The sequence below is a fragment of the Salmo salar genome, chromosome 23, assembly GCF_965601325.2.
Source record: "Salmo salar chromosome 23, fSalSal1, whole genome shotgun sequence".
In the NCBI taxonomy this organism is placed as follows: domain Eukaryota; kingdom Metazoa; phylum Chordata; class Actinopteri; order Salmoniformes; family Salmonidae; genus Salmo; species Salmo salar.
The window spans coordinates 11,914,827-11,986,915 of NC_138313.1; the positions used below are offsets into that span (position 1 = coordinate 11,914,827).

At 41.1% G+C, this 72,089-nt stretch overlaps 2 protein-coding genes across 6 annotated transcripts in view; one reads left to right on the top strand and one right to left on the bottom strand.

Annotated features, from left to right (window-relative positions):
• Positions 1 to 2,612: 2,612 nt before the first annotated feature.
• Positions 2,613 to 26,778, top strand: LOC106584061 (terminal uridylyltransferase 4). Of its 4 annotated transcripts, none has more exons than XM_014168887.3 (29): positions 2,613 to 2,770; positions 3,872 to 4,446; positions 4,615 to 4,787; positions 5,697 to 5,825; positions 6,149 to 6,326; positions 8,994 to 9,082; positions 12,284 to 12,335; positions 12,681 to 12,750; positions 13,021 to 13,147; positions 13,452 to 13,571; positions 13,767 to 13,952; positions 14,308 to 14,482; positions 14,848 to 15,416; positions 15,709 to 15,859; positions 16,113 to 16,199; positions 18,097 to 18,200; positions 18,321 to 18,378; positions 18,516 to 18,619; positions 18,771 to 18,974; positions 21,932 to 22,009; positions 22,188 to 22,365; positions 22,453 to 22,500; positions 22,606 to 22,688; positions 22,945 to 23,081; positions 23,332 to 23,492; positions 23,809 to 23,906; positions 24,127 to 24,724; positions 25,050 to 25,226; positions 25,426 to 26,778. In XM_014168887.3, exons 2-29 carry the CDS (start codon positions 3,960 to 3,962, stop codon positions 25,512 to 25,514), a joined length of 4,710 nt encoding a protein of 1,569 aa, XP_014024362.3. In that variant the 5' UTR covers positions 2,613 to 2,770; positions 3,872 to 3,959; the 3' UTR covers positions 25,515 to 26,778. The 4 variants fall into 4 exon arrangements, with proteins under 4 accessions (XP_014024362.3, XP_014024361.3, XP_014024365.3 ...); XM_014168886.3 differs by having other exon boundaries at positions 2,627 to 2,775; XM_014168890.3 differs by having other exon boundaries at positions 2,627 to 2,775; positions 22,945 to 23,060.
• A 20,518-nt stretch (positions 26,779 to 47,296) lies between these two features.
• The window catches only part of LOC106584062 (cytochrome P450 2J2), a 30,394-nt gene continuing 5,601 nt past the window's right edge, over positions 47,297 to 72,089 (bottom strand). For both annotated transcript variants that reach the window (XM_014168893.3, XM_045706014.2), the window contains 6 exons: positions 61,010 to 61,170; positions 57,202 to 57,378; positions 56,611 to 56,752; positions 56,184 to 56,371; positions 55,705 to 55,846; positions 47,297 to 51,238 (listed from right to left, as the gene is read on the bottom strand). In XM_014168893.3, coding sequence (XP_014024368.1) covers positions 51,063 to 51,238; positions 55,705 to 55,846; positions 56,184 to 56,371; positions 56,611 to 56,752; positions 57,202 to 57,378; positions 61,010 to 61,170 — 986 coding nt within the window. In that variant the 3' untranslated portion in view covers positions 47,297 to 51,062. The remainder of the gene's footprint in view (positions 51,239 to 55,704; positions 55,847 to 56,183; positions 56,372 to 56,610; positions 56,753 to 57,201; positions 57,379 to 61,009; positions 61,171 to 72,089) is intronic.

Below are 72,089 nucleotides of genomic sequence, written 5' to 3' on the forward strand. Positions count from 1 at the left end.
ACACAAGCAATGGACATTAGACTGGTGGAAATCTATCCTTTGGTCTGATGAGTCCAAATTAGATATTTTTGGTTCCAACCGCTGTCTCTTTGTGAGTCGCAGAGTAGGTGAACGGATGATCTCTGCATGTGTGGTTCCCACCGTGAAGCATGGAGGAGGAGGTGTGATGGTGCTTTGCTGGTGACACTGCCTGTGATTTATTTCGAATTCAAGGCACACTTAACCCATTCACACGTACCATCACACAGGGTGTGATCGTTCTTCAGTGGTCCCTGAAGCGATAGTGGATGAAGTACAGGAGATCTGTGGTAGCTGGAAGGCTGCCAGCCATTTCACCCCTCCTGGCCCTGCTGTTTGTGTTGATGAGTCCCAGTCTGGAGTGCAACGCCCCTTGCCATTTCCATCTGAGGCTTCAAGTGCTTCAAGTTGTTTCTGACAGAGGAGTTGGTGGGAGACATAGTAGAGACCAATTGCTATGCCTTGGAGCTACAGGAGAAGAGAGAGCCAGGAGTGGGGGGGGACAACCACAATTAGTGAAATGTATACATTCCTGGTGACAGTCCTTCTCATGGGGATAGTAAAGAAGAACTCCCTAAGAGAATACTGGAGCATAGATCCTATGTTTGCAACTCCCTTCTTTGCCACCCTCTTTTCCCAAGACTGCTTTCTAGTTCTGCTGCTATGACTGCATTTCATCAACAACGCTACTGCCATCCTAAATGACCCGTTATACAAAATAAGAAATGTTAACAGCTGGCAGTAAAGTGCCATGACAAACGAGACGTCCATGTCCTCTCCACTGTCCATACAGCAACCATGTCGGCCACAGGGAAGGTGGACCACCTGACGGGAGAGAAACAAACCAGACAGAGAAACATCAAACCGGACTGCGTGCTTGACTATAACCTCAAAATGGGGGCAGTGGATAAGGCTGACATTATAAACAGCTTTGTGGAATGCACTCAGAAAACGACCAAGTGGTATAAGATATTTTTCAATTTTTCCAGGGTAGCTTCAAAATACAACATGCCAATACTTCTGACACATTTAGCATTGTTTTACAGAGGTAATAGAAGAATGTACTGTAGCTACCTAAGCATTGAGTATAACACCATAAATGTTATGAAATGAGTAACGTTACATCGCGTGTCCGCAGTTATAAGGAATATACACAAAACATTATGCTACAGTAGAAACGACATAACACAACATACAGAAACTATTATAACGTAATAAGGCACTTACTTTGATAGAAACGCACACATTTCCAAAGTTATTATTGGTAACGAAAACAACTTTGATTGCGATGTCAGACTTGAACTGCACAAACAATTGAGAAGTGTTTTGGGGAATTTTGTCCAGGTCAGAAATGTCTAAAAAATGTATTGGTCCGCAAAAGTAAAAATGACTACTTTTATGTGAATGAATGAATGAGGCGGAACACACCTCAATTCAAACTGTTATTAGAAAATAAAAAAAACGTATAAATAAAAGACTATAAATAAAATACTAGAAATAAAAACAGTCTGTGTGCTTTGGTTTGAGGGCAGCGCGGATTAAATGTACTGTTAAGTAACAATCACATTGTGGAATGGAAAGAACGTTCTAACATCACGTGCATAAAGAAAAACTGACGCTGGGGCGACCGTTAGAGATATTTGGAACTCACGCATGAAAGGGTTAACCAGCATGGCTACCACAGCATTCTGCAGTGATATGCCATCCCATCTGGTTTGCGCTTAGTGGAACTATAATTTGTTTTTCAACAGGACAATGACCCAAAACACCTCCAGGCTGTGTAAGGGCTATTTGACCAACAATGAGAGTGATGGAGGGCTGCATCAGATTACCTGGCCTACACAATCACCCAACCTCAACCCAATTGAGATGGTTTGGGATGAGTTGGACTGCAGAGTGAAGGAAAGGCAGCAAAATAGTGCTCAGCATATGTGGGAACTCCTTCAAGACTGTTGGAAAAGCATTCCTTGTGAAGCTGGTTGAGAGAATGCCAAGAGCGTGCAAAGCTGTCATCAAGGCAAAGGGTGTCTACTTTGGAGAACCCAAAATATCAAAAATATTCTGATTTGTTTAACACTTTTTTGGTTACTACATGATTGCATTTTTGTTATTTCATAGTTCTGTCTTCACTATTATTCTACAATGTAGAACATAGTAAAAATAAAGAAAATCCCTTGAATGAGTAGGTGTGTCCAAATGTTTGACTGGTACTGTATGTTTCAGTAAGATTGGATGTTTAGCATTTATAGCGATGGTTATCAACTGTACTGCAGGGATGGAATGTACTTGGCAGAGAAATTGAGGTTGTGGTGGCAGCTACAGAGAGGTATTTGGGTATGCGAGACTTGACCTCAGAAGAGTTACACGGTGTTACACGGTTAATAAGTTAAGAGCTGGTGTCCCATCATTTCAGGTTGTTGGCCTGAAGTAGGCCTAAATAGATTTAGGTAGTGGAGTAGGGTGGTGTTTATTGAGAAAAAAAAACTGATAGATGGACTGATAGATGGTAGGGTATTGTTTTTTTAAAGAAAAGAATAAGGGAGTTATACTCCAGTCTAGTAGGTGGCGGTAATGCAACATTTATTGGATGACAACCGCCGTTAAACCTCATGGAAGAAGACGAAGTGTGGAGGGATTAACATGGCGTCTATGGTTGCTGTGTTGATCGGGGCCGTGGATGAGAAAAACAAAATACTGAACAGAAAGATAAAGACGGTCTAGGTGCATTTTGAGCTAAAACCTGCATATTACAGTAAGGTATTGGATATTATTTGTAGACGTTTGACGATTTTGTCGTGCATCAGTTTTATAGAGTACCTAGCTAGTAAAACAATTGTCAATAGAAACGCTAAGCCTCTAGCGGAGATATGTCTAGTTTGCAAACTAGCTAGCCAGCCATGTATTACCTACTTTGATTTATGTAGCTGTCGTTAGCAAAAACATTTGCTAGCTTGCTAGGAAGTCCGTGCACGAGCTGCACGATACGTATTTGTCTCGAGCTGTTTTTAATACATTTAAGCTTGCTGCGCGAGAAGGCCCTTTCGCGATGTGGGTTGGTTTCGTTTCTTAATAAACACAAGTGCTTCAGCCATGGTTTTGTTCAGCTAGGGGTGTATTTACATACACTAGCGTTGCTCCGAATTCTATTGGGTTGCACAGAAAACTGTCCGCGGGAAGCCAGAAGTTATATAAAAACAAATTTCAACATACCGTGCTGGTTGGACATTATGACAACCCTGAATTTGAAACAAAATATATAGTTAAAGGGATGTATTAATAAACAGACTTTCCAAACGTGGGACTATTGTAGACCCACTTCCTCTCTGTTTACCTCACGTCAATATAAAAGTCCCCCACAAGTTATTCCTTTTTCGTCCATGTAATAGTGCAGGACTTTTATTTTGATATGAGGTAAGTATAGACGAAGTGGGTCTACAACAGACCCACGTTTTGGAAACTGTTTAATAATACGTTCTTTTAACTAGATATTTTGTTAACTTCTGGCTTTTTGTGCAACCCAGTACTATTGGGAGCAATGCTAGTGAATGTAAATGCACCACGTTGCTAAAAGCAGTTAGTAACCAACGAACTACGCCCTTTGTTATATTGTAATAATGTGTCTTTGCAATAAACATAGCTAGTGATATTATTATTATTACCTTTTTTCTGAACTGGTCCAACTAACCATATATTTTCCTAGCTTAGATGCACTCTTGTTTAATCAGGCCTTTGGGACTTCATTGCATATATGATTTGATAGTATTACTATTTAGTATACAATAATAGTTTAGGCTATTGCTCTTCTACGGTAAATGTAGGTAATGCCAACAATGAATGCATTTCATCTCTCCAGGTTTTCATTGTACTAGCTGCCTCACTAGACCCTGATCACCCTCAATACAGAGTAGCAGCTAGAGAGTGGGAGAGGACAGGATCGAGGCATGGAGGAATCAAAAAAACCATTAAAATCAGTCAAGCACTCTCGCAATGAGGCCAAGGGAGCCAAAGCTTCATCCTCTGCCAGCTCCAGGCCCCTGAAAGAGGCTCCAGCCCAGAGAGTGTGTCCCAAGCCTGCCACTGCCTGTCGGAGCAAGGAGAACATCACCACAGCCAGGGAAGACCATAAGGACCAAGGCAATAACTGTGGGACAGGTACAGGCAGAGCCTCCACTGCCAGCCCTCAGGACCCAGGGAGAGGGAAGCCTCGTAGGCTAACTGGGAGGACCAGCTCTGGGGAGAGGGGGAAGGTGAGACTTGAAGGCCTGCAGCAGCAGAGGGGTGATGCTAGACCCTCGTTGGTTACAGGACGCAGCCCGGCTGGTGTAGGTGTAGACAGAGACACAGGAGCCACAGGTATGGTGGCCACTTCATCTGAAGAAGGCCTTACTTTACAGACCAAGACAAGTCCATTGAAGGAGAAGTCACCGGGTGAGCTATTCTATACTTTACATAACTATAGGTTAATGTTTGAGCCATTAGCTGCTATACTATGTCTCTGTTAGAGACCTTTTGTTGTTGTTTTGCCATGGAAATTCTTCTTGGTCAAAATATTTGTTTCCTACAGCTGTTTCATATTCTGCCTGTCTGTGTTTGCAGGTGAGAAAGCTGGTGCTGTGGTGGGCACGGGGCAGCCTGCATTGGAGGTCACTGTGGTGGGGTCAGGGGTCAACGAGCGGGGTCAGGGTAAAAACATGACCTCTGAGCAGAAGCTGGGTCTCAGACAGGCTGAGGAGCGCCTCTACAGAGACTACATACACAGACTGGTCAAGGTGAGGCGAGAAAATAAGTTACCTCAGTTTGTATCAGTCAACTGTTGTCTGTATGTATTGTCTGTATCAGTTACTGGAATTTATGTACACAATTGCACATTTTAAGGCAACTTCAGTCTCAAGTTAGATGTCGGTCTGATAGTGCTGAGCGATTAAACAACTAACACATTTTTTTAAACAACTAATTGACCAACATCGGTTAAATTATTTGAATTCCATTTCGTTTGGGTTTTATCCTGTGAGCTAGCTTCTGTAGAGATAAATCAGATTAAGCCGAACTGTGCAATGTGGTAGGTAGTTGTAGTTTCCAACAGGCCAATATTTTACGTAGTTTAGCAGAGAAAATGGGGTAATTAACTACAATGAGCATAATCCATTGCACGCCTGCTTACTTGTCTATGTGGAACAGACACGGAGACCTAGTTGACACACAGAGAGAAAAGAACACGTGAGAGGGATAGAAAGCAGTTGCTTGGCGAGGTGTACCTGAAAATGCATGATCTAAGTGATTTGATATAGTTGGTAGCCTGTTCAGCAGTCATAACAGTTGGCCTTATTTACTTTGAAGAACTAATCAAATTGTGACTTTTTTTATTAAAGTAATCAGAATATATTATGGCTAAGGGATAAGCAGTAATGGGCAGTCACTACCATCATGGGATTTCTATGAATTGTTTTATTCTGTGTTGCAGTATTCAAACCACAATGCATAGTGCATTTAATGTTAAAGTCTTACCGACTTGTAATTGGTTAATTAGAATTATCACCAGGTAAAACTGTATTAATGCTAATAGTCAACAGCTCAAGACGCGTAGTTGAGATTTCCATGTCTACGGGGCAGAGGGGTGGGGCACTATCATATCAGTCTCACGTGATTGGTTTCACTTCTCTCTCTCTCTGCCTCTACAGCAGTCTCCTGAATACCCTAACTTCCAGTATCTATGCAAGCTGTGTTCTGTACACATTGAGAACATACAGGGGGCACACAAACACATCAAGGAGAAAAGACACAAGAAGAACATCATGGTGAGAGAAAAAGTTAGCAACTTTATTTAATTTGTCATAATTATCATGTTCTCCAATGATAACTGATGTGTATTGTAACTTAAAAGGGAAACCTAGGCTGTTATTTCCATTTTTATGATATTTTAGAAGTGGAAATGTTTAATTGAGGTGGAGCTTATTGATGTGTGTATCTGTTTATTTTTCCTGTTGCTGCTTCCTAAGCCTACGTCGGCCATTTTGTATCCGCCCCAAACTCCAAATGCTGTCAGCATTCTCCCTAGTCAATTAGACAGGGCCATTAGAGATTTGGATTCACCCAGCCTTTGTCCCTCTCCCCTGTGCTGTAACTGTTTTAGGATAAGCAGGAGGAGAACGAGCTGCGGGCGCTGCCTGCCCCCTTCCCAGCCCAGCTCGGCGCCGTTGACGCAGCCGTCCTCCGGGTGGCCAACCAACACGGCATCTCAGACCAGGACTTCCTGGTGCGACAGGAAGTGGTTGACAGGATGGAGGCGATCATCCAGCAGCACCTCTCAGGTAACCAACTCTTCCTATCCTTCTGTCTCCTCCCTGTCATCTAGGCCTCTGATCTACAAAGTCTAAATGGGTGAAAGCTGTGCAACAGCAGCTAGTCTTTCCCTTGAATGTGCGAGTCCAATAATGTCCACTTCACTTTCATGCGCATGTCACGTGTGGCAGCTGTGCTCAGCCAGCAGCCCCCCCTTCCAGCCTTCACTACTTCTACGTCCGCTCTTCCTGCACATCTATTTCTGCTGCTCAAATATTCCTCCAAAAGTTTTTAATGTAGAATTTAACTGTGACGTCAAGCGGTGATCCAGTCCCTGATTAGTCATCTGTTGTTACACTGCTCCAATGTATCAAATGTAAGCAAAGTTGATACAATGTATCATTTCATCACCTGTTAGAACCAAGAGCACATTAGTCTGAGGCTTTAAGTTTTACTGTCATGCAGCCTCAGAGTGCTGAGAGGAAAAATGTTGCCTAGCTTTGCCGACAGACATACTCGCAGCTTTACAACACAGGAAACGGCCTGTCTAGTCTAGCCCAAGCCATTCAAACATATGACCTACACTATATTACCGCGCTGATTTGCGCGCATTTTGATATAATTTCACAAACCATGTCAGGCTGTTTTAAACTAATCCCAGGCTACTAATTTATTGTTTTGATAACAAGCAATGTGTGTTTTTTTGGGAGAGGGAGTGTGTGTGTGTGTGTGTGTGTGGTGTGTGTGTGTGTGTGTGTGTGTGTGTGTGTGTGTGTGTGTGTGTGTGTGTGTGTGTGTGTGTGTGTGTGTGTGTGTGTGTGTGTGTGTGTGTGTGTGTGTGTGTGTGTGTGTGTGTGTGTGTGTGTGTGGTTAACTGAAAAGTAAAGATGGTTTCATGCAGTGTTTTCCCCCTACTGCCACAATGACATGCAGATCATTATGCATTGATATTAGAGCTGGGCGATATGGCCTAAAACTCATCTATTTTTTTCAAAGTTATGGGTTGTTCACGATATATATCAAAATAAAAAATGTCTCTCTAAATAAGCTTTTTCTGTACAATTTAAAGGTCAAAAACACTGAATTTATACCTAGGCCGAATATATGCCTTCCACAACCATAAGACCCACTAATAATTTAAATATTTTATCTAAATAGTTGTATCTGCTTTTTTGTTGTTGTTGCAATAATTACTGATCTGGCTTTCAGGTCTGTCTATAAAAATGCCCTTTTTGTTACACATTTAACCAGAACCATGCATAATGCACATTCACTAATAATGTAACAGGCATAAAAGAAAATGAACACCGGACTCATAAACAATGTCTCAGGCACAATCCCAGGTGCTAGTGAGTAGCCAGCTAATATTTATATTTCAAGTTTAGTCAACTTAGATCTAGGTATAATGTCGCAAGCTCTGAAAGGAAAAGCAGTTGTTGTTATGAGCACAACTGTCCGTCTCCTACTGTTTGAACAGCATGCTAGTCTTTCAACTTAGTTCAGATGTTGAAATCAAGTTGGCTACCTTATTTCTCAGAATGAGAACGAGTTTCCAATTCCTTATATAAATAGTTTTATGCTTATTGCACAAGTTTATAAGCCTAAACAGCTAGTATAACAATCTGTATTTGACAAAAATGCTGCTAGCGATACGGTAATGTGCGTGCGACAAACTGAGCATTAATTCTTCAGAATGATTGTTCATTGGTACATCCACTTTAATAGTGTCTGTTGTGCTCGAAATTCGAGGAGTCAACATAAACAGGGTATGGTTAGAAAGGCTAACTTCTCCTCTATTACAGTAAAAGAATGTCTCCATTGGTTTCGGTGTCCATATGCCCGATTCTGTTGAACCAAACCTCAAATGCAAATAGCGAGTTAAAACCGTTTGTCAGAGAGGAAGAAGTGATGTCAAATTTTTTTGGTATGTTGTGAGCGGTTGGGGAGGGGCTTGGGAGAAAGGCGAAGCGAGAGGTTTCACTGTCGCCAAAATCTGTCCAAAATAAGCCAAATGCGCTTATTTTTAACCTAAGCTTTTTGCCTGCCTTCCCGCCTTTGGGACAACTACTCCCATTGTTAGGGTGGAGACATGAGCATCTCGTCATTATATACAAATCTCTGGTGTAAATGGGAAGGTGCACAGCACAGAAGTAGCAAAAGAAACGAGACCAAAAATACCAAATGAGAACTAGCGGACATAAACGCTCACAAAAAGAAAAAACTTGATTCTGCGTTACAGGCATTTGGAATATCGCAAAAACATACTTTCAAATTAATTTGATATTGCCCAGCCCTAAGTCATATTCCTTCCTCCCATTTCTCCTGCCAAATTACAGGTAGGCCTTTTTAAAACATGAGCAAATGAGCCATTTTGTGCAGTATTATATTATACACTGAACAGTAAGGTTCAATTCAATGTGTTGTATTGAGTAGAAGTGTGAATATCGGTGACTGGTTTTTGTGTAGCACATCCGCAAAACATTTTTAAAAAGGGAACGGGCGTCTGGTGAACAGGACGCTAAGGCCACTGACATTTTTCCTAGTGGTATCGCGATACTACACGGTATCGTGATACTTGTCCTGCTATCGTATGATGAGTGAAATGTTGTCATGACAACACTAGTAGGGAGAATATATGATCTGAATCATGTATAATGCTGTTTAATGTATGGCTTTTGGTGTTGTTTCTTATCCAGTTTGCTCCCTTCGGCTCTACGGCTCCTGTCTCACCCGATTTGCCTTCAAGACAAGTGACATTAACATTGATGTCACCTACCCCTCCACTGTAAGTCTTTGTTGTGTTCTCACCTAACCACTAATGCAAGCTATATAAATGTAAAGTGGGTTCACATCAAATTGTTGTTAGTGTAAATACGTATATTTGGAGTTAACAGTTACATCAGTGGTAATCAATATAGGCAAACAAAGGAAGGAGGCTATTCAAGACTATTGGGACACAGCCTTGGTTTACATCATCACCTCAATGTCAGTCTGTATCAGATGATCAGTGATTGCTCTTCAGCATGATTGTCTTGGATAGGATTTAACTGATTGGGTATGCTTATTAGTTAAGAGGATCCAAGTACCTGTGAATAATAGGACTTCTAAACAGGACACTGTAAAACAAAACACATTTAACAGTGGAATGAATATGATGTGCCTCCACTTCTGCTTGCTCGTTGGGGTCTAGACCGGAGTCATTGTAAAAGCACTTTGTGACCGCTGATGTTAAAAGGGCTTTATGAATACTAGGGGTGTAATGGTTCAACAAACCCATAGTTCCGTATATTGCGGTTTTGGGGTCACGGTTCGGTTTTGGTACAGTGTGAAAATTAATTCTAACAGTTACTGTCGTAAATGATTGTTTATTTAAGAAACTACAAAGTGTTGGTATTCCTGATTCCATATATGATCATCAGTCATAATGCCTGAAAGCACAATCAGGAAGACCAACACTTTGTAGTTTCTTAAATGAAAACATGATTACTCATTAACAACAACACTAAAATGAAGTTAAATATGCACGTGAAATCAATGTTATCATGGCTCAGACATTGTGTAGGCCTATTCTATAAAGTTTTCTTAAAAACAGAAAAGTATGCGCACTTGTGTGATTGTCTGTAGCATGTACAGTGCATTCGGAAAGTATTCAGACCCATTTACTTCCACATTTTTTACATTACAGCCTTATTATAAAATTGATTTAGCTTTTTTTTTTAATCCATCTGCACACGCTACCCCATAATGGTAAAGTGAAAATTGTTTTTTAGAAATCTTTGCAAATTTATAAAAATAAAAAAACGATACCTTATTTACATAAGCATTCAGACCCTTTGCTATGAGCCGCGAAATTGACCTCAGGTGCATCCTGTTTCCATTGATCATTCTTGAGACGTTTCTACAACTTGATTGAAGTCCACCTGTGGTAAATTCAATTGATTGGCCATGATTTGGAAAGACACACGCCTGTCTAGATAAGGTCCCACAGTTGACAGTGCATGTCAGAGCAAAAACCAAGCCATGAGGTCAAAATAATTGTCCGTAGAGCTCTGAGACAGGATTGTGTCGAGGCACAGGTCTGGGGGAAGGGTACCAAAAAATTTCTGCAGCATTGAAGGTCCCCAAGAACACAGTGGCCTCAATCATTCTTAAATGGAAGAAGTTTGGAACCACCAAGGTTGCAGTCGGGTTTAAGGGTCTTGGTCAGGGAGGTGACCAAGAACCCGATGGTCACTCTGAGAAAGCTCCAGAGTTCCTCTGTGGAGATGGGAGAACCTTCCAGAAGGACAATCATCTCTGCAGCACTCCAACAATCAGGCCTTTTATGGTAGAGTGGCCAGACGGAAGCCACTCCTCAGTAAAAGGCACATGATAGCCTGCTTGGAGTTTGCCAAAAGGCACCTAAAGGACTCTCAGACCATGAGAAACAAGATGTCTGGAAACTAAGATTGAACTTTGGCCTGAATGCCAAGTGTCATGTCTGGAGGAAACCTGGCACCATCCCTATGGTGAAGCATGGTGGTGGCAACATCATGCTGTGGGGATGTTTTTCAGTGGCAGGGACTGGGAGACTAGTCAGGATTGAGGGAACGATGAACGGAGCAAAGTACAGAGGTCCTGGATGAAAACCTGCTCAGGACCTCAGATGGGCGACGACCCTAAGCACACAGCCAAGACAACGCAGTAGTGGCTTCGGGACAAGTCTCTGAATGTCCTTGAGTGGTCCAGCCAGAGCCCGTACTTGAACCCGATCGAACATCTCTTAAGACATGTGCAGCGACACTCCCCATCCAACCTGACAGCTTGAGAGGATCTGCAGAGAAGAATGGGAGAAACTCCCCAAATACTCTAGGCTGTAATCGCTGCCAAAGGTGCTTCAACAAAGTACTGAGTAAAGGGTCTGAATACTTATATAAAGGTAATATTTCAGTTTTTTTTTAAAAATGCATTTTCAAAAATGTGTAAAACCTGTTTTTACTTTGTCTTTATGGGGTGTTGTGTGTTGATTGAAGGAAGAAAACAATTTAATCCATTTTAGAATATGTCTGTAACGTAACAATGAGGAAAAAGTCAAGTGTTCTGAATACTTTCCGAATGCACTGTACTTCTCAGTTCCCACTCCGGGGGTAATGGGCTGTAGCTGTTAAGTAGCTCTGTTTAGCCATGGAGGTCCATCCATTTGTAGTAAATGCAACACAGAATTTATTGCCTAATTTATTGACAAATTTTGTTTTAATTTGCGTATATAGAGTACTACCTGTTTGCTAAAATGGGTGCGAGAGGGTAAAGTTAATAACGGGGCTTTAGCACTTTCACCAGGGGCCCAAAACGGCTATTCTTAACCACCGAGAACGATCACATCCGTGACTATAAACATCACTCTTGTAATTTATTTGGCCCAGCCAGAATCAGCTGCGAAGGGCTGCTTGAATGCAGTTTCCTTGTTTCTCCGGTGGTATGAATTCTGGGGTGATGTCAGCGTAGTGTGTCTACATGTTCACGGTGTTGGCAGCTGCCTATGCTATTCTTGTTGTGCAGTGGCGGCATACTCTATCCATCGCCGTTGTAAAAGGCTAGGAAGCCAATATGTTCCCAAACTGGAGATTTTAAACGATGATGTAGAATCCTCCTGGTTTATCGACCCCAGAATTTTGATTAGAATCCTCCTGGTTTATATCAACCTCAGAATTTTGATTACAACTTGTGCATAGGCTTTAGTTTTAACGGGAATAGCCTGAAATGTTTTATTTCAGCCCAGATTTACTAGCCTATAGGTGTGTATGTGTGTATATGTATGTATGTATGTATGTGATATATATATATATATATATATATATATATATGTTCGTTCGTTCGGGTTCACAGTGCGGACCGAACCGGGTTCACCAAATTGACACCCCTAATGAATACATTTGATTGAATTTGATATGATCAACTTTGATGCCGACCCTGACTAACAAATGTCATGCTGTTTTTGTCTCTCCAGATGACCCAACCAGATGTGCTGATACTAGTACTGGAAATCCTGAAGAACAGCAGTGAGTTTTGAACCGCCCTGCATGAATAAACACTGTCAGTGTAGAGTGACTGTAGATTCAGCATAAGGAGGATTGTGTTGTGGCACTCTTTGTTCCAGCCCGCAGGGAGGAGTAGAGCTGTACTGAGTTCTGTGTTAGACTGGAGAGTCCATATTAACCTCCTTGAATTAAGAATGTTATGAAAAGAGAACATTTTGTAGAAAACCTGATAACTAATGCATGGTAGTTTTAATACAACCCCTCGTTTTAAGAAGCTACAGTATGTCAGTTGGGGAGCCAGCCAGGAGATAATGTTGTTCTCTTTGTTTGGGAGCAGTCAAAGAATGTTCACCTTTCTCTTTACAGCTGAATATTCTGAGGTGGAGTCTGACTTTCACGCCAAAGTTCCGGTAGTGTTTTGCAGAGAGGTCAACAGGTCAGTGGAATGTCAACTCTCCTGCTTTCTATTGGCTCTACTTTTATCTATTTACAAGCTACTACTGTTTGAAATATCCTCTGAGTTACTGGTTGCAGGGTGGTTTTCATTCCTAGGCACATTATGGCAAAATATTTTGCAACAGAAAACAAAAATGAGTTAAAAAAAATGTATTGGACAAGTTCAGGTAGCCCCTCTCTGTTTCAGTCAGTTTTCTTCCGTTTGGTGCCTAATGAATACAACCCTGATGAGTGTGTTGTATCTCCACAGTAGGTTGTTGTGCAAGGTGAGTGCAGGTAATGATGTAGCCTGCCTCACTACCAACCACCTGGCTGCCCTGGCTAGACTGGAACCCAGACTGGTGCCTCTGGTCTTGGCCTTCCGCCTCTGGGCTAAGGTAAGGCTGGCCTGGGGGACATTCTCTTTTATGGATATTATGCCATCATATGATGTAAATGCTATCTATCTAGTGCTTTTGATAATTACACTTTTTCAATGTTCAGGCCTTTGCTGACTTAACCTAAACATCTTCATGCCAACAGTTCTTAAAGTTTACTGTATTTGTGTGTGGATTTCTTTGTAATGAGTCAATGATATGATGGCTTGACATACCTTTGCATACTGGAGCTTTAGTTGTTTTGATGACACCAACAGCCCCTGACCAGAGACAATTATATATTTGGTTGTTTCTGTTCCTCTAGTTGTGCCACATTGACTGCCAGGCGGAAGGAGGTATCCCCTCCTACTCCTTCTCTCTCATGGTCATCTTCTTCCTCCAACAACGCAGGGAGCCCATCCTTCCTGTCTACTTCGGCTACTGGGTAGGTGACACCACAGAAATATAATAACTAGAGTGGACAACGTTCTCTTTGTCACGCATTTGATAATTTTAATAGAACTGGTCGCTATTATGACAGGCACATTTGAAGGTAATAAATTACTTTCAAGTGACAAGTCATAACATGTTGCTGGCTTTTTTGTTGTTGATAGCTAAACTATGTTGTGTTCTGTTTCAGATTGAAGGCTTTGATGTGAAGCATGTGGACGAGTACCATCTAACGGGGATAGAGATGGATATATTTGTGGGGTGGGAGCACAGACCCCCCAGTACAGAGGGACGGGGGGAAGGCAGGGGGGAAGGACGGAAGGCCAAGCCTGAGCAAAAGAAACCTGAGGTGAAGAACCGGCATGTAGCGGGGAAGGTGAGTAGTCCAGGAGAGGAGGGATTTAGTCCCAAAAGCAGGGCTCTGCAAACAGCACACTATGGTTGAGTTCTAATTTTCTCCACTTTTCCCAAAAAGTGTACACTTACTCACTCCCCCCTTTATGGATTTATTAGATTGTTTTTCATGAGCTAGCCCGAGAGAAATCTGACACCAGTCTATTGGTAACACTTAATGACAACTTTTACAAGTACACAATCCATGAAGGGAAGTGAACGAGGAGACAATGTGACCGTTACTATGGCTTTCAAGAATCAGAATGTTTTTCATGGAGCTTCCTGAACTAAGCCTATGTCACTGACATAGTGTATTTCCCTCTCTCTGTCCCTCCCAGACGCGTCTATCCCTGGACCTGGGTAAGGGTGTGTCCCTGGGCCAGCTGTGGCTGGAGCTGCTGAGGTTCTACACGCTGGAGTTCGCCCTGGAGGAACACATCATCAGCATCCGCCTTAAAGAACTTCTCTCGAGAGAGATGAAGAACTGGCCCCGACGCAGGCTGGCCATCGAGGGTAAGTGACAGAGAGGGGGAGGGGAGAGACCGCTGAATGGGGGTGTATTCGGAGAGGTGAAACGTTCAGAAAGTTGCAGGTAGAAACGTACTGAATAGAGCTGACATGTCTGTCATGTAGAATACAATGATCAATCAGATTTGTTCTACACAGTATATTTTTATGTGTGACTAGCTCCCCTCCTTTGTTACCTATTTTGTCATTGCTATTTGTCTCCCTCAATGAGCCTGCTGAAGTACCAGGTATTAATAGGTTAAAATTGGGGTTGGAAAGGTCAGAAGGACCTCTTATTTTTAGATTTCTCTGAGTTTCTACACACCACTACCACCTTTCAAGTCGTCATCCTCCATTTCCTCTTCTCTCAGATCCGTTTGCCCTGAAGAGGAACGTCGCACGCAGCCTCAACAGTCAGATGGTCTTTGAGTACATCCAGGAGCGCTTCCGCACCGCCTACAAATACTTTGCCTGCCCGCAGAGCAAGGACCGAAACACCGTGGAGCACCAGAGAGGCAAGGATACAACCAAACATGGGGGCATGAAACAGGAGGAAGATGGAAGAAAGGGTGGAGAAGAAGGGTCTGAGAAGAGTGGAGGTGGACAGGGCGATGGGAATGAAGGGAAAAGTCAGAGCTCTGAGACAGGTCCGAAGGAGGATGGTGAGAGTGATGAAGGGGAACGAGCTGAGCGGGCTCAGGAGGAGGAGGAGAGGGCATTGAATGGCGGGCTTATGGACTTGGTCCTTAGTGGGGGCACTTCAACGGATGGGGCTGGAGCTGAGCCTGGCACCACTCTGGAGCCTTCCTCCGCCTCAACCCATAACGGCCTACTGGATAGGGATGAAGAGGAGGAGAACCATGTGTCGGAGAAGCAGGGACATATTGCACCAGAGGACCTGCACTATATCTTTGACAGAATGATCTTCACTGGCGGAAAGGTAACACACAACCCCTGTGATACCTTACTCATCAAACTTGTTTTCCAATGGACAATGTAAATTCTATAACTGATTTGACGGCACATTTTGTACATCTTTATATAAGTTCCAGAACTCCTTTGCCATAATTGTAGTAGTTTGACTCATGGATTTGGCTTAAAGTTTATTAAAAAGCAGGTCTTTACCATAGTTTTCAGGTATTATCTTAATGAGTTTCTGATCATTTGGATGTTCACAGGTTCTGCTTTCCAACAGGTCAATCCTCTTTATTATTTGATTCTCCCCCCTGCAGCCTCCTACAGTCGTGTGCAGCACATGTAAGAGAGATGGCCATCTGAAGGACGAGTGTCCTGAGGACTTCAAGAAGATCGAGCTCAAACCGCTGCCCCCCATGACCGACCGCTTCAGAGACATCCTGGATGGCCTTTGTAGACTCTGCTACCGTAAGTCATCCGCTGTTCAACATTCTTCTGCCATCTTAGGAGTTTGTTTGAGTGATTTTTGTCCAGATTTTGTCTGAGCATATCTTCTATATTATGGAGCAAAGACGGGTGTCTTGAAGCTAAGATAGGTGTCTTTAACCATACGCTGTTAAAAACAGTATATATACTTAAATTACACACACAGGAATACTCAAGCACACTAAATATCATTTTCATTTTCCTGTTTTTTGTTAAATGTCTGTTGTGTTTGTAGATGAGCTGTCCCCTTCCACTGGAGAGCAGCAGAAGAGAGAGCAGATCCTGGGTAGTCTGGAGAGGTTCATACAAAAGGAGTACAATGGTACGAACAGATAACATAACTGAGTTGCATATGTAACAGCTGAGAACAGTAGTGTGAAGGAATACGGAATGTCCTATACAGCGTTACCACTTCAGTGTGGTATTATAAAACATCTACAGTGAGGGGGGAAAAAGTATTTGATCCCCTGCTGATTTTGTACGTTTGCCCACTGACAAAGAAATGATCAGTCTATAATTTTAATGGTAGGTTTATTTGAACAGTGAGAGACAAAATAACAAGAAAAAAAATTCCAGAAAAACGCATGTCAAAAATGTTATGAATTGATTTGCATTTTAATGAGGGAAATAAGTATTTGACCCCTCTCATTCAGAAAGATTTCTGGCTCCCAGGTGTCTTTTTATACAGGTAACGAGCTGAGATTAGGAGCACACTCTCTTAAAGGGAGTGCTCCTAATCTTAGTTTGTTACCTGTATAAAAGACACCTGTCCACAGAAGCAATCAATCAATCAGATTCCAAACTCTCCACCATGGCCAAGACCAAAGAGCTCTCCAAGGATGTCAGGGACAAGATTGTAGACCTACACAAGGCTGGAATGGGCTACAAGACCATCACCAAGCAGCTTGGTGAGAAGGTGACAACAGTTGGTGCAATTATTCGCAAATGGAAGAAACACAAAAGAACTGTCAATCTCCCTCGGCCTGGGGCTCCATGCAAGATCTCACCTCATGGAGTTGCAATGATCATGAGAACGGTGAGGAATCAGCCCAGAACTACGCGGGAGGATCTTGTCAATGATCAAGGCAGCTGGGACCATATTTATTTTATTTATTATTTTAGTCATTTAGCAGACTCTCTTATCCAGAGCGACTTACAGTAGTGAATGCATACATTTCATTTCATGCATTTTTTTAAATGTTATTTTTATAATTTTTTTAATTTATTTTTTGTTGTTTATTTATTTTTTTGTACTGGTGACCATAGTCACCAAGACAACAATTGCCATGAAGGACTGAAATCCTGCAGTGCCCGCAAGGTCCCCCTGCTCAAGAAAGCACATATACATGCCCGTCTGAAGTTTGCAAATTAACGTCTGAATGATTGAGGACAACTGGGTGAAAGAGTTGTGGTCAGATGAGACCAAAATGGAGCTCTTTGGCATCAACTCAACTCGCCGTGTTTGGAGGAGGAGGAATGCTGCCTATGACCCCAAGAACACCATCCCCACCGTCAAACATTGAGGTGGAAACATTATGCTTTGGGGGTGTTTTTCTGCTAAGGGGACAGGACAACTTCACCGCATCAAAGGGACGATGGACGGGGCCATGTACCGTCAAATCTTGGGTGAGAACCTCCTTCCCTCAGCCAGGGCATTGAAAATGGGTCGTGGATCGGGATTACAGCATGACAATGACCCAAAACACACGGCCAAGGCAACAAAGGAGTGGCTCAAGAAGAAGCACATTAAGGTCCTGGAGTGGACTAGCCAGTCTCCAGACCTTAATCCCATAGCAAATCTGTGGAGGGAGCTGAAGGTTCGAGTTGCCAAACGTCAGCCTTGAAACCTTAATGACTTGGAGAAGATCTGCAAAGAGGAGTGGGACAAAATCCCTCCTGAGATGTGTGCAAACCTGGTGGCCAACTACAAGAAACGTCCGACCTCTGTGATTGCCAACAAGGGTTTTGCCACCAAGTAGTAAGTCATGTTTTGCAGAGGGGTCAAATACTTATTTCCCTCATTAAAATGCAAATCAATTTCTAACATGTTTGACATGCGTTTTTCAGGATTTTTTGTTGTTGTTATTCTGTCTCTCACTGTTCAAATAAACCTACCATTAAAATTATAGACTGATCATTTCTTTGTCAGTGGGCAAATGTACAAAATCAGCAGGGGATCAAATACTTTTTTCCCCTCACTGTATGATATCATTCTACAGACAATGCCCAGCTGTGTTTGTTTGGCTCCTCCAAGAACGGCTTTGGTTTCCGCGACAGCGACCTGGACATCTGTATGACCCTGGAGGGCCATGATACAGCAGAGGTATATGGACTCACTGGACCGATCACCCATTTTGACATTTTAAACTAAGCCTTCAGTTCTTTGTCTGATCTCATCTCCCTAGTCATTCTGAGATGTAAATATGTCTACCTCTACTAACAGAAGTTGAACTGCAAAGAGATCATCGAAGGCCTAGCCAAGGTGCTAAAGAAACACACAGGTAAGAGACCAGTTCTTCCACAGCACATTACATTGACTCCTTTCAGAATGCAAGGTTTGACTGCTTGCTATGAGTACAGAGTAGACAGTCATATTTTGTGACTTGGTGATTGATTAACCTGTGTTTTCCCATGTCAGGTCTGAGGAACATCCTGCCTATCACAACAGCCAAAGTGCCTATTGTGAAGTTTGAACACAGACAGAGCGGACTGGAGGCAGACATAAGCCTCTACAACACTCTGGTGAGTAAACGGACTGGTAAGGTCAGTCACTGGCTAACAGGTCCTTTTGTAACTCAAGCTAAGTTGCTATTATCTACTTAATTGCTTACTAGCTTAAGCAATTAAATGCATGCATCTGCATGGATTCATTGGCATCTGTCCTCTCTTCCAGGCTCAACACAACACCAGAATGCTGGCGACCTACGCTGCCCTAGACCCTCGCGTGCAGTTCCTGGGATACACCATGAAGGTGTTTGCGAAGCGCTGTGACATAGGTGACGCGTCCAGAGGAAGTCTGTCATCCTACGCCTACATCCTCATGGTGCTCTACTTCCTGCAGCAGAGACAGCCCCCCGTCATCCCTGTTCTCCAAGAGGTACTGTTCACTTACCCTCTGTTAACCTGTTGGGGCTAGGGGGCGGTATTTTCACGGCTGGATAAAAAAACGTACCCGATTTAATCTGGTTACTAATCCTACCCAGTAACTAGAATATGCATATACTTATTATATATGGATAGAAAACACCCTAAAGTTTCTAAAACTGTTTGAATGGTGTCTGTGAGTATAACAGAACTCATTTGGCAGGCAAAACCCTGAGACATTTTCTGACAGGAAGTGGATACCTGATGTGTTGAATTACCTTTAAGCCTATGCCATTGAAACACACAGGGGTTGATTAATGTTTTGGCACTTCCTATTGCTTCCACTAGATGTCACCAGCCTTTACAAAGTGTTTTGAGTCTTTTACTGTGAGATCTGACCGAACAAGAGCCTTGGAACGGTGATGGCCGATTAGACTCTGGCGCGCGAGTTCATGTTGGGTACCCTCGTTCCAATACGTTATAAAAGAGAATGCATTCGTCCACCTTGAATATTATTCATGTTCTGGTTAAAAAAGGCACTAATGATTTATGCTATACAACGTTTGACATGTTTGAACGAACGTAAATATATTTTTTCCCCTCGTTCATGACGAGAAGTCCGGCTGGCTTAGATCATGTGCTAACAACACGGAGCTTTTTGGACATAAATGATGAGCTTTTTTGAACAAAACTACATTCGTTATGGACCTGGGATTCCTGGAAGTGACATCTGATGAAGAGAATCAAAGGTAATGGATTATTTACATAGTATTTTCGATTTTAGATCTCTCCAACATGGCCGTTTGCAAAGTGTGATTTCCCAGTAAGGTTATTTTTAAATCTGGCAAGTTGATTGCGTTCAAGAGATGTAAATCTATAATTCTTTAAATGACAATATAATATTTTACCAATGTTTTCTAATTTTAATTATTTAATTTGTGGTGCTGACTTGACTGCCGGTTATTGGAGGGAAACGATTTCCTGAACATCAACGCCATAGTAAACCGCTGTTTTTGGATATAAATATGAACTTGATAGAACTAAAAATGCATGTATTGTCTAACATAATGTCCTAGGAGTGTCATCTGATGGAGATTGTTAAAGGTTAGTGCATCATTTTAGCTGGTTTTATGGTTTTGGTGACGCCTGTCTTTGAATTGACAAAACATTACACACAGCTATTGTCAATGTACTCTCCTAACATAATCTAACTTTATGCTTTCGCCGTAAAACCTTTTTGAAATCGGACAACGTGGTTAGATTAAGGAGATGTTTATCTTTAAAAGGGTGTAAGATAGTTGTATGTTTGAAAAATTTGAATTTTGACATTTATTTTGTTTCAAATTTGCCGCTCTTGAAATGCACCTGCTGTTGATAGGGTGCACCACGGGTGGCACGCTAGCGTCCCACATAGCCCCAGGAAGTTAACTTCTATGGGCAAGCGTCCCACCCTAGTCAACAGCCAGTGGAATCGCGTGGCGCGAAATACAAATACCTCAAATGATATAACTTCAATTTCTCAAACATTTGACTATTTTACACCATTTTAAAGACAACTCTCGTTAATCTAACCACATTGTCCGATTTCAAAAAGGCTTTACAGCGAAAGCAAAACATTAGATTATGTCAGGAGAGTACCCTGCCAAAAATAATCACACAGCCATTTGCAAAGCAAGCATATATGTCACAAAAACCAAAACCACAGCTAAATGCAGCACTAACCTTTGATCTTCATCAGATGACACTCCTAGGACATTATGTTATACAATACATGCATGTTTTGTTCAATCAAGTTCATTTTTATATCAAAAAACAGCTTTTTACATTAGCATGTGATGTTCAGAACTAGCATACCCACCGAAAACTTCCGGTGGATTTACTAAATTTCTCATGATAAACGTTCACAAAATGCATAACAATTATTTTAATAATTAGATACAGAACTCCTTTATGCAATCGCGGTGTCAAATTTTAAAATAGCTTTTCAGCGAAAGCACATTTTGCAATATTCTGAGTACATAGCTCGGCCATCACGGCTAGCTATTTTGACACCCACCAAGTTTGGGGATCACTAAACTCAGAATTACTATTAGAGAAATTGGATTACCTTTGCTGTTCTTCATCAGAATGCACTCCCAGGACTTCTACTTCAACAACAAATGTTGTTTTGGTTCCAAATAATCCATAGTTGTATTCAAATAGCTCTGTTTTGTTCGTGCGTTCAGGTCACTATCCGAAGGGTGACGCGCTAGCGCATTTCGTGACAAAAAAATTCAAAATATTCCATTACCGTACTTAGAAGCATGTCAAACGCTGTTTAAAATAAATTGTTATGCTATTTTTCTCGTAAAATAGCGATAATATTCCGACCGGGCAACGTTGTATTCATTCAAAAGCTGAAAGAAAAAAATTGAGGATTCTCGTGAACGCGCTTCTCAGTCTCACTGTCCCCAGGCTGACCACTCACAAACTCTGCTGCTGTACTTTGCCCAGAGACAGCAGACACCCCATTCCACTTTCTGGCGGCTTTAGAGAGCCAATGGGAGCCTTAGAAAGTGTCACGTTACAGCACAGATGCTGTATTTTCGATAGAGATGCAACAGAAGGACAACAAATTGTCAGACAGGGCCCTTCCTGTATGGAATCTTCTCAGGTTTTGGCCTGCCATATGAGTTCAAACAGTTTTAGAAACTTTAGAGTGTTTTCTATCCAAATCTACTAATTATATGCATATTCTCGTTTCTGGGCAAGAGTAGTAACCAGATTAAATCGGGTACGTTTTTTATCCGGCCGTGCAAATACTGCCTCCTAGCCCCAACAGGTTAACCCTTTTACAACCCCAAAGTGGATACTGTTATAGCTTGTCTGTATGGACGTAGCCCACACCAACATAACATGCTGAAAGACGTTTTGTAAAATCAATTATAAAACAAGTTAAGGAAAATAACCCAATGTTGATCTTTTCCTTAGGTCTTTGATGGACATTCTGTACCACAGAGGATAGTGGATGGTTGGAATGCCTTCTTCTTTGATGACATTGAGGAACTGGTGAGTTGTTTGGTCATCAGCACTACTGAATGTAACATCCTACATGCCTGCTTTTCCTAAATTATGACTTTGAATAAGAATTTATTTTATTTTTTTGCTTACTAGTCGTTGTAGTCAAAAGCGTTCTCTAAAAGTTCTGAATATTATAAAGCTCACTATCTGTTGACGTCCCCCGTAGCGTCAGCGTCTGCCAGACCTTCCGCAGAACCGTGAGACTGTGGGGGAGCTGTGGCTGGGCCTGCTCAGGTTCTACACTGAGGAGTTTGACTTTAAGGAGCACGTCATCAGCATCCGCCAGAGGAAACGAATCACCACCTTCGAGAAGCAGTGGACCTCCAAGTGCATCGCCATCGAAGGTAGTGAAACTATCCTTCTCAGTCACATGGTTGTGATGATTAAAGGACCAATTTGATCACCTATGACTGACTTTTTGTTTTCCTTAGATCCCTTTGACTTGAATCACAATCTTGGTGCTGGAGTTTCTCGCAAAAGTAAGTGAACTATGTCTCCTAAAGTAATCCTTAGGAGGCCAATTCTGTGTTGTCTAGTATTTCAGTGATCATGGTCCCTAACACACCCCCTCTCTCTCTCCTCAGTGACTAACTTCATCATGAAGGCATTTATCAACGGCAGGAAGCTGTTTGGTACTCCCTTCTACCCCCAGCCTGGCATAGAGGCGGTATGATACACATTAGATATAGGACTGTATTAACAGAGTGTTAGAGTATGAGTGCTGGTATAGGTTCATTTTTGCCTTTTTAAATGATAATGAATAAGAGTGGGATCTGATCCAAGATCGGCACTCTGAAACACGTTATAAGTATGGGCATTGTTGCCCTGACGCTGAGTTGCATTTATGAACACATATCAAATGATTCCATTTGTCTAAGGAAGATCTGTTCTCATGTCTAACAATGTTTTCTTCTGTGGTACAGAACTACTTCTTTGACTCCAAGGTGCTCACGGACGGGGAGCTGGCACCTAACGACAGGTGCTGTCGGATCTGTGGCAAGATCGGCCATTACATGAAGGACTGCCCCAAAAGACGCAGGTACACAGGGAGAGAACATCAGTGAGTTTTTTTTGGAACGTGTGTGTGTGCGCAGACCTGGGTTGAAATACTATTTAAAACATTTTCAATACTTTGAGCATTTGCTTTAGCCTGCTTGCAGTGCCAGGTGTCACCGGTTTGCATTTTTGTCTGTTGGTTCTATTGCAACAGACACAGGTTCAAATAATATATACTATGTTGGGTGGTGGCTCCATGTTTGATTGAACTAATCCTCCGTTTCTGTGCTTGTGTATGTCTTTTGTCCAAAAAGGGGGATGAAGAAGAAGGAGAACGAAAAAGAGGATGATGTCAAGGATGGAGACGATCATGAGCCACGGGAGCGTCGCTGTTTCCAGTGTGGTGAAATTGGTCATGTACGGCGGGACTGCCCAGAGTACCGCCACCTTAGACAGAAAGCCGCAGGGGGACCAGGTACACCTCAATGTTCTTTTATTTACACTACTTTGTGTACAGATGTAATGTATATTAACTGATACCAAAGAAAATACTGTACCAAGTTTGACTATGATTGTTTTTAGAAGCTGAACTTTATTTGAGTGGTCCACAATGTTTTTTATTTATTTATTATCTGAGCTAGTGGATCACAGCAAGAGTATTTACCAGCTATGTATACAGTAACTAATTCATGATTGAAGGCCTGTATTTTGTCATTACTAGTACTGCCCAGCACAGGGCAGCAGTGGGACAGAGTGATGTATGTGGTGGTTGGCTTCTCTGTTTCCTCCAGTTTCCCACATAGTGCGAGCCATGGTAAGCTCCCAGTCCATCCCCATCCCCCAACCTCCCCAGGACCTCCCTGGACGCACCAGACAACCTTCCGAATGTGTGAGTACAACAGGGAATTGTCTCTCTCTCCCTTAGCCACCCTAACCATGTTCAAATGTAATGCATTGAGTACTGTTGCAGCTAGCTTCTTTATCTATCAATACTTGTATGTATGTATGATACATTTTTATTGATTTCTTTTTTTTTTCTTCTGTCTTTCCCACTACCTCCTGCTCCCTTGCTGTCTCTCCAACTCTGCTCTCTCGGTCTCTCTGTCCAGTCTGATTCCCGCCAGACTCCGCCCTATTCCCCTCAGCCCACCCTGTTCTCCCAGGGTTCCAGCCAATCCTCCAGCTCCCCCCAGCCCTCCTCCTCCAAGACATCCACCTCCGTTGGAGGGGGACCCCACAAGCAGCCCCAACATCCCCAGGTTCCCCTCTCTCTCTTTGGCTTCCCTCCCTCCCACCCAAGCCAGTACCACCACCCTGGAGCTCTCACTGCTCTGGGGCTACTGCCGTCCCAGCACCAATCACACCTGTCCCAGGGGCACCAGGCCCATCACCAACCCCACCACCCCTCCACCTCCTGGCCCATCCATGGCCCCGTCCTCCAGACCTCCAGTGGCCCCAACGGGCCCTCCCCGCCCGGCCTAAAATTCCCCTTGTGCCAGGCCCCCGGGCAAGGGAATGGGAACACAGGCCCAGGGGGGTCTCCGGTGGGTGGCAGCCTCATGAACCTCAATGACCCCAGCATCATCTTCGCCCAGCCGGCGGGGAGGCCCATGGGCTTGGGAGGAGGGCCGGGACTGGACGGGCACTGGCACAACCACCTGGCACAGCAAGGGGCACTGGTGGCTAATGGCACTGTGGGCAAGTCAGGTACACACTGGGTGGCACTGTCTGTTTGTGTTAGGTCTGACTGTCTCGTCTGTCCACTTCTTTGTTTATTTATCTGACTGTGGTCAGATTCTGTCCTTGTTCTGGGAGTCTTTAGCAGTAACTGTCTGTTTCCCTGTTAACGGTGCTGATTGTGTGGTCAGGTAAGAGACACCAGTGGTTTTGACTACACACTTAATTCACTGTTCACAAAAAACTGGTGCTAGGACAGAAGAATATTATCAAATTATTGTAGTTGGCTTAGTTTTTTGTTTTAAATTCCAATGATACCGAATTTGAAGACCTCTCCGTTCCTTTCCCCCCGCAGATCCGGGCTACCAGACCCAGTTGGGGGGTGTGAGTCAGCAGGGCTCTAGAAATTGGGAGCACAGCAACGCAGCCCACTACTCCCAGTCCCCGTCCTGGCCCTACCGCATGCCACAGAAATTCATCCAGCAGGGCAACGGGTGCTACCCTCAACCCAGCAAGCCCGTCATTTCCCAAAGTAAGAGGCTCAGAAAGCGAGAGGAGAGAGCGAGAGAGAGACGGACACAGGGTCAAGAGATGTACTGCTAGGATGTCACCTCTCATATAGTATACTTTTTTTTACTAAATGTAATCTAAATAATTTACCCCTTCAATCTTAGAAAAATTCCCCTACAGCAGTTAACTTTACTTCCTTGTTTGTCTTGGCTCCGCCCCAGGTTCTGTGGTGCACCCCAGTCAGCATTTCCCACTCCTCCCCCACGGACGACGACATGTCAACCTCAATTACATCCAACAGAAGAAATGAACGTTGAATTCTAAACTCTGCTCCAATAGCATATTCATTCAATTAGGTTTTATGGTCCTTCACCATGACAAAACAAAAACGATATAATCGAAATTTGCATCATTTGGTCACAATACTTTTTAAATGAATTTTATCATTTTTGTACAGTTTTTACGTTTTTGTTGGTCTCCTTACATTGATTTGTGATACAAATGTCAAATATTTTAATACCCCAATTTTTGAAGGGGTCCAAAAAGTGTTTCTTTTATTGTGTAAAGGAAGTAGGTAATTTTTTTTGCTGTATTCATACTTTGCTTGCTTAAGGATAAAAGCTTTGAATAGATATTTGTAAAAATATATATATATATATATATCATGCCCACCCCTGATAGTTACAGTGCCTTTAGAAAGTATTCATACCCACGGATTTATTCCACATTTTGTTCTTACAGCCTGAATTGAAAATGGATTCAATTGTTATCTACACACAATACCTCATAATGACAAGGTGAAAACATGTTTGTAGAAATATTTTGCACATTTTATAGAAAATGAAATGCATGCATCGAATTTACTTAAGTATTCACACCCCTGACTCAATACTTTGTAGAAGCACCTTTGGCAGCGATTACAGCTTAGTCTTTCTGGGTAAGTCTAAGAGCTTTCCACACCTGGATTGTGTAACATTTGCCCATTATTGTTAAAAACAAATCCTCAAGTTCTGTCAAATTGGTTGTTGATCACTGCTAGACAACCGTTTTCAGGTCTTGCCGTAGATTTATGTCAAAACTGTAACTCGGCCACTCAGGAACATTCACTGTCGTCTTGGTAAGCAACTCCAGTGTAGATTTGGCCTTGTGTTTTGGGTTATTGTCCTGCTGAAAGGTTAATTCATCTTAGCTTAGTTCCGTTCTGTTTCTTAGTGCTGATGACTAGCCGAAAAACTCCCCAGTCCTTAATGATTACAAGCATACCCATAACATGATGCTGCCACCACTTTGCTTGAAAATTTGGAGAGTGTTACTCTAATGTATTGGATTTGCCCCAAACATAGCATTTTGTTTTCAGGACCAAAAGTTAATTGCTTAGCCACATTTTTTGAGCAGTATTACTTTAGTGCCTTGTTGCAAACAGGATGCATGTTTTGGAATAATTTAATTCTGTACAGGCTTAATTCTTTACACTGTCAATTAGGTTAGTATTGTGGAGTAACTACAATGTTGTTGGATCTATCCTCAGTTTTCTCCTACCACATCCATTAAATTCTGAAACTGTTTTAAAGTCACCATTGGCCTCATGTTGAAATCCCTGAGCGGGTTCCTTCCTCTCCGGAGTTAGGAAAGGTGCCTGTATTTTTGTAGTGACTGGGTGTATTAATACACCATCTAAAGTGTAATTAATAACTTTGACTATCCCTTTGAGCATGGCAATGTCTTTTTTTTTTTTTTTACTTTTACCCATCTACCAATAGGTGCCCTTTGTGAGGCGTTGGTAAACCTCCCTGGTCTTATGGGGTATTTTGTGCGTGTGTGTGTGTAGGCCAGTGACAAGAAAATCTCAATTTCAAATGTAGGTTGTAACAACAAAATGTGGAAAAAGTAGGCACTGGATGTAGTGCCAAAAATACCTTTAGTAAGTGGAAACATTTTAAATAACAAAGACCCCCCCAAAATACTTTAAACACAAACAACACTTTGTTTTTGGTGACTATTTGTTGACTGCAGACAATTTTGGCCAGTTTCCCAGACAGATTAAACTTAATCCAGGCTGTATCACAACCGGCCGTGATTGTGCGCACAATTGGCCCAGCGTCGTCTGAGTTTGGCCGGTGTAGGCCGTCATTGTAAATAAGAATTTGTTCTTAACTGACTTGCCTAGTTAAATAAAGGTTAAATATTTAAAATAATTTTTAATAGAGATTCTTAATCTGTCCTGGAAACCTCTGCCTTATTTTAAAAAAAAAATTTAAATAGCCGATCGGGACAGCAAATTGTTGTCGCTCTACGTACAATGCAGTACAGTATGATTTTTCACGATCATCTTCGGTAATGATTTACATAACTGCAGCTGCTCTACTAGAAAATGGGTTTAATCAGCAGGACACTGGTATTGGCATGTATTGCATACAATGTCACTGTAGTGTTATTGATTCATACATTCTGTTGATTCTAAACGTTACAGATTTCAGTTATTACATAATGGTAGTGGTTGTCACCCCGGTGAACATTTTCCTAGAAATGCTGTCACAGCAGTCCACTTTGCATTGGGTTTGGGCTCTCCCTCCTTTGCCTAGCCCATAGCCTTTGTGTTGGACGGACAATGTGAAAGGCAGTAGCAGTAATGTATGCAGTCCGGTATAACTTTTCCTGTTAGTCTCAGGTAAACCAGAACAGTAGGGGACAGAGATAGGAAAGGAAGGATGCAAGTAAGAATGTACGCTTATGAATAGGTGGACTGAATAAATGCTCATGATAACTACTAAAAGTCTAGTTATTGCAATATCACAACTATACTACACAAAGGTATGAAGGTTGTAAGGCTGGAGTGTGGGCCCAGCCTTGCTGTTTGGTCTGGTCTTCTATGAGGTGTACAGGTAGGCTACTTCTCCACTGGTCAGTCCCTACACCCTGGCTTCTGGTGGGGAACATGCCCCAGCTACTGACCAAACCTGCACCAACTTTCGCTGAGGCAGTGGTGTAAAGTAACTAAGTAAAAATGCTTTGAAGTACTACTTTAGTTGTTTTTGGGGGTATATGTACTTTACTATTTGTATTTTTGACAACTTTTATTCCACTACATTTGTAAAGAAAATATACTTTTTACCCCCCATTTTCCCTGACACCCAAAAGCTACATTTTTAATGCTTTGGAAGGACAACAATATTGTCCAATTCACACCCCTGTCAATATAATGAGTTGTCACGTCTCTGATCTGGTGGACTCACTAAACACAAATACTGTTTGTACATGATGTCTGAGTAATGGAGTATGCCCTGGCTGTCCGTAAATAAATACAATTTTTAAAAAATGGTGCTGTCTTGTTTGCTTAATATAAGGAATTTGATGTATAGCATTTACTTTTACTCTAGTATGACAATTTAGTATTTTATCCACAACGGTACTCGAGTACATTTATAACCAGATACTTTTGCTCAAGTAGTATTTTACTGGATGACAATTTTACTTGTCATTTTCTATTAAGTTACTGTAGCTTGACTTTTTTAATAAATAAAAAAATGAAGTATGGCTATAGGACTACTTTTTCCACCACTGTGCTGAGGTTAGTCTGGCTCTGATTTAATTACTGCATGTACCCAGGGGTGCAACTTTGTTTTTAGAAGTGGGGAGGACAACTTGGAGGGGGTCTGGGGATCCTCCCATTTTTGGGGGGCATCTAAAGCTAATTTCCTGCATTTCTACTAGGGATGATAATGGTAAACCATTTAATCAGTTAGCTGCCAAAAATACATTTGACCGGTCTTGCTTATTGGTCTATAGGTTAATTTGCATAATTGTGTGGAATTAAATTGGCGTGTCTGTATACACCACGTATTTGTATTATGAATTCTGACACAGGCTCACTAATATATCGAACCCTGGATTGTTAATTGGACTCGTTCTGTCAGTTCTTGATTTCTTGTTTAGATTTTTGATTACTGTGTATTTGTATTGTAAACTCAGCAAAAAAGTAAACGTTCTCTCACTGTCAACTGTTTATTTTCAGCAAATTTAACGTGTAAATATTTGTATGAACATAAGATTCAACAACTGAGACATAAACTGAACAAGTTCCACAGACATGTGACTAAAATAAATGGAGTAATGTGTCCCTGAACAAAGGGGTGTCAAAATCAAAAGTAACAGTCAGTATCTGGTGTGGCCACCAGCTGCATTAAGTAAAAAAAAAAAAAAATTGCAGTGCATCTCCTCCCCATGGACTGCACCAGATTTGCCAGCTCTTGCTGTGAGATATTACCCCACTCTTCCACGAAGGCACCTGCAAGTTCCCGGACATTTCTGGGGGGTATGGCCCTAGTCCTCACCTCCAATCCAACAGGTCCCAGACGTGCTCAATGGGATTGAGATCCGGGCTCTTCGCTGGCCATGGCAGAACACTGACATTCCTGTTTTGCAGGAAATCACGCACAGAACGAGCAGTATGGCTGGTGACATTGTCATGCTGGAGGGTCATATCAGGATGAGCCTGCAGGAAGGGTACCACATGAGGGAGGAGGATGTCTTCCCTGTAATGCACAGCATTGAGATTGCCTGCAATGACAACAAGCTCAGTCCGATGATGCTGTGACACACCGCCCCAGACCATGACAGACCCTCCACCTCCAAATTGATCCCGCTCCAGAGTACAGTGTAACGCTCATTCCTTCGATGATAAACGTGAATCCGACCATCACCCCTGGTGAGACAAAACCGCAACTCGTCAGTGAAGAGCACTTTTTGCCAGTCCTGTCTGGTCCAGCGACGGTAGGTTTGTGCCCATAGGTGACGTTGTTGCCGGTGATATCTGGTGAGGACCTGCCTTACAACAGGCCTACAAGCCCTCAGTCCAGCCTCTCTCAGCCTATTGCGGACAGTCTGAGCACTGATGGAGAGATTGTGCGTTCCAGGTGTAACTCGGGCAGTTGTTGTTGCCACCCTGTACCTGTCCCACAGGTGTGATGTTCGGATGTACCGATCCTGTGCAGGTGTTGTTACACGTGGTCTTCCACTGCGAGGACGATCAGCTGTCCGTCCTGTCTCCCTGTAGCGCTGTCTTAGGCGTCTCACAGTACGGACATTGCAATTTATTGCCCTGGCCACATCTGCAGTACTCATGCCTCCTTGCAGCATGCCTAAGGCACGTTCACGCAGATGAGAAGGGACCCTGGGCATATTTCTTTTGGTGTTTTTCAGAGTCAGTAGAAAGGCCTCTTTAGTGTCCTAAGTTTTCGCCAGACCTTAATTGCCTACCATCTGTAAGCTGTTAGTGTCTTAATGACCGTTCCACAGGTGCATGTTCATGCATGGGCAACAGTGTTTAAACTCTTTACAATGAAGATCTGTGAAGTTATTTGGATTTGTACAAATTTTCTTTGAAAGACAGGGTCCTGAAAAAGGATGTTTCTTTTTTTTACTGAGTTTATTTGTGAGTCATTCTATTGCATTGTTGGTCTATAGGTTAATTTTCATAATTGTGTGGAATTAAATTGGCATGTTTGTATTTTCGTTTGTTGTCATTTTATTTATCACACAGGCACAGCATAAAGAGCCTAGTTTGATGAGCGGAATAGTCTACCGCCTGTCAGACATTGTGAGAGTAGCGCCTCAAAAAGCCTGTGGGCTATTGGAGTGAAACCTGCTTTTGTAAGCACAGTCATTGTGCAACAAATAATAATTCTAAATGCAATCCTGTGTTAAAAACTTCTGTGGCTATGATTTAAAAATGAGTTATTTCTCAGTCTCAACTCAATCTCAACTTTACTTCAAATAATGAGGCATGTCTTATCTTGCTTCAAAGTAGCCTTGTAAAAATCCATCCATAGAAACAACACAATCTCACACTCAATTCCTGCAAATATTTACAAAACGTATTTCAGCAGATTGTGGCTTTAATTCGTGTGACAGAAAGCACATTTCTGTGTGACTTAATTCGTAGGAAAATACACTTTTTGTGAGACTTCATTCATAGAAAAATACATTTTGGGGGCGGGGGGACAAACTTCAGAACAATCTTAGGAAAGTTATTGGAGCAATGCATTTTGGGCAATAGTGTTCTACACTGCTTTTGGTTTTTGTGTCCCACATTTATGTCAAAAAACAAATGTTTACAACCCAATATTGTTAATCAACCAGGTTGTCACCGAAATACTTATAATATAATAGTAGCCTTATGTTTTTATTTTATTTGACTATTAATGCCAATGCTGTTTTCTATGCTTGTTTTCGCTTAATACTTTGGGATACTGGTGCTATGTTGGATTTTGAGGGTTGCCAGATTGGAGTAAAAAGCTGTATTTGTTTTTTTTTGTGGCATCGATGAAGGTATTTGATTGGGGAATGGGGATACATTTTAAGGATTTGAAACTGCAACTGCATGGTATTTGCCACTATAACGAGTCTGTACTATAATCAATTAAGCCATATCAATGCAGTTAAACAGGTTAATGTAAAATAAGGAATTATATTGGTTTGCACTTATGGCACTTCCAAGGCTGTTTCATGATGATTATTACGGTCGGGTCAATCATGTTATATACTTAGGCTATTGTAACATATGCCAGCATTGTAGACCTACTGTCTCTGCCCAGAGGCATACTAGGCTTTCATGACAACGGCCATTAGAGCCCACGTATGAGCCCTGGTTAGTCCCTGTTGCAGCTTTCACTTTTTTCCGCTACATTGGAGGCAGCGCTGGGATCACGCCCAGCTCACGTCTAGTTATGTGATCTAGTGGTGGGAAGCATTCTGTTTTTCAACATTGTGTTGGGTGTAATTACATTGATATATCTAGTGAACAATCATTAAGCAACAATGGGCGTGACGGTTAGAAGGAGTCACTACAGCTGTGATCAAGCCTTACATCAAAGTTGCCTGAAGCTGAATGGAAAGTGTTATTGCCTGACCAGTGTTTCAGAAGATGTGACTGTCTAATTTACTTAAGTTAACTTACCAGTGTGGACCCAAAACAAACACATTTACAAGCTACCTGTTTAAAGTGTTATTACAACCATGGTTTTATTTTGTTACTGAAGCTTATATATCTAAAAACTTGAATGATCCAAATCCTATGGGTAGACAAAGTGTGTAAGTGTGTTATGCAGCAAAACACAACTATCTTATTTTAGGATGCAAACCATTAATATAAATCACTGTTGATCGATCCTGTTCTGATCTAATAAGATGGATGTCGGATTTTCTACGGCCTACAATCGAGGCCTTTCCCATTCATGAAGGACGAAGCTAGGCCCCTCTTGGTTCTCATGTTCGAAGACTGAAGTCAACTTAGGGGTTATATGTCAGACTCTCCTATATCACTTTGCCCAACATGTTATACTCCAAAGGTTGTAAATAAACAATTTTTAAGGTGATATAACTTGTATCATTATTATAGGGTTGTGAAACCCATAGCCGAATATCTTCAAACTGAACATTTCTCACTGGAAATTGTTGCTGACTTTTAATATAGCTTAGGGTATTTAATTAATGTTAGACTCTCCAATGCCACTATTCCCAACATATTATACCCATAGGGTGTAAGTAAACCCTTTTTAAGCTGATATAACTTGTATCTGTCATGGCTCAGGAGAAGACCCAGATGCAGACAGTTTCGAAGTAACAAAAGTTTATTACAAAAACAGGGGGGCAGGCAAATGACAGGTCAATTGGAGTCGTCCCAAGGGGGAAGACAGGCAATAAGTTTATGCCAAAAATAAGCCCATAGAAACGCATTGGACTGATATTGGACATATTTTGGCGAGTGAAACCTCTTCCTTCGCCTCTTCCTCTCTGATACTATGCATACATACAAGGACCGGACATTTTTCATTAAGAGCTTAATGGAAACATGCAACAATGGCAAGCTTATCGTCTTACAGTCAGAAGGCTATAGTTTATTATTGAACATGCACGCACCTAATGCAAGCAGTTCCATACGTGACAGAGAACAATCCCCGTTAGAAATTTAGCAATGGGGGAATATAATAGCAACTACTATGATGGGTTGACTGACTAGGATTGTGCCTTTTTGGCTTCTGTACAACGAAAGAAAGTTAATATGAAAACCAATAGAACAAGAGAGAAATGCTGGTTAATGGCATGAGGAAGTCTTAATTTAAATAATTGCCTCCACGTTTCTATTAAGACTTTCTCATGCCATTCAATCTACACACAATACCCCATAATGACCGAGCAAAAACAGGTTTTTAGCTTTTTTTTGCAAATTTATAAAATAAAACTGAAATATCACATTTACATACAGTACCAGTCAAAAGTTTAGACGCACCAACTCATTCCAGATGGGTTTTCTTCATTATTACTGTGGTTCTGTTGTGACTATCATAACTGGAATGACAATTTGAGATAAACTGGGCCAATCGTCTTGCCCAGAAGTGGCATTAAAACACCATTTCCTCATCAGAACACCATCTCTGTCAAAGTCACCCACACAAACTTCAAACTCCTGGACGTATCTCAGCAAAAAAAGGGGAGAGATAGTGGGGAGATTGGAATCATTGAAACTCATTTTTCAACCACTCCACAAATTTCCTGTTAACCTGTTATGGATAGGGGGCAGTATTTTCACGGCCGGATAAAAAATGTACCCGATTTAATCTGATTATTACTCCTGCCCAGAAACTAGAATATGCATATAATTATTAGCTTTGGATAGAAAACACTCCAAAGTTTCTAAAACTGTTTGAATGGTGTCTGTGAGTATAACAGAACTCATTTGGCAGGCCAAAACCTGAGAAGATTCCAAACAGGTAGCGCTCTCTCTGACCATTTCTTGGCCTTCTTGATCATCTCTAACCAAAACAGGGGATCTCTGCTGTAACGTGACACTTCCTACGGCTCCCATGGGCTCTCAGAAGGCGGCAAAAAGCTGAATGGTGGCTTTGCAGGCCCTGGCTGAAAAACATTAGCGCATTTAGATAGTGGTCGATCAGAGAACAGAGACTGGAAGCGCGTGCACGAGCCGACCCCATGTTTTTATTCTTTCGTCTTTGAATGAAAACAACGACTCCCGGTCGGAATATTATCGCTTTTTTACGAGAAAAATAGCATAAAAATTGATTTTAAACAGCGGTTGACATGCTTCGAAGTACGGTAATGGAATATTTAGAATTTTTTTGTCACGAAACGCGTCGGGCGCGTAACCCTTCGTCACCCTTGGATAGTGTCTTGAACGCACGAACAAAACGCCGCTATTTGGATATAACTATGGATTATTTTGAACCAAACCAACATTTGTTATTGAAGTAGAAGTCCTGGGAGTGCATTCTGACGAAGAACAGGAAAGGTAATCAAACTTTTCTAATAGTAAATCGGAGTTTGGAGAGGGACAAACTTGGTGGGTGTCAAAATAGCTAGCCGTGATGGCTGGGCTATCTACTCAGAATATTGCAAAATGTGCTTTCACCGAAAAGCTATTTTAAAATCTGACACCTCGATTGCATAAAGGAGTTCAGTATCTATAATTCTTAAAATAATTGTTATGTTTTTTGTGAACGTTTATCGTGAGTAATTTAGTAAATTCACCGGAAGTGTTCGGTGGGAATGCTAGTTCTGAACGTCACATGCTAATGTAAAAAGCTGTTTTTTGATATAAATATGAACTTGCTTGAACAAAACATGCATGTATTGTATAACATAATGTCCTAGGCGTGTCATCTGATGAAGATCATCAAAGGTTAGTGCTGCATTTAGCTGTGGTTTTGTTTTTTGTGACATTATATGCTAGCTTGAAAAATGGGTGTCTGATTATTTCTGGCTGGGTACTCTGCTGACATAATCTAATGTTTTGCTTTCGCTGTAAAGCCTTTTTGAAATCGGACAGTGTGGTTAGATAAAGGAGAGTCTTGTCTTTAAAATGGTGTAAAATAGTCATATGTTTGAAAAATGGACGTTTTCGGATTTTCGAGGACTTTGTATTTCGCGCCACGCCCATCATTGGATATTGGAGCAGGTGTTCCGCTAGCGGAACGTCTAGATGTAAGAGGTTAACAAACTATAGTTTCGGCAAGTCGGTTAGGACATCTACTTTGTGCATGACATAAGTAATTTTCCAACAATTGTTTACAGACAGATTATTTCACTTGTAATTCACTGTATCAAGATTCCAGTGGGTCAGACGTTTACATACACTAAGTTGACTGTGCCTTTAAACAGCTTGGAAAATTCCAGAAAATTATGTCATGGCTTTAGAAGCTTCTGATAGGCTAATTGACATAATTTGAGTCAATTGGAGGTGTACCTGTGGATGTATTTCAAGGCCTACCTTCAAACTTAGTACCTCTTTGCTTGACATCATGGGAAAATAAAAAGAAATCAGCCAAGACCTCAGAAAAAAATTGTAGACCTCCACAAGTCTGGTTCATCCTTGGGAGCAATTTCCAAATGCCTGAAGGTACCACGTTCATCTGTACAAACAATAGGACGCAAGTATAAACATGATGGGACCACGCAGCTGTCATACCGCACAGGAAGGAGACGCCCTTCTGTCTCCTAGAGATGAACGTACTTTGGTGCGAAAAGTGAAAATCAATCCCAGAACAACAGCAAAGGACCTTTTGAAGATGCTGGAGGAAACAGGTACAAAAGTATCTATATCCACAGTAAAATGAGTCCTATATCAACATAACCTGAAAGGACACTCAGCAAGGAAGAAGCCACTGCTCCAAAACCACCATAAAAAAGCCAGACGACGGTTTGCAACTGCACATGGGGACAAAGATCGTAATTTTTGGAGAAATGTCCTCGGTCTGATGAAACAAAAATAGAACTGTTTGGCCATAATGACCATTGTTATGTTTGGAGGAAAAAGGGGAAGCCGAAGTACACCATCCCAACCGTGAAGCACGAGGGTGGCAGCATCATGTTGTGGGGGAGCTTTGCTGCATGAGGGGCTGGTGCACTTCACAAAATAGATGGCATCATGAAGATGGAAAATTATGTGGATATATTGAAGCAACATCTCAAGACATCAGTCAGGAAGTTAAAGCTTGGTCGCAAATGGGTCTTCCAAATGGACAATGATCCCAAGCATACTTCCAAAGTTGTGGCAAAATGGCTTAAGGACAACAAAGTCAAGGTATTGGAGTGGCCATCACAAAGCCCTGACCCTAACGCTATAGAAAATGTGTGGGCAGAACTGAAAAAGCATGTGCGAGCAAGGAGGTCTACAAACCTGACTCAGTTACACCAGCTCTGTCAGGAGGATGGGCCAAAATTCACCCAACTTATTGTGGGAAGCTTGTGGAAGGCTACCCGAAACGTTTGACCCAAGTTAAACAATTTAAAGGCAATGCTACCAAATACTAATTGAGTGTATGTAAACATCTGACCCACTGGGAATGTGATGAAAGAAATAAAAGCTGAAATAAATCACTCTCTACACTATTATTCTGACATTTCACGTTCTTAAAATAAAGTGATGATCCTAATTGACCTAAGACAGGGAGTCTTTACTAGGATTAATTGTCAGGAATTGTGAAACACCTTAGCCAAATACATTTAAACTCAGTTTATGTAAACCTCCGACTTCAACTGTATATTATATTCTTTCTCTTTTAGCCATGTAAAAATGTGTCTTAGTTTTTTATGATCTGCTAAGCCATTACAATTATAACTTGCTATACTTATTTCCCCACTTACCATAATGATACCCAAGTTTAAATTATACTTACCCCAATCAATGTTTGTAAACTTACAATTAAAAAGCACCATGATGATTAAGTGTCCGTACAGTTGTACCATAATAATTTGCACTGTTAAGCCTACTGTAGCTGCAACTTTGTAAACCTCCAATTGTCCTAATATTCCACCCACTAAAGCCTCCCCCCATATCTAGGTCTGTTGTCACTAAGAACATCAGATCATCTCCCTGACTCATGACGCACCTTTGCGTCATAAGGCATACCCTTTGCCGCCAATTGGTGTTGGCCAGAGGGAAATATAGGCAGTCCCATGATAACATAAATATCTATGTTATATCTACAATCTTATAAATGCATGCTCATATTTGAAAGTCCTCGCAAGGCTATACGCATGTCAGCCCAGCCTGCTCAGTTCGTTGGATTCAATTGTTCAAATTTATTTGAAAAAATGAAGAGAAAACAACCTAAATATATCGCAAGACCAGTCCTTTTTTTCTTATGTCCATTACATGTAAGACATATTTCATGTAATCCTCATTATATCCTATTGTATTCCGACAAGAAAAGGAAGAAGAAAACAGGAACAAAGATTCTAACGGCCGCTAATGACAGCAAGTAAAAATTCGCCAGAGTTTCCGAGTTGGATGACCGTTCAAAAAGATTTTTCCCAGTCAGATCTTGTTTTAAAAAAAAGATTTCAGTTGTTTTGAACGCACTGAAATCGGAAATCAGGGGTTTCTGAATTCAGAGTTGTTTTGCACACGCATTAGTCTCAACGGAGGGAGGGAGAGAGCATCAGAGGGTTCGCCCCTCACGGTACCTGCTCTCTCCTTCCTTTCCCCCTTGAGATTGACCAGAGAGGGGACATCGTCTTCCACCTGATGGCCTAACTCGAGTCACACTGCATCTGCCTCAAATTCATGTTGTTCCTATGACTGTCACACCCTGATCTGTTTCACCTGTCTTTGTGCTTGTCTCCACCCCCCTCCAGGTGTCGCCCATCTTCCTCATTATCCCCAGAGTATTTATACCTGTGTTCTCTATTTGTCTGTTGCCAGTTTGTTTTGTCTTGTCAAGCCTACCAGCGGTTTTCCCGTGCTCCTGGCTTTCTCTAATTCCTGTTTTCTAGCTTTCCCTGTTCTGACCATTCTCCCTGCCCTGCCCTGACCCTGAGCCTCCCTGGCATTCTGTACCTTGTCACACCACCCTGGATTACTGACCTCTGCCTGCCCTGACCCTGAGACTGCCTGCCGTTCTGTACCTTTCTGACTCTGCTCTGTATTACTGACCTCTCCCTGCCCTTGACCTGTCGTTTGCCTGCCCCCAAAACCTTTGTTACTTTGAAACTATCTGCATCTGGGTCTGTCATGTCAAATAACGTCCCCTGGTCAAATAGTGTCCCCTTCTACGTCACAATGGGATTCGATAAACTATTAGCGCACGTTGCTATATCAACGGTGTGATGACCTAATGATTCGAGTTTTGGATATCATTACAGCCTAAATTACGTTAGGTCTTATCCTGAGGCATGATAATGACCAGAGAAAGTGAAATATTCCTCAATATTAAAATAGACAAGACAAGCTGCTAATAATAATAAAAATGCAGGGCTATCTGATACACTTGGTTACTCATTCATTGCAGCTGCAGCGCAAGTGGAAGAAGCACATCTTTTGTTTTGTAATAGTGTTGAATAAAAAGAGGTTTGACAGTGTTCAATAAAAACTTAAACATAAAGTCAATCCTAAAAAAAGCAGCTCTTTGCTGTATTCTTTGACAGTCTCTCTCTGGTAATCCTTTTAAAAGGTATGAAATCTCACATAGGCTAGTATCAAACTTTGCTGTGGCCGGTGTCGTTAAAGTTGTAGGTACTGTGATTTGAGCTTTCCGATTGGCCAGTGCAGTAGGCAGCACTGGATTTAGCCACAGACCTCCTGGTCTGCCAGTAAGTGGATTTTGTCTTTTCAGACAAATGAAATGGTTCAAAATGGGAACACTTTGCCTACGAGGTGCGCTGGGCTTCTGAATCAAGTGGAACTACCTCCAACAGCATAACATGAAAAAAAGGGTTGATCGACCGGTTGGTGAGCACTGATTTAGCTATTTGATTTTGAATTTAAGGACCCCCTGTAGGTATAAAAAATATATATATATTTGATAAATTATTGAATTTGGCCATTACTGCTATAGTCTATGGAAACATATTGAATAACACATTCATACAGTGACTTGCAAAAGTATTCACCCCCGTTGGTGTTTTTCCTATTTTGTTGCATTTCAACCTGTAATTGAAATGGATTTTTATTTGTATTTCATGTAACGGACATACACAAAGTAGTCCAAATTGTTTCATAAAATTACTTGTTTCAAAACATATAGATTTTTTTTAAATGGAAGAGGGGTACGTGCATATATATTCCTCCCCTTTGCTATGAAGCCCCTAAATAAGATCTAGTGCTACCAATTACCTTCAGAAGTCACGTAATTATTTAAATAAAGTCCAACTGTGTGCAATCTGTGTCACATGATCTGTCACATGATCTCAGTATATATATACACCTGTTTTGAAAGGCCCCAGAGTCTGCAACACCACTAAGCAAGGGACACCACCAAGCAAGCAGCACCATGAAGACCAAGGAGCTCTCCAAACAGGTCAGGGACAGAGTTCTGGAGAAGTACAGATCAGGGTTGGGTTATTAAAAAATATCTGAAACGTTGAACATCCACTGAGCACTATTAAATCCATTATTAAAGAATGGAAAGAATATGGCACCACAACAACCCTGCCTAGAGAGGGCCGCCCACCAAAGCTCACAGACCAGGCAAGGAGGGCATTAATCAGAGAGGCAACAAAGAGACCAAAGATAACCCTGAAGGACTTGCAAAGCTCCACAGCAGAGATTGGAGTATCTGTCCATTGGACCATTTTAAGCCGTACACTCCACAGAGCGGCGTTTACGGAAGAGTGGCCAGAAAAAAGCCATTGCTTAGCGAAAAAAAATAAGCAAACACGTTTGATGTTCACCAAAAGGCAAGTGGGAGACTCCCCAAACATATGGAAGAAGGTTCTCTGGTCAGATGAGACTAAAATTGAGCTTATTGGCCATCAAGGAAAATGCTATGTCTGGGGCAAACCCAACACCTCTCATCACCCCGAGAACAACATCCCCACAGTGAAGCATGATAGTGGCAGCATCATGCTGTGGGGGTGTTTTTCATCGTTTGGGACTGGGAAACTGGTCAGAATTGAAGGAATGATGGATGGCGCTAAATACAGGGAAATTCTTAAGGGAAACCTGTTTCAGTCTTCCAGAGATTTGAGACTGGGACGGAGGTTCACCTTCCAGCAGGACAATGACCCAAACGTACTGCTAAAGCAACATGCGAGTGGTTTAAGGGGAAACATGTACATGTCTTGGAATGGCCTAGTCAAAGCCCAGACCTCAATCCAATTGAGAATCTGTGGTATGACTTAAAGATTGTACACCAGCAGAACCCATCCAACTTGAAGGAGCTGGAGCAGGTTTACCTTGAAGAATTGGCAATCCCTGTGGCTAGATGTGCCAAGCTTATAGAGACATACCCCAAGAGACTTGCAGCTGTATTTGCTGCAAAAGGTGGCTCTACAAAGTCTTGACTTTGGGGGGGGGGGGGGGGTGAATAGTTATGCACGCTCAAGTTTTCAGTTTTTTTGTGTTATTTCTTGTCTGTTTCACAATGAAAATTATTTTGCATCTTCAAAGGGGTAGGCATGTTGTCTAAATCAAATGATACAAACCCCCAAGAAATCGATTTTAATTCCAGGTTGTAAGGCAACAAAATAGGAAAAATGCCCAGTGGGGGTGAATACTTTCGCAAGCCACTGTAAATGGCAAAACAGACAGTAAAACAATAAATAATAAGGAATACGATTTTAAAATGTTTGTTCTATAGCTAGGAAATATAAGAATGCTAAGTATATATATATATTTTTTTTGGACACATATTTAACCTCTTTTTTTGTTGTCACAAAACTTCCATACTTCCATTCATTGTAAGCTCTCTTGTTCATACAAACACACACACAAATACACACAAGCTCTCTCTCACTCACTCACTCACTCACTCACTCACTCACTCACTCACTCACTCACTCACCGCCTTGTACAGCTAACCTTGTGGGGACACACAATTCAGTCCCATTCAAAATCCTATTTTCCCAAACTCTAAGACTACCTCCTGAGGTGGTTAGGAAGATATGATCACAATAAGGTCACAATTGTCCTTGTGGCCTCAATCTTCAATCTCAGCGAAGGTACATAGATATGGACAGAGAGGAACCATGCAATCAGGTCACAATGTGGACACAGTAGACAGATAAAATACACATTTAAATGCCAAGTAGAGGGCTGCATTTCCGCGTGACCTGCGGGTCCTGACAGATCATTGCAGAGTGGTCAGCATTTTTCATGCTGCCATTGGGAGCGTGCAGTCATAAGACAATTTAAAGATGAAAATATTTTTGGGCCCTGCAGATTATTTGGAAATGGTCATCTTTCTGCTTTGTATGTGTTTGCTTAGGCCAACCTATTGTATTAAAATCACATTATTCACACACTCAGAATTTGCTGCTTCAAGTTCAGTAGCCTATCTCTCCTCTCTTAGGCGTGCAAGATCAAGTGCGCCTAGTATACGTGTGGTCTCATTGAAATAGAATAGGCTGCCTAGTGCCTATGCGTGGGCTAAGAATCACATGGCAGTTATCTTTCCAAGGATATGACCTTACATATGATTAGACTATAGTTTACTACAGTGTCTGTAAAGAAATATTGATAATGGAAAGAATTGGAGAGTGCTCAACCAATGTGAGTCGAGGTAGGCTATATCCTATATGGTAGGCTATATCCTATATGCAAAATCTCACTCAAGAGAAAGTGCAAAGTATCTGCTGTCATCATTCCAGCATCCGCTTCAAGTTCAGTAGCCATACTGCACGTGCAAGATCAGGTGCGCCTGTAATTAAATAGAGTAGGCTATAGCCTATCGGCGGAAAAGCACTGGGTAGTTATCGTACCAAGGTAATGTACTTCCTAAATATGATTAGGCTATAGTTTACTACAATGCCTACAAATAAATATATTGATCACCCATATTTGTCTCCTTCTGATAAGTGTCCCACTCCTAAAAGGTAGGCTATGAAACGTAGCTCAAGAGAAAGTATCTCCAACTCTGCTCTCTTCAAATATGTCTGCAATACCGCCCAGTAATACCCATAGCCTATTACAGTATAATGGGCCACGTGAGAATTTCTGGCAATTTAACCTATTTCTTAGGTTATTTTTGTGCATTTTGATATCACATATAGGGTGCAAAATTGCTGGGACCATGGCTGGCAAGTGAACTGCTTCACATAAAGTGGGGGAAAAAAGTATTTGATCCCCTGCTGATTTTGTACGTTTGCCCACTTACAAAGAAATGATCAGTCTATAATTTTAATGGTTGGTTTATTTGAACAGTGAGAGACAGAATAACAACAAAAAAAGCCAGAAAAACACATGTCAAAAATGTTATAAAATGATTTGCATTTTAATGAGGGAAAAAAGTATTTGACCCCTCTGCAAAACATGACTTAGTACTTGGTGGCAAAACCCTTATTGGCAATCACAGAGGTCAGACGTTTCTTGTAGTGGGCCACCAGGTTTGCACACATCTCAGGAGGGATTTTGTCCCACTCGTCTTTACAGATCATCTCCCAAGTCATTAAGGTTTCGAGGCTGACATTTGGCAACTCAAACCTTCAGCTCCCTCCACAAATTTTCTATGGGATTAAGGTCTGGAGACTGGCTAGGCCACTCCAGGACCTTAATGTGCTTCTTCTTGAGCCACTCCTTTGTTGCCTTGGCTGTGTGTTTTGGGTCATTGCCATGCTGGAATACCCATCCACGACCCATTTTCAATGCCCTGGCTGAGGGAAGGAGGAGATGGTGTTCTTGGGGTCATAGGCAGCATTGCTCCTCCTCCAAACACAGCGAGTTGAGTTGCTCCATTTTGGTCTCATCTGACCACAACACTTTCCCCAGTTGTCCTCTGAATCATTCAGATGTTCATTGGCAAACTTTAGACGGGCATGTATATGTATTCTTGAGCAGGGGGACCTTGCGTGCGCTGCAGGATTTCAGTCCTTCACGGCGTAGTGTGTTACCAATTGTTTTCTTGGTGACTATGGTCCCAGCTGCCTTCAGCTCATTGACAAGATCCTCCCGTGTAGTTCTGGGCTGATTCCTCACCGTTCTCATGATCATTGCAACCCCACGAGGTGAGATCTTGCATGGAGCCCCAGGCCGAGGTATATTGACAGTTCTTTTGTGTTTCTTCCATTTGCGAATAATCGCACCAAATGTTGTCACCTTCTCACCAAGCTGCTTGGTGATGGTCTTGTAGCCCATTCCAGCCTTGTGTAGGTCTACAATCTTGTCCCTGACATCCTTGGAGAGCTCTTTGGTCTTGGCCATGATGGAGAATTTGGAATTTGATTGATTGATTGCTTCTGTGGACAGGTGTCTTTTTTACAGGTAACAAGCTGCAGTTAGGAGCACTCCCTTTAAGAGTGTGCTCCTAATCTCAGCTCGTTACCTGTATAAAAGACACCTGGGAGCCAGAAATCTTTCTGATTGAGAGGGGGTCAAATACTTTTTTCCCTCATTAAAATGTAAATCATTTTATAACATTTTTGACATGTGTTTTTCTGGATGTTTTTGTTGTTATTCTGTCTCTCACTGTTCAAATACACATACCATTAAAATTATAGACTGATCATTTCTTTGTCAGTGGGCAAATGTACAAAATCAGCAGGGGATCAAATACTTTTTCCCCCCAATGTATGTCTAAAATAACATTCCAGGACTGCAGTTGAGTTCAGGACCAGTTCTTGCGGTAGTAGGTGGGAGTGGACAGAAAGCCAGCAAGTGCCGCGGGTGGGAGGGTGCTGTACGAAAAGCTGCTGGAGCGGGAGTGGGGTGAATAAATCAGTGTAGAGGTGACAAATCTTGATCAGATAATGATTGGTTCATCTTGATAGGATAATGACAACCACACATTAGCACCAGGTATTAACAGGGCTTTAGAAAGACACACTAAAAGTAAAAGTTATTGATCTGAACTATTTAAATGAGTGAAATAAAGAATAAATAAAATGTGTGTAAAATATGCATGTAGTGTGTGTGTGTGTGTGTGTGAGTCATGTAGTATGTGTGAGTGTGTGGTAGATTCCAGTGAGTGTGCATAAAGACAGTACAAGAGAGTCAGTGCAAAAAAAAGGGGGGTCAATGCAAATAGTCCGGCTAGCCATTTGATCAACTGTTCAGCGGTCTTATGGCTTGGGGATATAAATTGTTCAGGAGCCTTTTGGTCCCAGACTTTGAGCTCCGGTACTGCTTGTCAAACAGTAGCAGAGAGAACAGTCTATGACTTGAGTAACTAGAGTCTTTGACATTTTTTAGGGTCTCGTCTGACACCGCCTGGTATAGAGGTCCTGGATGGCAGGGAGCTCGTCCCCAGTGATGTACTGGGCCGTATTCACTACCCTCTAGCGCCTTAAGGTCAGATGCCAAGCAGTTGCCATACCAAGCGGTGATGCAGCCAGTCAAGATGCTCTCAATGGTTTAGACCATGTCAAATATTTTCAGCCTCCTGACAGGGAAGATGCATTGTCGTGCCCTCTTCATGACTGTTGGCTTGTTTGGACACTGATAGGTCCTTAGTGATGTGGACACCAAGGAACTTGAAGATCTTGACTCGCTCCACAACAGCCCCGTCGATGAGAATGGGGGTGTGCTCGGCCCTCCGTTTCCTGTAGTCCACAATCAGCTCTTTTGTCTAGTTGATACGTTGAGGGAGAGGTTTTAGTCAAAGAACAGCATTCTCACGTAGGTGTTCGTTTTGTCCAGGTGGGAAAGGGCAGTGTGGAGTGCAATAGAGATTGCGCGATCTGTGGATCTGTTGGGGCGGCATGTGAATTGGAGTGGGTCCAGGGTGTCTTCGATGATGGTGTTGATGTGAGCCATGACCAATCTTTCCAAGTATTTCATGGCTACAGATGTGGGTGCTACTTGGTGATAGTCATTTAGACAGGTTACCTTGGCATTCTTGGGCACGGGGACTATGGTGGTCTGAAACATGTAGATATTACAGACTCAGTCAGGGAGAGGTTGAAAATGTCAGTGATTATGAGTCTTGGTAATCTGATTACAAGTCTTGGTAATCCATCTGGCCCTGCGGCCTTATGAATGCTAACCTGTTTAAAGGTCTTACTCACATTGGCAATGGAGAGCGTGATCACACAGTCGTCCGGAACGGCTGGTGCTGTCATGCATGGTTCAGTGTTGCTTGCTTCGAAGCGAGCATAGAAGATCTGAGCATAGAAAGCATTTAGCTCGTCTGGTATGCTCACGTCACTGGTCAGCTCATGGCTGGGTATCCCTTAGTAAGACAATATAGTTTGCAAGCCCTGCCACATCCGGCGAGCTGTAGTAGGATTCTATTTTAGTCCTGTATTGACTGTTTGCCTGTTTGATGGTTCGTCGGAGGGCGTAGCGGGATTTCTTATAAGCGATCAACCATGCAGCCAAGCTGACTTCAAAGGGATTTCTTTCTCCTATTATACTTCTTTACTTTGCTCTCCCTCTGATGGCTCGAGACATTGTAGAAATCATGGTGAACTTACAGTAACTTGTGCAATGTATAGTGATGCAACATAATGTCACAGATAGAAATGCCATGCATGGATGATTTTAAAAACACTCTCCCCATGAGCTAGAGTTGCTTACATTTATTGCAAGTCTGCTGCAGTGGGAAGGACGCTCTCCCCCTCTGCCTTGGAGGTTTGAAGTCTGTTTACAGGTCACACCTCTGACCTCTCATGGGACCATTGACCCACGAATCACCCCCCTTGACCTTGCCCACCTTGTCCTTGAGCCAATAGTAACTTTAGGTCAGGACTGATATAAAAGGAATCAGCCGGCCCATCCCAGGGTCAGAAGTCAGTTGAATTTTTCCAGTGAAAGGAGTAGGCTACTCTACCACAACTGGACATTTCCATCAGCTCTTTTCTGCCAAAGGATTCTGAACCCTAGACCACCAGGGTAATTAGCTTGTAAATCATTTATTCAATGGTTATTACATGACTATTACTTTGTACTTATACTTTCCATTTTATTATTGTTAATTCAATTATTGTTAGGTCTTCTGTGTGGTTTGTAGAGTAGAGAATTTCGGCAATAGTTCTACATCACTCATGCACTTGTTTGTTTAGTTGAGCCATGTGCAAATTCCCTTAGAATGGGCCCCTATAGACTAAAATGGACGTTGTAGTCCATCAGTTTCAAATAATGTAAAAGACTACAAAACCCAGTTGCACCATTACTTCCGGTTTACGATATTCCAGTGATGTAACTTCTGGTGCCTTTTACATGGTTAGCATGCTAACTGGGGTTTCCCATTGCAAAGTGTGTGGTGTGAGCTTGTTAATTATTGTTAATATTATCATTTTGTTGCCTTTATGTGCCTTTCTCTAATAGCCTGGCTGTTATTTAACTGTTACTGCTGCTATTGTTGCTGTGGTTTATAGTCATCATTGCACTCTATGAACCATTTATATCCTGTTTATTGCTATTCATAACTATAAACCAGCAATAGTAACTTATCTTTGCACTTTATAATACATTTATACACTGTTTACCACTGTTAGCTAATTGCTAATGCAAATGATGCACTGTCATTAATTAAGGCTAATTGCTTGCTTAGTACTGCTAGTCATTTGCCATTACTGCTAAGCTATGCTATTCTATGCTACTCTGTTACTATTACCTGTTCCCTCATGCTAACTGATTTATGCTAAGCTGTACTATTTCACACTAGGCTATGCTGCTACATCCTGGTTTGTATTACTGCTAATCCCTTGCTGCTACAGATGTTATTGTCGTGTTTTGCTACTGTATACTATGCCAAATTGCTGCTTATGCCATTATAACTCATCCTCTGCCATTACATAGTATTGACGCCTAGCCATAACCCTTATTTCCTGTTTCCATTTATTTCTCAGTAAACCATTCATTCAACTACACAATAATCTGTGTTTCTGAGGCAATAAAGGGTTGAACTCGTTATTGTGCCTCTAACCGAGTACCCAGAGCGATCGTACCTTATCAAAACCAGCACCTTCATTTTCAGAGTCCATCACCAATTGGTGGCACTGTTTTTCAGATGACATTTCATGAGTAATAGAGCATAATAGAGTAGTCCTTTCTATTCATTGAATTTCTACGTTTACCGTTGTTGCAAGAAAATGTACTTTCACCAGGATTTTGATCAACTCTTTCCTCACCACTAAGTCCTTTATGTGTGTAGTCTGTGGTTTCCAGGATCTACAAAAAGCTGAGCAATTATAAAGACCAAAAAGAGTCTTTGTCAGTTTATGTTTCATCATATTTACATTTACGTCATTTAGCAGACACTCTTATCCAGAGCGACTTACAAATTGGTGCATTCACCTTAATTGTCCTTTCTTTTACGTTTCCAGAATAAAGACATTTCACAAGTTACAGATAGTTCAGAAAACATATATGATGATCTCTGAAATAATAGCGTCATCCTTACTCAATTTTTTTCAAATCCGCTTTAGGTTTACGGTTCAGGGATAGGCTTTTATTTGATAGCGTTGGTGAATTGATAATGTCAGTGTTTAAAATTATGATATTCACTCACAGCAACAGTGAGATCCACTGTGTTGCATTGTGACATTGAACAGACAATTATTTATCCAAACTCATTCAAATAGATGAAGTGTGGTCTAACACTAATAAGGGACAGACAATTAGTAGTACGTTGTAAGTCTGAAATTCAATCAAGCTTGAAGGCAGCAGGGTGGAGAGCACAATTAGCCCACATTCATATTTCAGATGGACTTTTCTCTAACCTGCCTTCAATCCTGATTAGAGTATTTAAAATGGCTTGTTCTCCCAAATTATGATATGACCTGTAGTTTTAGAACACCTACTGGCATTCTCTCAACCAGCTTCACCTGGAAGGATTTTCCAACAGTCTTGAAGGAGTTCCCACATATGCTGAGCACTTGTTGGCTGCTTTTCCTTCACTCTGCAGTCCGACTCATCCCAAACCATCTCAATTTGGTTGAGGTTAGGGGATTATGGAGGCCAGGTCATCTGATGCATCACTCCATCACTCTCCTTCTTGGTAAAATAGCCCCTACACAGCCTGGAGGTGTGTTGGGACATTGTCCTGTTGAAAAACAAATGATAGTCCCACTAAGCCCAAACCAAATGGGATGGCGTATCACTGCAGAATGCTGTGCTAGCCATGCTGATTTAGAGTGCCTTGAATTCTAAATAAATCACAGACAGTGTCACCAGCAAAGCACCCCCACACCATAACACCTCCTCCTCCATTCTTTACGGTGGGAAATACACATGCGGAGATCATCCGTTCACCCACACCGAGTCTCACAAAAACACATAGGTTGGAACCAAAAATCTCAAATTCTGACTTTCTTTTCATCAATTCGACCATGAAGGCCTGATTCACACAGTCTCCTCTGAACAGTTGATGTTGAGATGTGTCTGTTACTTGCAATTATTGAGGCTGGTAACTCTAATGAACTTATTCTCTGCAGCAGAGGTAATTCTGGGTCTTCCATTCCTATGGCAGTCCTCATGAGAGCCAGTTACATCATAGCGCTTGAAGGATTTTGTGACTGCACTTAAAGAAACGTTCAAAGTTCTTGACATTTTCTGTATTGACTGACCTTCATGTCTTAAAGTAATGATGGACTGTCATTTGTCTTTGCTTATCTTCTCTAGGGTAGGGGGCAGTATTTTCACGGCCGGATGAAAAACATACCCAAATTAAACGGCCTACTACTCGGGCCCAGGAACTAGAATATGCATATTATTAGTAGATTTGGATAGAAACCACTCGGAAGTTTCCAAAACTGTTTGAATGGTGTCTGTGAGTATAACAGAACTCATATGGCAGGCAAAACCTGAGAAAAGTCTAACCAGGAAGTGGGAAGTCTGGTGCTTGTAGTCCTTTCAAGTCATTGCCTATTGAACACAGAGTGACTTGGGGTTCATTTTGCACTTCCTAAGGCTTCCACTAGATGTCAACAGTCTTTAGAAAGTTGCTTGAGGCGTCTATGATGAACAGAGAGCGAACGTTGGAAGTTGTTGACTCAGGAAAGCAAATGACTTCATTGGCGCGCATTCACATGAGAGTTAGCTGTGTTCCAAAACGTTTTTCAAGACACTGGAATCGTCCGGTTGGAATATTATTGAAGTTCTAAGTTAAAAGGCCCTAAAGATTGATGCTATACAACGTTTGACATGTTTGAACGAACGTAAATAGAACTTTTTTTGACTTTTCGTCGTGAAATTTTCGGCGCGCTTCCTACACTTGGAGTAGCTTACTGAACGCGGAAACAACAAGGAGTTATTTGGACATAAATGATGGACTTTATCGAACAAAACAACATTTATTGTGGACCTGGGATGCCTGGAAGTGCCTTCTGATGAAGATCATCAAAGGTAAGTGAATATTTCTAATGCTATTTATGATTTTAGATGACTCCAAAATGGCGGGTATCTGTATTGCCTAGTGTATTTTTCTGAGCGCAGTACTCAGATTATTGCAAAGTGTGCTTTCCCCGTGAAGCTTTCTTGAAATCTGTCACAGCGGTTGCATAAAGGAGATGTTCATCTATAATTCTTTGAGTAACAGTTTAATATTTTATCACCGTTAAGGATGAGTATTTTTGTAAATTGTTGTGCTGATTCACCGGCAGTATTGGAGGCTAAATATTTTCTGAACATCACGCGCCAATGTAAAAGGCTGTTTTTGGATATAAATATCAATTTGATCGAACAAAAAATGCATGTATTGTGTAACATGATGTCCTAGGAGTGTCATCTGATGAAGATCGTCAAAGGTTAGTGCATAATTTTAGCTGAAGTTCTGGTATTTGTGATGCCTGTCCTTGCTAGGAAAAATGCTGTGCTGTTTTTCTTGTGTTGGAACTGTCCTAACATAATCTAACTTTATGCTTTCGCCGTAAAGCCTTTTTGAAATCGGACAACGTGGTTACATTAAGGAGACGTGTATCTTTAAAATGGTGTAAAATAGTTGTATGTTTGAGAACTTCGAATTATGACATTTTGTGGTTTTGAATTTGGCGCTCTGATTTTTCACTGGCTTTTGAATAGTGTAAACCGTGGGTGGGACGCTTCCCAAGATAGGTTATTTAAGCTGTTCTTGCCATAATATGGACTTGGTCTTAGGGCTATCTTCTTGTCACAACACAACTGATTGGCTCAAACGCATTAAGAAGGAAAGAAATCCCACAAATTAACTTAAGGCACACCTGTTAATTGAAATGCATTCCAGGTGACTACCTCATGAAGCTGGTTGTGAGAATGCCAAGAGTGTGCAAAGTTGTCATCAAGGCAAACGGTGGCTACTTTGAAGAATCTAATATCTAAAATATATTTTGATTTGTTTAACACTTTTTTGGTTATTACATGATTCCATATGTGTTATTTTATAGTTTTGATGTCTTCACGATTATTCTACATTGTAGAAAATAGTAAAAATAAAGAAAAACACTTGAATGAGTAAGTGTTCTAAATCTTTTGACCGGTAGTGTATATTGCCTTGAAATAAAATAAAACGGTAGAGAAGAAATCCCAATCCACCAGACCGTGGGTCAAATACATTCAGATATGTCATATACATGAAAGACATGTAGTATGTTTACATTGTAAATTAAGTAAATTATGTACATTTACACTGAAAATCTAAAACCCTCCTACATTATCAATCAAATATTTCCGTCTTATTCAAGTTTAATCTAGGACTACAACATATGGTTTGAGATCTTGATATATAAAGTATTAGTGGTATGTGTAGTGTCATTACGTGAGTGTGTTTTCTCCATCTGCAGCCTTTTCAGTTGTTTGGTGTTATGAAAGACTTGATTTCCTTTTCATTTGTGTCAATTTATGACCTAAGCAACCAGGCAAAGGACGTTCAAATCAATAACCTTGGTTGATCAATCAAGTACAAGGGAGGTGTGAAAACCTGCAGAAACTTGGCTCTCCAAAAATTAAGTTTTAAACCCCAGCAACATAATGAATGGGGCAGCTGTGGGAGACTCATCGAGGTGTTGCACACAGCTGGTAAGGCTTGGGACTGTGTGTAGCCCCCATCTGAAAGTCCAGGCTGGGTTCCACCCCTGGGGGAGAGAAGAAGGTGAACCTCTGCAGCAGGGAGGTGAAGAACAGGAAGAGTTCCATCTTGGCCAGCTGCTCCCCAGGACACACCCGCTTACCTGGGGAGGGAACCAATCACAGTAAACCTTCTCTAACCGACGCCGTAAAGCAGGGGTGTCAAACTCATTCCATGGAGGGCCCAGTGCCTGCAGGTTTTTGTTTTTTTTCCTTTCAACTAGACAACCAGGTGAGGAGAGTTCTTTATTAATTATGACCTTAATTCAGCAATCAAGTACAAGGGAGAAGCAAAAACCTGCAGACACTCGGCCCTCCGTTGGAATGAATTTGACACGTGCTGTTAAGTACAGAACAGTTACTTTGGATTGGGATACTAACACTAACGTACACTGTAAAATATTTCCTGTAAAATGTACAGTAACTTACTGGCCACAATTTATTTAGCAGTACAGCTACTGTAATCCATTTGACGGTAATCGATTTTATGGTACCAAAAATGTTACTGAAATCCAATTACCCATGCAGTGACATATTACACAGTGTTATTAGCAAGTTTTTAATTTTGGTCACTTAGCGGGGACTCTTGTCTTTAGCAACTTACAGTCAGTGCTCAAGGTTGATAAAAAATATATATATCACAGTCCTAGCAAATAAAAGGTTTGTGTAACCTAACTGAAAATGTTGCTGTATTGTAGCTAATGATATATTGTAGTAATTACAATTACTACAATGAATCTGACTATCTCTGGATAGTGCCAATTCAATACTGAGATGTTCAAGGTAACTTGATGCCAGAGCAATGAAAAACAGTACAATACAGTAAAAGTGATTATCAATGTAAGAAAATTATTTCTACAGTATTTTACTGTAATTACAAGGGATTAGCACAATCAGATTGGCTGAAGGCATTTGCACATTACAGCATATTAATGAATACTAGGTATTTAATATCACTTGCACTTCTAGAGGCTTAAACAAAGGTCTCCAAACTGGCCATGATTACAGGGCAAAACAGACCAAATGGGTAAATATTCAACCATTAACAGGTTTAAGACCCGCTACCATCCGTTTCCTATATACATTTTAGGGAACTACTACCAAATACAAGGTACTAAGACACAGTGCCTTCGAAAAGTATTCAGACCCCTTGACTTTTTGCACATTCTGTTATGTTACAGCCTTATTCTTCAATGGATTAAATACATAAAAATTCCTTACCAATCTACATTCAATGATGACAAAGTAAAAACAGTTTTGACATTTTTGAAAATGTTTTAAAAATAAAACACAGAAATACCTTATTTACATAAGTATTCAGACCCTTTGCAAAGAGACTTGAAAATGTAGCATCATGTAGCATCATACCCAAGAAGATTCGAGACTGTAATTGCTGCCAAAGGTGCTTCAACAAAGTACTGAGTTAAAGGTCTGAATACTTATGTATATGTGATATCTGTTTAAAAAAAAGAAAAAAAAAAGAAAAGTTTTTGCTTTGTCATTATGGGGTATTGTGTGTAGACTGATGAGGAAAAAAACGATTTAATCAATTTTAGAATAAGGTTGTAACCTAAAAAAATGCGGAAGAAGTCAAGGGGTCTGAATACTTTCCGAAGGCACTGTATATTTATGAGCCAGCAATTCTGTCCCCTCCCACAATATCTCCACAATGCAATGTAATTTATAGTATGCTTCAGTAAATATATAGCAGAACAGCAACACAGTACTCTATTATTGAATTGTATTGAAAATAAAAAGCAGCAGTTGCTAATAGTGAAGATTTAAATATACAGTATATCACAGCATACCAACTGATATTTTGGTGTTTTGCATCACTTGCACTTTAAGCAAAGGCTTCTAAACTGACAGTGACGACAGGGCAAAACTGACCAAAAGGACATGGCTAGCCACTCAACCGTTAAAGGTTTGAGACTTGCTGCCACTGATCTGACCACTATATAAATGTAATTGTTAGGGAACCATCACCACATATCACTTCAAGTGGTACAGCACTCTCACTAACGAGTGCAACAAATATCGTTTATTACAACACGCACCTCAAAATATGTTATAGAGTGGAAACAACAATAGCACACCCCCCTAGTTTTCAAAAGGCTTTTGGCTTTGCAAAAATGCAGGATTGGTACTGTATTCCATTATTGTCAATAACTCACCAGTAAGCTACTGTAGAGTTCAAGAACAAGGTTTGCAGAATTAAAAAAATATATTTGGGGGTACAGCACTCATGGTTGCAACAAATATAGCGTCTTACAAGGCACGCCTTAAAATATGTTAATGAGCCAGAGATTTTCACCACCCACAACATTTTCGGACAATTCACTAGAATTAATATGGTAAAACACATTTTCTATATTTTACTGTGCATTCTACAGTGTTTTACTGTTGAAATTAAAGAAAGGTCTTACAGTGTGCTGTAAAACAAATGTATGGTATTTTGCTGTGCATTCTACGGTAATCTACTGTATTCACTTTATACTGTTGGAGACTATTTGACTTGAGCCCATTTTATGCTGTTTATAACTGTATATAACTGTTAGACTAGTAGTAGTAATTATGGTGTTATGAGTTAGATGGAATGATCTATGTGCATTGAATTTGGGCAGAGGAAAAGTACAAAGGGGTCCTGTCTCTGAGTGCAAGAATGATTCCATAAGGGCTTAAGAGGAGCCATGTGTCTTGGGTTAGAGCTTATAGATTATGAATTCGTTTTTTAACACGGTCTTATATTGTCCCTGTTTTATATAATTATATACTCTTAGTATGAATATTTATCGTTTTGATATATTCTTAGATTGTTTCTGCTTTTAGTTGTCAGCACGCCCATAGCAGAGAAGTCCCTTTCACACAGATAGGTAGTGCTGAACAGTAGCATGATTCATGACAGGCGAGAGCAGGATACTCTCCCATTATGCTGCACCTGAACTGTGCCAGTGTCATTTCCGGGAAGTGCATGCTCAGTCCGTGATCAATGTGTCGCGGTGAGCTTGGTTGATCAGATTCTGAATCTCGAAATCAGCATTGGGAAACATGTCAATCCTCCCATTAGAAACATGATTTGCCCAAACGGTAAGCTTCATCTTGAAGGTATCCACTTTGTCCCTCCGTTCAAATCGATTGTACCCCCTCCCTTGCATTGACACATTGATCATCTGAATTTGCTCAAACATAACCGCCAGGTAGGCAACATGGGTGAGCCATTCCTCACAATCGAAATGTTCGAAGCTCATAAAAGCGATCCAACAGAGGTCATGCAGAGGTCATGCAGGTCATGCAGAGGTCTGCTGGAAAGCCAGCAGACCTCTGCATGATAAAGCACCTGCTGGTGCTTGCTCCCCATATCCCTGCAGAAGGCCTGGAAACACCTGCTTTTCGTGGAACTCTTTGATATATTTGACAGTTTCTTCTGAAACTCGTCAGTCTATTCTTGTTCTGAGAAATTAAGGCTATTCTATGTGAGAAATGGCCAAGAAACTGAAGATCTCATACAACGCTGTGTACTACTCCCTTCACAGAACAGCGCAAACTGGCTCTAACCAGAATAGAAAGAGGAGTGGGAGGCCCCGGGGGACAACTGAGCAAGAGGACAAGTACATTAGAGTGAATAGTTTGAGAAACAGATGCCTCACAAGTCCCCAACTGGCAGCTTCATTAAATAGTACCTGCGAAACACCAGTCAAGGTCAACAGTGAAGAGGCGACTCCGGGATACCGTATCTCATACTGGCCAATAAAAAGAAAAGATTAAGATGGGCCAAAGAACTCAGACACTGGACAGAGGAACTCTGCCTAGAAGGCCAGCGTCCCAGAGTCACCTCTTCACTGTTGACGTTGAGACTGGTGTTCCAGCTACGGTAGTCATTTACAACATTAACAATGTTTACACTATTTCTGATCAATTTGATGTTATTTTAATGGTAAAAAAAATATGCTTTTCTTTCAAAAACAAGGACATTTCTAAGTGACCCCAAACTTTTGAACGGTAGTGTATGTAAATCATTATTTGAATATGTTGGTAACCCGTATAAAAGTGATAATGCCCTCGAACCCAGTGTTTAGAGGATACATTGGCACTGGTTGCCGGCCCTCGACTTTGTCTCGGGCCTAACACACGTGCCAATATATCCTCCAAACACAGGCTTCTCAGGCATTATCACTTAAATAGGAGGGCCTAGTCGGAAGGTATAAATATAAGTGCTTGTGTGACCTGTATGGGTTTGCTATGCAGCTGCAATGCCCAGTGTGGTGATTAAATCTAATTTCAGTTTTTCTCTGGGTCCGTCTGGATTATTGTACCAGAAATTAGAACATAACTATACAGTATAATACCGTTGATGTATACAGTAAGTAACTGATAAAATAAAATAAATGTCTAACAGTGTACTCTAAGTATATAGGCAAGTCAATGATTCAACTTCAAGTCAATCAGTTAAACCGAGTCAAGTATTACTATGTATGGAAGATGAGTTGTTCATGTACTATTTCCTATAGGGCAGCTTTATTTGGTACCAATTTGGGGTCAACTGATATGGAAGAAATGTAGTACATATTACCTAAAGAGAATGGAAGGAATGCATCTCTCTTCCTGAACTTGCCCTCCTGATCCAGGAAGTGTCCAGGATTGAAGGTGTGAGGGGTCTCCCACTCTGACTCATCAAACAGGATAGACTGGAGGGTGCCAAGCACAATGGTGTTCTGAGGGGAAAAAACAACAGACACTATCTCGTCAACAAGTACACAATGTACACAATGTTATGGCATCAAAGCTTTATGTGTAATAATGAAATAATAAGGAAAACACCTTTTACTTTTAAGTGTAGGGATGTCCCTGTACGTTAACTGACCAAATACATTTAATTATTCTTCTGAATGTACAAACAAAACACAACATGGTGACAACATACTACACGTTAATGTAGTTATACGGAATACATCTTTATAAAGCGCTGAATCATACAGTAGATGCTCCGTGAGATCACATGATTAAGTAGAACAAGTATTTGATCTCTATGCTTGAGATGAGATGACTGACCTTAGGGATGGTGTATCCTCCAACCTCAGTGTCTTTAGTGGCCATGCGGGATACGTTGAGGGGTATGATATTCCCCATCCTCTGTGTCTCATGGATGACTGCGTCTGTGTAGGGCATGCTGTCCCTGTCTTCCATGGAGGGCTGCCGTGATGACCTAACAACTGCGTCGATCTCTGCCTGCACCTTGGCTACAACAGGGATACAAAATATAAAGACACAACACAAAGTCTTCATGCAAATGAATTGTGTGTGTGTGTGTGTGTGTGTGTGTGTGTGTGTGTGTGTGTGTGTGTGTGTGTGTGTGTGTGTGTGTGTGCCTCCATGTAAGAGACTGTTCTTAATCAATCAAGATCAATCACTTTGACAAACTGATTAAATGCTATAGGGGTCGAAACTTTGTCATTGTGATGGCGGTGGGAGCACTTACCTTGTATCTCCGGGTAGTTGATCATAAAGAGAAGGCCCCAATAGAGGGTAGTAGAGGTGGTCTCTGTCCCAGCCACAAATAGATCCAGAGTGCAGAAGGACAAGTTCTCCAAGTTAAACCCAGCCCTTGTGTCGTCTTCACACTGTGGAACAAAACACACCGAAACAACCTCAACAATAGGCTAGATACAAAAAATATTTGACAATTTAACGAGTTGACGATGCTGTAGCTAAATTACCAATGTGTCAAGAAAATGTGATAAAAAACATGTGTGCATGTGTTGCAATACAAATAATAGCTCTGAATCCACATTCATTTGGATGGTAAGTGTGCCCTGCACCCACCAGTTTTTTTTAAACTACTTGATTATGTAGAACCACTCCCTAATACTATTTTGTAGTACAACTTTTCTCCAGTCCGACTTCATCATCATCAGTATAGTGGAGGGTAACATATACTGTACGTAAACACCACTGCAGAAAAATACTATAGGGAGCATTACTATATTCACTGCGAATGGCAATCAGTTTTTACTCAACTACTTTTTTTTACCACTACATCACTGATAATCATTGTCATTATCATCGTCACCTTTTCTATCTCGTTGAGGAAGCAGTCGATGAAGTCTCTTGGTGACGAGGGGTCGTTGTCCTTCATGTGCTCCTGAATCCTGATGTTGATGAAGGAGGTGACCTCCTCCCAGCCAGTGAAGATCCTTCTGTGAGGACCAGGAACCCGACGCATGACCCACGGCATCATGTTATACATCTGAGGACAGTAGGGGAGGGACGGACTGAAACCAGAATTCGGCCAGGGAATTTCAAACACAGCAGCCCCTCGAGGCCCCCATTTCTAGTAAAATAATGATAATTCTAAGCAAATACGATAATTTAGACGAGCCCACTGCAAAAAATATTTCCTGTAAAATGTACAGTAAGTTACTGTAATTTATTTTACAGTATAGCTACTGTAATCAATTTTACGGTACCAACACTTTTACTGTAATCTAAATTACAGTAACAAGTATGTACCTGTAATCTAATTTACAGCACTGATTACAATTACAGCATATTAGTGTAATTACTCAGTGACATATTACCCAGTGTTCTTTGCACGTTTTCATTTAGGTAAGTTAGTGGGCGCTCTTATCCTTAACATCTTACAGTTGGTGCATTCAACAAAGGTTGATAAAAAAAACATATCAGTCACAGCAAGTAAAGAGTTTCTGGAACTGTTACTGAAAATGTTGTACTTAAGGATACTCTGATCTTTAAAATTGTAATTTCAACAAGATATCTTATGATATATATCTCACTATCTCTGGATAGTGCCAATACATTGCTGAGATACTCAAGGTAACTTGATGCCAACTTCCTGTACATTACTGTAATGTCAAGCAATGAAACAGTAAAATACTGTTAAAGTGACTAGTTAACTGTAAAAAAGTTATCTTACCTTGTTTTACTGTAATTACAAGGGGTTTGAAAAAGCAGGTTGGCTGCTAGGCATTTGTATGTTAAAGCATTTCAATGAAAACTTGATGATTTATATTACTTGCACTATCAGAGGCCTAAATAAAAACCTCCAACCTGGTCGTGATGACAGGGAAAAACAAATCAAATGGACATGGTTACATTTTCAACCATTAAAGGTTTAAGGCCCATTGCCAATCTGATTATTGATGGGTTGTTTGCAAAGGAACAGCTCTTGCTGATTTTTGAACTCAAAACAAAGTTTTTCTGCAGATAAGTTACAAACTAATTATAGAAAGAGGGTGACTCCTCACTGCTGAAACAATAAATAGTGGAGAGAGCGCCTCAATCTGGTCCACGCTGAATTTTTCAGTGTGTAAAAAATATAAATATGTGGGCAGGTAAAAATGTATTTGAACTCGCTTTTCACGATCTGACATAATTGTAGCCCACCTTCTGGGCTTTACATTGGGAACCAAATGAGCCGTCTTTTACAATGAGCCGGCTCAAAGAAGTGATTAAGAATGCCCATCACTAACTCTGGTCTGTTCCCTACATACATTCAATTGTTAGGGAACTACTACCAGATAACACTTAAATTTGTACAGGACTCTCACTAACTGGTGCTACAAATATAGCCACTTAAGCCTTAAAATATGTTAATGAGCAAGCGATTCTTTCCCCTCCCACAATATTTTTCCACAATGTACCATAATTTACAGAATACTGCATTAAATATACAGCAAAACAGCAATACAGTACTTTATTGTTGAATTATATTGAACAACTATTCAGAAATTGCTATTAGTGAATATGTAATTATATATTAAAGCATACCAACTGATATTTGGTGTTTTATATCACTTGCACTTAACAAAGGCTTCTAAAATGACATTAACTACAGGGCAAAATAGATCAAAAGGTAGCCACTCAACCATTAAAAAAGTTGTACTTATCAACAAATAAATAAAATATCATGCATTATTAAGGTGTCTAGTATGATTCATAGAAGTTGATTTCTCAAAATAGTCACAAGACCACAACCATAAATTGCCAAGATGTACTTTTACAGATTAATTTGGCACCAGAAGCATGTCATTTTTTTTTATTTTTTTTAACCTTTATTTAACTAGGCAAGTCTCAATTTCCGCTGAATGACGTGCCCAAAGTAAACTGCCTGTTGCTCAGGCCCTGAAGCCAGGATGTGCATACAGAGAAAACATTTATGAAATGTATGCATTCACTACTGTAAGTCGCTCTGGATAAGAGCGTCTGCTAAATGACTAAAATGTAAATGTAAATATAATTGGTACCATTGGAAAGAAAACACTGAAGTTTGTAGAAATGTTTAAATAATGTAAGAGAATTTAACACAATAGATATGGTAGGAGAAAATCCAAAGAAAATCCAACAGGAATTTTTGAGAGCCCATGCTCTTACAATGGAATGTATAGGGGCATACTGAATTCTAGCACCCAGGATGCAATTCTTATGGCTTCCACAAGGTTTCAGCAGTCTAAGTTCAAGGTTTCAGGCTTGTAACTTCCAAAACAAATAACAAATATCCGTTTTAGTACAGGGACAGACTTGGAAATTTGTGTATGCGCTCGCGATGAAGACAGAACGCACCTGCTAAAATCGGTTGCCTATTGAACATACTCCTTTCCGTAAGAAATATTATAGCTTGATTACATTTTAGGGTATCTGAGGAGTAAAGAAATGTATTTTGACTTGTTGAAACAAAGTTTAGGGGTAGATTTTCAGATTCCTTTCTCTGCATGTTGAACGAGTGGATTAATCAAATCGATGGCGCCAATAAACTGACTTTTTGGGATATAAAGAAGGATTTATCTAACAAAACGACCCAAAACGTTATAGCTGGGACCCTTTGGATGATAAATCAGAAGAAGATTTTCAAAAAGTAAGTGAATATTTAAGTCGCCATTTGTGATTTTATGAATCCTGTGCCGGTGGAAAAATATTTTGATGTGGGGCGCCGTCCTCAAACAATCGCATGGCATGCTTTCGCTGTAATGGCTACTATAAATTGGACAGTGCAGTTAGATTAACAAGAATTTAATCTTTCAACCAATATAAGACACTTGTATGTACCTAAATGTTTAATATCCATCATTTATTTGAATTGCGCGCCCTCCAGTTTCACCGGACGTTGTCCTTCTAGCAGGACGCCATACAAATTCTTATTTTCAATGACAGCCTAGTGGGTTAACTGCCTTGTTCAGGGGCAGAACGACAGATTTTTACCTTGTCAGCTCAGGGATTCAATATTGCAACCTTTTGGTTGCTAGTCCAACGCTCTAACCACTAGGCTACGATTTTCTTTGTAAATATAATTTTTAAAACGTGTAGTTTATATTATGTGCCTTCAATTTGAATACATTGAATCTATGAAGCTCGTGATATATGAAATTATCTGAGCAGTCACATTTATGACCAATAGAACAAATACAGTGGCTCTAATTTATATATAATTAATTATAGCAGATGATTTCTTTTTTTCATTAGATTGAAGTTGAGTTGGGCTATGGATATTCTTGATCAATATGATCTTACAGATGATTTACTATTATCCATTGGCCTTTACATGCACAACATGACCAAAAGTTAATGTAATTTTTTTTCATGGTTCTAGGCTGATTTAGATAGGGTTTTTGGGGCAAAAAGAGCTATGGCCAGTATGTTTCTTACAAAGTTAGGTTCAATGGAAAACTTCAGTCCAGTCAGATTTCCTGATCATTCTTGAATTGATGGATGGCCATAATACTTACATAAAAAAAAAAATCTATTAGTGCATTTAATATTATTTTCTACTCTAGGGTAGACAATTGTAGTCAACATGTCAAAGTAAGTAACCACATAAGGTTGAAGCAGTCTACAAATAGAATAAGAGTTAGAGAGATACTTACCCCGGCCCAAAAGCCTCCTTCCAAGTAAATAATCTCGTTCATTGTTTTCAGGAGGGTTTGGAATTGGTCATCGCTGTATTCAAAGCGGTCACCAAACACAAGACAGCAGATCACATTGGAAACAGCATTGTTCATCAGTATCTGGGGGTTGAAGGGTTTTCCTGCATGGACCAAAAGCAACCTTATTCCCCACAAAAGCAATATGGCTTACATCAAAAGTAAAATGTCACCATATAGGCTAGTGGCCAATCCTCAAAAAGGGCATTCGTTTCTGAGATACCCCTACCAGAGGTATAACAAAGCATAACCATGTTTTTCCCCCCTCTAAGGTCTCCAATATATGAAATTGATGGTTGTATACATAAGCTCATGTGGCCCAATATGGCAAGCTCTGATATTGCAAAAATGTTGAATACAAGTAGTCAATTGTCTGCCCAAACATATACAAACAAACAGCATTAGGATATCTTAAAGGATTTTGGAAATAGACCTGTAAACACACAGATACAATAGGAGGAAATATTAACTATGAATACAAATGTAACTTTCTGATAGCTGTTCAATAGACAACTTCCAGGTCAAATTTGCTCTCATTCAGTGCTGTATGGTCCTGCACGACAAAAATGCATACAGTTACACGTTTTTTTGATGTTGTGGCTATTGCAATCAGCTCTAAGGCAAGTGGGCCCAGACACTGAACACTCATTTATTTCAATCAAAGGTTCCTGTGTGGACGTTATACATTATGTTTGCCCCCCCCTCCAAATCCAATATGGTGTCCAATATGGCTGCGACAGCACCATTAACTGGTGGTTCAATTACCTCTGTACATGTTTTAAATGAGAGATATTTTTCAGACTTGTGTACCGTACTTATGACCTGTACTCAATAAAAAAAAATTGAACTTCAACTACATTACATGACCAAAAGTATGTGCTCAAACATCTCCTTCCAAAATAATGGGCATTAGTATGGAGCTGGTCCCCCCTTTGCTGCTCTAACTGCCTTCACTCTTCTGGGAAGGCTTTCCACTAGCTGTTGGAACATTGCTGCAGGAACTTGCTTCCATTCAGCCACAAGAGCATTAATGAGGTCAGGCACTGATGTTGGGCGATTACGCCTGGCCTGCAGTCGGCATCTCAATTCAGCCCAAAGGTGTTTGATGGGGTTGAGGTCAGGGCTCTGTGCAGGCCAGTCAAGTTCTTCCACATCGATCTCAACAAACCATTTCTGTATGGACCTCACTTTGTGCACGGGGCATTGTCAAGCTGACAGGAAAGAGCCTTCCCAAAACTGTTGCCACAAAGTTGGGAGCACAGAATCATCTAGAATGTCATTGTATGCTGTAGCATTAAGATTTCCTTTCAGTGGAACCATGAAAAACAGTCCCAGACCATTATTCCTCCTCAAACCAAACTTTATAGTGCTACACGCTTCATGACACTCGAAGGTCCCATTCTGTGAGCTCGTGTAGCCTACCACTTCGCAGCTGAGCCGTTGTTGCTCCTAGATGTTTTGACTTCACAATAACAGCACTCACAGTTGACCGGGGCAGCTCTAGCAGGGCCGAAATTTGGCCACAGAACTACAACAACGATTGGCTACTTAGTCTCCTCAACATTTAAGGACACACTCATGTCCTTGTTGATATGCTGTAAGTGTGTGAATGAAATTAAAACATGAACACACATTGAAAAACTAGTTGGCTTCGCATATTCAAATCCAACAGAGGCATGGCAGTGCCACTCATAGTCCTATATATATATACACCAAGAGCCTTATGAAACCATTTTAAAGACAGAATAACACAATCAAAATGTGCAAGGGCTACATAAATGCAGGCTACGTTATTTGAAAGTAATCATGTTGGCCATATTGGATTAAGAATAAAATTAATTCATACTAAAAGTCTTTATAGGTTTGAAAAAATGCCTCACAAAATTCATATTTGCAGGTGTTTTAACCTCTCAAATATTATTATGGCAGCCATATTTGATTTTGGACACCATATTGGATTTAATTTCTTTGGGATGCCCAAAGTAAACTGCCCAAAGTAAAATCCCTGCTACTCAGGCCCAGAAGCTAGGATATGCATATAATTTGGATAGATTTGGTAGATTTGGATAGAAAACTCTAAAGTTTCTAAAACTGTTATAATTATGTCTGTGGGTATAACAGAACTTATTTGGCAGGTGAAACCCCGAGGACAAACCATCCAGGATTTTTTTGTTGTTGAGTTCACTGTGTTTTCAATTGGGCTTCTATGGTAAACTAGATTTCTGAAGCACCTGGTTGCAGTTCCTATGGCTTCCACTAGATGTCAACAGTCTTTAGAAATTGGTTGATGTTTTTCCTTTGAGAAATGAAGAAGTACGGCTATTCAGAATGAGAGTCAAGCCAAGTGGACTCCTTTGTTTGGGGCGCACAACCTGTAGCTCGCTCCACTTTGATTTTATCCGCTATTGAACACAGTATATTCCGTCTTAAATTTGATTGATTATTTACGTTTTAGGATACCTAAGGATGGACTAGGAAAGTTGTTTGAAATGTTTGGACAAAGTTTACAGGTAACTTATTAGATAATTTGTAGTCATGTTGGGTGAGTTGGAACCGGTGTTTTTCTGAATCAAATGCGCCAAATAAATGGACATTTTGGGGATATAAAAAAGGAGTTTATCGAACAAAAGGACCATTTGTGATGTTTCTGGGACATATTGGAGTGCCAACAGAAGAAGATCTTCAAAAGTAAGGCATGAATTATATCGTTATTTCTGACTTTTGTGTCGCCACCTGCCTGTTTGAAATTGATTGTTATGCATTTGTATGGTGGGGTGCTGTCCTCAGATAGTTGCATGGTTTGCTTTTGCCGTAAAGCCTTTTTGAAATCTGACACCGCGGCTGGATTAACAAGAAGTTAAGCTTTACTTTGACATATTGCATGTGTATTTTCAAGAATGTTAAATATTTACAATTCTGTAGTTTGAATTTGGCGCCCTGCACTTTCACTGGATGTTGGTCAGGTGGGACGCTACTGACCCACCTAGCCTAGAGAGGTTTTAAGGCAAAATATAATAATAATTTGTCTTTGCCCCTTTGACTTTATTGCAAGACTAGGGGCTAAAGACACAAAATCCTTTCAGGAATGCAATTTCAATGTTTTCCTTAGAGCCAATTACAATAGCCACAACATCAAAACATCTGTAACTGTATGCATTTTTGTGAGGCAGGACCATACATCACTGAACGAGAGCAACTTGAGAGAGCAAACTAAAAGTTGTCTATTGAACAGCTACCAAAAAGTGAAGTTTAGTCATAGTTTAATAGTTCTGCCTACTGTATTGGTGTGTTTACAGGTCTATATTTCCAAAATGCTTTAAGATATCATAATTAGAATGTTTGTTTCTCTTGTTTGCTCTGTCAACTTTCACTGCAGATACGGAAGTGCGACATAGGCAGATGCGGTGGATTTAGATGGATCCAATGCAAAAAAAACCCAGATATCTCTAACTTAACCCTCTAATCAAATTAAGCTTTATTTATTCAGCACATTTCAAACATGAAATGCAAGACAATTTGCTTCACAGGAAAAAAAACATGAAAGAAATCTGAAATATTTACTACACAAATATAAGAGGCAAAACAAAAAACAAAATAGCAATAAAAACAGAACTAAGCAGCACCCTAAGGAAAAGCAAAGCTAAAAAGGTTTGTTTTAAGATCTCTTTTAAATATACCCACAGTTTCGGCCCCCCTCAGGTTCTCTGGCAGGCTATTCCAGAGGCAGGGGGCATAGTAACTAAAGCTGCCTCTCCATGCCTCTTGGTCCTACGCTTTGGGATAGTTAAAAGGCCAGTGCTAGAAAACCTGAGGGACCTGCTGGGTACATAACTTAAAAGCTTGTCTGGCATGTATTGGGGTGCACAATCATGGATTGATTTAAAAAAACAATAAAATAATCTTAAAATGAATTGTAAACTTCACAGGTAGTCAGTGCAGAGACCTTAAAACCAGTGTAATGTGTGCTCTCATTTTGGTCTTGGTCAGTACCTGTGCTGCAGCATTCTGTTTGTTTTGCAGTTGACCAATGGCCGGAGATAATTACAGTAAATTCTCTCTCTGTGCTTCGTTCCAACAATAAGTACCTCGGTAAATAATAACTACCTTAAATCAATGCTGTGCTTTCTGATCAAGCTGCCAACATATATAAACGGAACGGTACCGGACCCAAAATCTAACCTTGTGGAACCCCACACGTGATATGTACTTTGTCTAAGTTATGTTCACCAAGGATGACAAAACTATCAACCGGTTAAATAGGTCCTAAACTAATTTAGAACTGAACCGGAGAGGCCAACCCACCTCTCCAGTCTGTTCAGAATGACATCATGGTCAACAGAGTTGAATGCAGCACTTAAATCCAAGAGTACAAGGATAGAGAGCCGTTTGGCATCTGTGTTGGCTCTAAGATCATTTATCACTTTAACTAAGGCTGTCTCTGTACTGTGGTAGGCCCGAAAACCAGATTGGAATTTTTCAAAAATACAGTTGGTACTTAAAGTATTTAGCTGTTTGTAAACCAATTTCCAGAATTTTGCTTAAGAATGGAAGGTTGGCGATTGGCCGAACATTTCTAAGAGCTGAAGAATCCAGATTACTTTTCTTCAGAAGGGGTTTCACCATAGCAGTTGGGGAAATTGCCTGTGAACAGGGAGTGATTAACAATAGCTTGCACTTCTTCAGATATGCAATTAAAAACTGTTTTGAAGAAGGTGGTTGGTATAGGATCGAGAAGGCAGGTAGAAGGCTTAAATTGTGATATCACTTTCCTGAGCATGTCTGTGTCAACCAGGGAAAATAAATCCAAAGTGCATTTGCGTGGTAGGCTAGGGCACATATCAAACTTCTTATCAGGTCTTGCTTTACTGATAACAAACATTAGGCTGGGTATCTTATCTCTGAAATACGCCGTAAACTCATCACATTTAGATGTGGAAGAAAGTTCACATACATTTGCGGGGGTAGGATTTATCAGGCCATCAATGGTCGAAAAGAGCACTCTCGAATTATTCTGATTATTAGTGATCAAGTTAGAAAAATGAGCCCATCTGGCATTTCTAATTGCCTTGTTATATATGCCAAGTTGCTCTCTTAGAATATCATAATGGACCTGCAACTTCTGCTCTGCCTTTCTGCAATATCTCTTTAATTCATACATTTCCTCACTAGTCCAAGGGGCTCTCCATTTGTAAGTCGCTCTGGATAAGAGCATCTGCTAAATGACGTAAATGTAAATGTAAATTTGGATCTGGCCTTTATCAACTTTACTGGAGCTATTCATTTGGTATTAAAGTTAACTAAATCATGACAAGAGGAAGGAAGAATAGGTGACGGAGCATTGTTCATACACTCAATAAAATCTGTAGCAACTTCAGAGGTAAGATAGCGTTTCTTAATAATGCTTTCAAGATTACCCTCTGCTATGGGCAAAAGGTAGTAAAAAATACAAGGTGGTGATCAGATAAAGCAACATCAACAGTAGAGGATATATGGAAGGCCCTTGGTAATAACCAGGTCCAGAGGATGGTCCCGGTAATGGGTGGGCCCAGTAACATGTTGGATAAAGTCCATAGAGCTCAAAAGATTAATAAATTCAATGGCCTTGGAGTGAATATTAAAATCACACAATGATTTTTATCATAGTTCTCAAGGACAATAGTTCAGATAAATCAATAAAGAAAGCAGGGCAGTGCTTTCGTGGCCTATACAGGGTTCCTACATGGAACAACAGATAGGACAGACAGGACAGACATCAGAACAAACTTCCTTTTGATTTATTTTCATACTATCTGAGAGATATAAGAAAGATCACCATAAATATGTATTTATCCCCTTATTTTAGGCACTAAACTATCTTCATACATAATTCCATAAATGTTTTAAAACTGGTACCGGGAACCTTCAGACGAGTCTTGTGAGGCTTGTGAGCATCCTAGAGAAAAACAACCGACATGTACTTGTTAGAGGGAGTATCACCTTTCCGCATAGGGGTCATATTATTATTTAGCCTGACCTCCCAAGTGACGCAGCGGTCTAAGACAAAGCATCGAAGTGCTGAGGCGCCACTACAGCCCCGGGTTCAATCCCAGGCTGTGTCACAGCCGGCCGTGACCAGGAGTCCCATTGTGCAGCGCACAATTGGCCCAGCGTTGTCCGGGTTAGGGGAGGATTTGGCAGGGGGGTTTCCTTGGCTCATTGTGCTCTAGTGACTCCTTGAGGCGGGCCGAGCACCTGCAAGCTGACACCTGTCGTCAGTTGGACGGTGTTTCCTCTGACACATTGGTGCAGCTAGCTTCAAAGTATCATTTCCGGTCACAACTTGCAGACTTGTTTACGTGCTGCTGTGCGTTTTGTTGCTAACCTTACTTTGCTACCTGACAACTTTACGGTTTTTACTTTTTAATTACCGTTTATATTTTTTGTTTTTCCCTCACTCAACTTTTTTTTTCATTCAACTTTTTCACTCCGGACGCTTTATCTGGACATGGTTCGTCAGGACCGCCAACAGCCGAAGCTAAGTAATAACATTAACATGATGCGTTCTAATTGCAGTCACTGTACTCAATATACAGGAGAACGATCGCCTTACGGCGAGGATAGCTTTGCTGTAAGCCCAGCTTCAGACGCAATCGTTAGGCAAGGGTAATTTCAGTGTAGGAAAGGATGAAACAACGTCTGTGCCACCAGTAAGTACAGATAGTAGTATAAATCCCCTCACACGGTCAACGCAGCCGGACAACTTTCCCATGGCTTCTGGAGGGAAATGCTGTAGGAATGCTCAACCGGTGTCGCTCATTCAGCCAACAGAAACTTTCAACCGGTTCTCCGCATTAAGAAGCGAGTCGGAGTCAGAGGCCGAGCCTTCTCTGGTCTCTACTCCTCCCGTTACGGGGTCTGAGACGCCGAAGCCTCCCACCATTAGTTCTGACAAATTGAAAACCCTAGTCATTGGCGACTCCATTACCCGCAGTATTAGACTTAAAACGAATCATCCAGCGATCATACACTGTTTATCAGGGGGCAGGGCTACCGATGTTAAGGCTAATCTGAAGATGGTGCTGGCTAAAGCTAAAACAGGCAAGTGTAGAGAGTATAGGGATATTGTTATCCACGTCGGCACCAACAATGTTAGGATGAAACAGTCAGAGGACACCAAGCGCAACATAGCTTCAGCATGTAAATCAGCTAGAAAGATGTGTCGGCATCGAGTAATTGTCTCTGGCCCCCTCCCAGTTAGGGGGAGTGATGAGCTCTACAGCAGAGTCTCACAACTCAATCGCTGGTTGAAAACTGTTTTCTGCCCCTCCCAAAAGATAGAATTTGTAGATAATTGGCCCTCTTTCCGGGACTCACCCACAAACAGGACCAAGCCTGGCCTGTTGAGGAGTGACGGACTCCATCCTAGCTGGAGGGGTGCTCTCATCTTATCTACGAACATAGACAGGGCTCTAACTCCCCTAGCTCCACAACGAAATAGGGTGCAGGCCAGGCAGCAGGCTGTTAGCCAGCCTGCCAGCTTAATGGAGTCTGCCACGAGCACAGTCAGTGTAGTCAGCTCAGCTATCCCCAGTGAGACCGTGTCTGTGCCTCGACCTAGTTTGGGCAAAACTAAACATGGCGGTGTTCGCATTAGCAATCTCACTAGAGTAAAGACCTCCTCCATTCCTGCCATTATTGAAACAGATCGTGATACCTCACATTTCAAAATAGGGCTACTTAATGTTAGATCCCTCACTTCCAAGGCAGTTATAGTCAATGAACTAATCACTGATCATAATCTTGATGTGATTGGCCTGACTGAAACATGGCTTAAGCCTGATGAATTTACTGTGTTAAATGAGGCCTCACCTCCTGGTTACACTAGTGACCAGATCCCCCACGCATCCCGCAAAGGCGGAGGTGTTGCTAACATTTACGATAGCAAATTTCAATTTACAAAAAAAACCCTGACATTTTCGTCTTTTGAGCTTCTAGTCATGGAATCTATGCAGCCTACTCAATCTCTTTTTATAGCTACTGTTTACAGGCCTCCTGGACCATATACAGCGTTCCTCACTGAGTTCCCTGAATTCCTATCGACCTTGTAGTCATCGCAGATAATATTCACATTTTTGGTGACTTTAATATTCACTTGGAAAAGTCCACAGACCCACTCCAAAAGGCTTTCGGAGCCAACATCGACTCAGTGGGTTTTGTCCAACATGTCTCCGGACCTACTCACTGCCATAGTCATACTCTGGACCTAGTTTTGTCCCATGGAATAAATGTTGTGGATCTTAATGTTTTTCCTCATAATCCTGGACTATCGGACCACCATTTTATTAGGTTTGCAATCGCAACAAATAATCTGCTCAGACCCCAACCAAGGAGCATCAAAAGTCGTGCTATAAATTCTCAGACAACCCAAAGATTCCTTGATGCCCTTCCAGACTTCCTCTGCCCACCCAAGGACGTCAGAGGACAAAGATCAGTTAACCACCTAACTGAGGAACTCAATTTAACCTTGCGCAATACCCTAGACGCAGTTGCACCCCTAAAAACATTTGTCATAAGAAACTAGCTCCCTGGTATACAGAAAATACCCGAGCTCTGAAGCAAGCTTCCAGAAAATTGGAACGGAAATGGCGCCACACCAAACTGGAAGTCTTCCGACTAGCTTGGAAAGACAGTACCGTGTAGTATCGAAGTGCCCTCACTGCTGCTCGATCATCCTATTTTTCCAACTTAATTGAGGAAAATAAGAACAATCCGAAATTTCTTTTTGATACTGTCGCAAAGCTAACTAAAAAGCAGCATTCCCCAAGAGAGGACGGCTTTCACTTCTTTGAGGAAAAGATCATGATCATTAGAAAGCAAATTACGGACTCCTCTTTTAAATCTGCGTATTCCTCCAAAGCTCAGTTGTCCTGAGTTTGCACAACTCTGCCAGGACCTAGGATCAAGGGAGACACTCAAGTGTTTTAGTACTATATCTCGACACAATGATGAAAATAATCATGGCCTCTAAACCTTAAAGCTGCATACTTAACCCTATTTCAACTAAACTACTGAAAGAGCTGCTTCCTGTGCTTGGCCCTCCTATGTTGAACATAATAAACAGCTCTCTATCCACCGGATATGTACCAAACTCACTAAAAGTGGCAGAAATAAAGCCTCTCTTGAAAAAGCCAAACCTTCATCCAGAAAATATAAAAAACTATCAGCCTATATCGAATCTCCCATTCTTCTCCAAAAATTTGGAAAAAGCTCACTGCCTTCCTGAAGACAAACAATGTATACGAAACGCTTCAGTGTGGTTGTAGACCCCATCATAGCACTGAGACTGCACTTGTGAAGGAGGCAAATGACCTTTTAATGGCGTCAGACCGAGGCTCTGCATCTATCCTCATGCCCCTAGACCTTAGTGCTGTTTTTGATACCATCAATCACCACATTCTTTTGGAGAGATTGGAAACCCAAATTGGTCTACACAGACAAGTTCTGGCCTGGTTTAGATCTTATCTGCCAGAAAGATATCAGTTTGTCTCTGTGAATGGTTTGTCCTCTGACAAATCAACTGTAAATTTCGGTGTTCCTCAAGGTTCCGTTTTAGGACCACTATTGTTTTCACTATATATTTTACCTCTTGGGGATGTCATTCGAAAACATAATGTTAACTTTCACTGCTATGCGGATGACACACAGCTGTACATTTCAATGAAACATGGTGAAGCCCCAATATTGCCCTCGCTGGAAGCCTGTGTTTCAGACATAAGGAAGTGGATGGCTGCAAACTTTCTACTTTTAATCTCGGACAAAACAGAGATGCTTGTTCTAGGTCCCAAGAAACAAAGAGATCTTCTGTTGAATCTGAAAATTAATCTTGATGGTTGTACAGTTGTCTCAAATAAAACTGTGAAGGACCTCGGCGTTACTCTGGACCCTGATCTCTCTTTTGACGAACACATCAAGACTGTTTCAAGGACAGCTTTTTTCCATTTACGTAACATTGCAAAAGTCAGAAATTGTCTATCCAAAAATTAAGCAGAAAAATTCATCCATGCTTTTGTTACTTCTAGGTTAGACTACTGCAATGCTCTACTTTCTGGCTACCCGGATAAAGCACTAAATAAACTTCAGTTAGGGCTAAATACGGCTGCTAGAATCCTGACTAGAACCAAAAAATGTGATCATATTACTTCAGTGCTAGCCTCCCTTCACTGGCTTCCTGTTAAGGCAAGGGCTGATTTCAAGGTTTTACTGCTAACCTACAAAGCATTACATGGGCTTTCTCCTAACTATCTTTGCGATTTGGTCCTGCCATACATACCTACACGTACACTCACAAGACGCAGGCCTCCTAATTGTCCCTAGAATTTCTAAGCAAACAGCTGGAGGCAGGGCTTTCGCCTATAGAGCTCCATTTTTATGGAATGGTCTGCCTACCCATGTGAGAGACGCAGACTCAGTCTCAACCTTTAAAACCTGTTAGGGACAGACGTTCCTCAAAAATGCTATAACTTCAATTTCTCAAACATATGACTATTTTACAACATTTTAAAGATAAGACTCTCGTTAACCTCTCTGGGCTAGGCGGGACGAATTCGTCCCACCTACGCAACAGCCAGTGTAATCCAGTGGCGCAATTTTCAGATACCTTAGAAATGCTATTACTTCAATTTCTCAAACATATTACTATTTTACAGCATTTTAAAGACAAGACTCTCGTTAATCTAACCACATTGTCCAATTTCAAAAAGGCTTTACAACGAAAGCAAAACATTAGATGTCAGCAGAGTACCCAGCCAGAAATAATCAGACACCCATTTTTCAAGCTAGCATATAATGTCACATAAACCCAGAAGACAGCTAAATGCAGCACTAACCTTTGATGATCTTCATCAGATGACAACCCTAGGACATTATGTTATACAATACCTGCATGTTTTGTTCAATCAAGTTCATATTTATATCAAAAACCAGCTTTTTACATTAGCATGTGACGTTCAGAACTAGCATACCCCCCGCAAACCTCCGGTGAATT

What these genes read in the sequence shown, in the direction of transcription:
- LOC106584061 (XM_014168887.3), top strand. Translation starts at nt 3,960, where the DNA reads ATGGAGGAATCAAAAAAACCATTAAAATCAGTCAAGCACTCTCGCAAT. An exon ending in ACATACACAGACTGGTCAAG is followed by an intron (nt 4,788 to 5,696) that starts GTGAGGCGAGAA and finishes CTGCCTCTACAG; the next exon opens with CAGTCTCCTGAATACCCTAA. An exon ending in CCCAGCCTGGCATAGAGGCG is followed by an intron (nt 22,689 to 22,944) that starts GTATGATACACA and finishes TCTGTGGTACAG; the next exon opens with AACTACTTCTTTGACTCCAA.